The sequence below is a fragment of the Ananas comosus genome, linkage group 8 (assembly GCF_001540865.1).
Source record: "Ananas comosus cultivar F153 linkage group 8, ASM154086v1, whole genome shotgun sequence".
NCBI lineage: Eukaryota > Viridiplantae > Streptophyta > Magnoliopsida > Poales > Bromeliaceae > Ananas > Ananas comosus.
The window spans coordinates 10084814-10155959 of NC_033628.1; the positions used below are offsets into that span (position 1 = coordinate 10084814).

At 34.8% G+C, this 71146-nt stretch overlaps 7 protein-coding genes across 11 annotated transcripts in view; 3 read left to right on the top strand and 4 right to left on the bottom strand.

Moving 5' to 3' along the window:
- The window catches only part of LOC109714299 (glutathione S-transferase U17-like), a 1766-nt gene extending 1252 nt beyond the window's left edge, over window positions 1–514 (bottom strand). The window contains exon 1 of the mRNA XM_020238870.1: window positions 135–514. Within this exon, the coding sequence (XP_020094459.1) occupies window positions 135–455 (321 nt within the window). The 5' untranslated portion in view covers window positions 456–514. The remainder of the gene's footprint in view (window positions 1–134) is intronic.
- On the top strand, window positions 5900–8705 carry LOC109714619 (glutathione S-transferase U17-like). The gene is made up of 3 exons (XM_020239316.1): window positions 5900–5993; window positions 6694–6782; window positions 8125–8705. The coding sequence occupies exons 1-3, from the start codon at window positions 5900–5902 to the stop codon at window positions 8488–8490; spliced, it is 549 nt and encodes a 182-aa protein (XP_020094905.1). The 3' UTR covers window positions 8491–8705.
- On the top strand, window positions 13080–27284 carry LOC109714287 (K(+) efflux antiporter 5). The gene is made up of 20 exons (XM_020238841.1): window positions 13080–13489; window positions 15127–15170; window positions 17443–17510; window positions 17596–17680; window positions 17781–17842; window positions 17944–18019; window positions 18178–18252; window positions 18891–18962; window positions 19067–19150; window positions 19270–19338; window positions 19435–19512; window positions 19878–19966; window positions 20218–20314; window positions 24362–24415; window positions 24664–24759; window positions 25420–25608; window positions 25718–25795; window positions 26266–26310; window positions 26469–26564; window positions 26816–27284. Exons 1-20 carry the CDS (start codon window positions 13240–13242, stop codon window positions 26855–26857), a joined length of 1749 nt encoding a protein of 582 aa, XP_020094430.1. The 5' UTR covers window positions 13080–13239; the 3' UTR covers window positions 26858–27284.
- LOC109714289 lies at window positions 27589–29248 on the bottom strand. Of its 2 annotated transcripts, none has more exons than XM_020238858.1 (2): window positions 28327–29248; window positions 27589–27975 (listed from the first exon to the last, which is right to left on the bottom strand). In XM_020238858.1, exons 1-2 carry the CDS (start codon window positions 29230–29232, stop codon window positions 27826–27828), a joined length of 1056 nt encoding a protein of 351 aa, XP_020094447.1. In that variant the 5' UTR covers window positions 29233–29248; the 3' UTR covers window positions 27589–27825. The 2 variants fall into 2 exon arrangements, with proteins under 2 accessions (XP_020094447.1, XP_020094446.1); XM_020238857.1 differs by having other exon boundaries at window positions 27589–27978.
- Window positions 29463–32743, bottom strand: LOC109714452 (probable LRR receptor-like serine/threonine-protein kinase At1g12460). The gene is made up of 2 exons (XM_020239090.1): window positions 31126–32743; window positions 29463–31025 (listed from the first exon to the last, which is right to left on the bottom strand). The coding sequence occupies exons 1-2, from the start codon at window positions 32268–32270 to the stop codon at window positions 29636–29638; spliced, it is 2535 nt and encodes an 844-aa protein (XP_020094679.1). The 5' UTR covers window positions 32271–32743; the 3' UTR covers window positions 29463–29635.
- Window positions 44123–53742, top strand: LOC109714075 (trichohyalin). 4 transcript variants are annotated; one of them, XM_020238485.1, is made up of 14 exons: window positions 44123–44651; window positions 45618–45802; window positions 45903–46006; window positions 46430–46513; window positions 47159–47262; window positions 47359–47445; window positions 47729–47880; window positions 50409–50459; window positions 50617–50818; window positions 50915–50965; window positions 51069–51167; window positions 51489–51548; window positions 51999–52123; window positions 52326–53742. In XM_020238485.1, the coding sequence occupies exons 1-14, from the start codon at window positions 44337–44339 to the stop codon at window positions 53509–53511; spliced, it is 2805 nt and encodes a 934-aa protein (XP_020094074.1). In that variant the 5' UTR covers window positions 44123–44336; the 3' UTR covers window positions 53512–53742. The 4 variants fall into 4 exon arrangements, with proteins under 4 accessions (XP_020094074.1, XP_020094075.1, XP_020094076.1 ...); XM_020238486.1 differs by having other exon boundaries at window positions 44126–44651; window positions 52002–52123; XM_020238487.1 differs by lacking the exons at window positions 44123–44651; window positions 45618–45802; window positions 45903–46006; ... (2 more) ...; window positions 47359–47445; window positions 47729–47880 and adding exons at window positions 48122–48326; window positions 48426–48529; window positions 48953–49036; window positions 49687–49790; window positions 49887–49973 and having other exon boundaries at window positions 50257–50459.
- LOC109713581 (transcription factor RF2a-like) lies at window positions 55426–59440 on the bottom strand. Its single transcript, XM_020237703.1, has 4 exons — window positions 58232–59440; window positions 58012–58144; window positions 57787–57871; window positions 55426–55858 (listed from the first exon to the last, which is right to left on the bottom strand). The coding sequence occupies exons 1-4, from the start codon at window positions 59263–59265 to the stop codon at window positions 55632–55634; spliced, it is 1479 nt and encodes a 492-aa protein (XP_020093292.1). The 5' UTR covers window positions 59266–59440; the 3' UTR covers window positions 55426–55631.

Below are 71146 nucleotides of genomic sequence, written 5' to 3' on the forward strand. Positions count from 1 at the left end.
GTTCTAGAATTTACAACATTACTTAAAAGGAACTTTTATGGAAACAAACAGTCTCTTATTAAACTCTAGTGTTAGCATACCTATTTCTTAAAAAAAATAATAATACTCTTATTTTTGTAATTAATTATGTGTACCTTATCATCAATGTAACTGGCCCAAAAGCAGGCAATCGCCCGCTCGTAGGGATCAGAGGGGAGAATAGCAGGTCCACCAGCACCCCAAACTTCGTCGATGTATTGGAGGATGATCGCGGACTCCCAAATGGGCTGTTCCTTGTGGATCAAAACTGGCACCTTCTTGTTCACTGGGTTGGATCTGAGGAGGAGCTCACTCTTATTTTCCCAAAGTTGTTGCTCCGAATACTCGTAGCTCACCCCCTTGAGTTCTAGAGCAATTTGTACTCTAAGTACGTAGGGGCTCGGCCATGCTCCAAGGAGCTTCACTTCCTTTGCCATTTTTCTACAAAATGATTCCAAAAAGTTAGGGAAAAGATGGTTTTCTTAGAAGTGCTAAATTTGGATGTGGCTTTGATCGATGTGTACAAGAGCGTAAGGGGTATTTATAATGCGGAAAGAGGGAATATGCGAGAATTTTCTATTAAAAAGTTATAGCTTGGTGAGGTTGTCATGAATATCATATCTATAGGTGATTGTACGTGGTCAAAGTTTAATAAAGCATTCTAGGTTGGAGGAATTCTACGCTATCACACTTGCATCACGTCATCAATAACAAACTGATCATATTTCTTCTTTTCAAACAAAAATATAATAAAATTATTTTTTATAATCATGATGGGATATATATCTCTAAAAAAAAATTTTGATTGGTTTGTTACGCCAGGTCAACAATATATCCGTTGCATTCTAAAATTTTTCTCTGGGTTGAGACTGGTGACTTAAAAAGATCAGTATTCTGCTCTGTGATGAGAGGTAAGGTTGAATCTAGTTATATTTGAAATAGCACGAGATCAAATTGGGACGAATCAAAGTAGTGTGAGGCAAATTGGCCCGAATCATAATCGAAATTTCATGGGTTCTGTGTTTGTACGTTTTAAATTAATTGATTGCACATTTCTAAAGGCTCGAATTTTTAAGATTGATAGTTAACGTTAACGATCCAATAGAGACTACAAGTTTTAGCCTAATTATTCTAAAGAAAAATTATAACAAGCTTTCGAAGAAATCGGCTAGTTAATTAGCTGCTAGTATGATTTCGTAATAATAGATCGAAAGTTCAAATTTTACGAATTTGGGTCTACAACATACCTGATTGACTTATCTATGTACTTATTGAGCAAACCCAAAACAGTATTAAGGGTGCATTTGGTTCGCGCTATCTTTTAAAGATTCCTAATAATCTAATGTGAATAAAAAAATATGACGGTATTTGGCTAAACGCACTAAGTAATCTAGTTGGTAATATTAGATTCACTTGGGAATAAGATTCACCCCAAAATACTAATCTCATTCCCTTGAAAGGGAAGGTGGGTATCCTCATATTAATGGATTGGGGTAATCATAATACGTCTAATCTCTTTCTTTCTTCCTACCCGCCGGCTAATTGATATTATTTTTCTTTACACTCTAACCTTATATCTCTCTCTAAACTTATTTTTCTATCTAAAATTCAACTTTTTTTCTCTCTCTAAACTAAGCTTCTCTCTCTCTCTCATTCTAAAATTTCAACTCTCTCACTCCCTCTAATTTCAACTATATTTTTCTTTCTATTTTTTTAATTATGCTCTCTCTCTCTAACTTATACTCTCTCTCCCTTTTTTCTAAAAAGATGTTGAAACTTTTGGTACCATTATCTAAAATTAATTAATTAAATAAATAAATTAATTGTATATTTTTTATAATATTAAATAACATGGCTAATTAATATTACCGTGCGAACCAAACACAGAAATTTCACATTCTTAGTAATAGAATGAATAGGAATAAGATTCTCGGATATCTTTTATTCCTAATAATCTTTCATAATGCGAACCAAACGCACCCTAAAGGTAAAGTGATAGATAGAAAAGCCATTTACCTCATATGAGTCTCATTTTAATCATAATAACTAATTAACTAAAACTAAAACTATATTATACCTTTTTGTGAATCTTTTTTTCCTTTGTGCAAATTAATATGATTTTTTTTATTTATTATTTGTACTGGTTGCAATTAATTAATTTTAATTTGGTATACATTTTGTAATGTTTTCAAACAAAATAATGTTTAAGTCAATTAAAAATGTATATATAATAGATAATAGGCAAAATGAAAATTTTATTTAATTTTTTAATAAATTATTAGTAATTTGGGCACTTATGATAGTTTCTCTAAATTAGACTGATATTTTGAATATTGACAATTTTAATTGAGTATCTATGTAATTCAAGGTCAGAAAAAGAATATGTACATATGAAATTAACTCTACAAATTAATAAATCAAAGTTATTTTCTTGGGTTTTAAGAAACAAAATCCAAAGAATCTTGAACAGCAAAATTTGATCTTGCACAACAAGCTAAGAATCTCTCGCTAAAAAATTGCTTACCTCTCATCAACCTCAAAATTTTGTGCTTCAATGATTAAAAAACTTAAACAGCGTGACTTTCAAAGCTCATTACACGTAAATTAAATGCATGAGTTAATGTTGGATAAACAATTTGCTTCATTTCGTCATTGCATGTGTATGCAAATTTGAACGTAGTCAATGGGGACTAATTTTTTATTCTCAAATTTTTTTCTTGGACAAGAAGAAGAGTGACAGAATTGAGAGAAAGAGCATATTCGCAACTGTTACCGACCGTCTCTAGTGCAAGTAAAAAAAGACTTGGTGGTTGATATTCGAGATCCTAAGTTCGAATACTAATTTATTCGTATTTCCAGCTAAGTTTACTTTTAAAGAAAATAAACAAAACGAGTGGCATGCTATTTTTCTCTCTAAAAAATATATATATATATATATTTGCAACTGTTGCATGTGTTACGCTTTTAACGTCACCGCCACTGTCGTTGCCCTATTTTAGAGCCAAATTTACTCTTTAGGCCGGAAAAAATACATTTGGTTGAATAGGAGAAAATAAGTCCGGCTATTATATATTTATAAGTATGATCGTTTTCGAACTCATAAGTCATTTTCGATTATAAAGATTTTGAATCGATGATTCACACTGTTAAATATAATTTAGAACTTTTAAAATTTTTAAAAATTAAATTTCACAATTTTACATCATTTACCGTAAGATCAAAAAATTTTAAAATTGACAATTTTTAACGGCCAATATGAAAAATTTGCTAATTTAACAGTATAAAAGAATCCAAATTGAATAAATTTTTGGATAAATTGCATTGTTACCCCCTGAACTTTTGACGAAATTTTACATTACCCTTCGAACTTTTAAAATGGACATCTAATACCCTAAACTCTAATATTTCATTCATGTTACCCCTTCCGTCAGTTTCCGTCAAGCTCCGTTAACTGAAAACTGACGGAATGGATAAAACGAATAAAATATTAGAGTTTAGGATGTTAGATGTCTATTTTAAGAGTTTTGGGGTTAAATAAAATTTGAAATTTAAAATTTAGAATTTAAAATTCAAATTTTAAATTTTAATATTCAAAATTTTAAATTAAATTTTTAAAATGACATATTGAAAGGATTTCGAAAGTTAGAGAGGTAAAATTATCATTTTACATAATATGTAGTATTTTCGGTTTTTAGTAACGCAAGATACACAACTCCCCTCTCGTTAATATTTTCGGTGTAGTCCTACTCGATTTGTAATGCTACATTAACCACTAAATTACATAGCGGATGAACCAAACACAGTAATCCTGACAGGATTGCCTGTAATTAATCCTGACAAGATAACTCGAACCAAACGGGCCCTAAGTAACATATTATAATAAAATAATTATAGTCAAGAGTCCTACGGGGTAAATTGCATTGCTACCTCCTGAACTTTTGGCGAGTTTCACTTAATCCCCCAAACTCCTAAAATAGACATCTAACACCCTAAACTCTAATATTTCATTCGTTTTACCCCTTCCGTCAGTTTCCGGTTAACGGAGCTTGACGGAAAACTGACGGAAGGGGTAACATGAACGAAATATTAGAGTTTAAAGTGTTAGATGTCCATTTTAGGAGTTCGAGAGGTAAAGTGAAACTTCGCCAAAAGTTCAGGGGGTAACAATGCAATTTACCCATAAATTTTTTATAGAAAATTATATTCACTAATTAAATAAAGATCAATAATTTTGATCTTAAATTGAAAAATTCGATCATTTATTTTTAGGAGATCATTCAATTTTGACCGTTCATTTTATGTCCGTTTGATGAACTTTAATATAATTTCAAAAAATTATGAAATTTATATTTAGAAGTTTCAAATGCTCTATAGATCATATTTAACGGTGTGAATTATCAATTTAGAAGTTTCATCATAAAAAACAACATATGAGTGCAAAAAGTTCTATACTCATAAGAATATAGTTGTCCTACTCGTAGAAAAATATATTTGAAATGGAAAAATAGATTTTATAGAAATACAACTGTTCATAATTGTTAACTAAGGCTTAGTTTGGTATTGAGGGATAAAATGGAGTTAGGAAAAAAAGTACATAGGAATATACTTCTACATTCTCCAGTGGGACCGCAGAAAATATATCATAACTAGCTCATCACAATTTGCGGAACGTAATATTATGTACGGAAACAAATAAGATATTTTTTCATCGTAATTACTACATTCTCACCGCACGTAATACAATCTCCCCGCAATTCCAAACGAAGCCTAACAAAATATAACTTTAGAGGTATATTTGAAAGATATTGGAGCATTAAAAATATATTTTTTATATTAGTTTTCAAAAAATAATAAATAAGAAAGTCTGAAATTTTTCAGAGATGGACAAGTAGTAGTCCCTAAAAAAAAAAAAAAAAAAAAAAAAAAAAAAAAGCAACTATCCATCTACTTTTTGAATTTTCAAATAGGCTCTAAATTTTTCCCTGAGGTTTATTTGGTTCAACGTAAATCCACGGAACGTCTATTTGGTTCAACATAGATCCACGAAAAATAACTTTTTGTGAAAAAAAAAATTTTGATAGAAAAAAAATTTTACATTGCGTTATGTAATATTTGGTTTATAGAAAAAAATAGTTCCCATCAATATTTATTTGGTTGAAAAAAAAAATTATATTTATTTGGTTTGGTGAAAAAATTGAATAAAAAAATTTTACGTAACATGAAGAAAAAAAGCGCAAAAAAGAAAACATCAATTTTTGTAAAATCCATAAAAATATTTTTCTGAAAAAAGGTATTTTTATAAAAAATATTTTTAGGTTGGATCAAACAAGTATTTTCCAACACGGTGGAAAATTGCGCATGCTTGGAATTTATATCTATATCTATACATCTATACATATACATTATTTTTCCTAATTTTTTGCCACGTGGCGAATTCTCCTTCACTCTTTCCTCTTCTCTCTTTCCACTCCTATTTTCACCCAATGTTTCATCTTCCTAAACCCCCACTCAATTAATGTGTTTACATAATACCATCTCTATCTAATGCTTCATCTTCCTAACCCCCCTATTTCTTAATTAATATGTTTACATGGTTTCATCTCCATTTCTTCATATTTTTTTTTCATATTATTTTTTTTTCTCCCCCCTATCGCTCAATTAATATGTTTACATGGTTTAATCTCCATTTCTTCATATCTTTTTTTCCTTTTTTTCTTGACGCACAAAAAGGGCTCATGTTTTGTAACTTTTTAAAATTTTTTGTTGTGAGTGAATTGAAATTAGGGTTTCGAGAATCGCGACAGAGCGCTGCAGAAGAAAACGGTGATGGATTTGAAGTCAGTGAGAGAGAAGAAGCAGTGGATGTGGATACGGGATTGATATGGCCGTGACAAAAGAGGAGCTGGACACTAGCGGCGAAGGCGATGTAAAGATCGGAATTTGCCTCTCCGATGTCGATAGTGCAATGAAGATGTGTATGGGGTAAAAAAAAATTTATTGCTTACTACCCTCCTAATGGCCGGGTAATTGCCGGGTTTGAGGTAGCTATACGAGCTGCTAGTAGTACCTGAGCGTTTACCCGGCCCGGAACACCTACTCTTGCCCCTAGTAGAATATCTGTCCTAACCTTAACTCCTCGTCGAGTGAGAAAAAAAGGGAGTGAAGGAGACACCTAAGTATGTGGTGGGGGAAAGCGAAGTCACGTTAAAGGTGGGACAAACGCTTCCCCGAATTGGCACTTGGGTCATTGAATCAGAGGTAACACTAAGAGGGTTCACAAAAATAACATCCAAAAAAAAAAAAAAAAAAAAAAAAAAAAAAAAAAAAACATAACACAACCGAAACCCGAAATCTTAACATTACGTGCCTATGGCATATATTCCTCTCTACCCACTCACCACCCACACAAACAACTAAAGAACTTCCTTTCCTGTATCTTACCAGTTTATCCGCGCAGAGCACACTATATTATAATTTGATCACTTCAATGGGCGCGTAATGCCGTCTTACTATGATATCTTATATTTTATATTTATTTTATTTTTAAAATTTAAAAAACTAAACTATACCCTGAAGTTATTTGTGTTTATATTTTATATTTTATCTATATCCATATCTATATTGTTTTAAATATTAAAGCTATTTATTTAGTGTGTATTATTATTATTTTNGGAGTTTGGGCCGTTAATGGGCCGGTTATCCTCCCATCGGATCCGTATGATCGAGCCCAAGCTCGCTTTTGGGCCAAATATGTGGACGACAAGGTTTGTGGACTAGAATCAGGCCTTATTTGGTATTATTATTGTTATTATTGAATTTTCATAAATAAAAATTTGGGTAAACTTCAAATACCCCCGTTGTTTCACACTACCTCACTTTAGTACCTGTGGTTTAAAGTGTATCAAGTTAGCCCCTGTGGTTTCGCACTTCCTCACTTTAGTACCCTATGGTTTAAAGTGTATTAAGTTAGTACTACGTGGTTTCGCACTTTCTTACTTTAGTACCTTGTGGTTTAAAGTGCATCAATTTAGTACTCTGTGGTTTTATTTTTTCTTTTCGTCGGTTCCTCTATTAATATTTCGTTAAATTATATACAAAAAACTTCATATACCTTCTCTAGATTTATCGAATATTTACTTTAGTATCCTTTAGTTTTAACTTTATCGCTGAAATTTTTTTTCCTCCGTTAATATTTCGTTAAATTAGATACAAAAAATTTCAAATATCCTATCTAGGTTTATCGAATATTCACTTTAGTACCCTTTAGTTTTAACTTTGTTACTGATTTAAAGAAAAAAAATTAGTAAAATGGATAATAAAAAGAGAAAAATGAAAGCACATGATACTCACTTGATATAGTTTAAACCACAGGGTATTAAAGTAAGAAAGTACGAAACCACAGGGATTAATTTGATACATTTTAAACTATAGAATACTCAAATGAAAAAATATAAAACAACAGGAGAAGTATTTGAAGTTTACCAAAATTTTATGCGGTGGGATGTGCCGGCAGGAAGGTTGCAGTGCAACTCTGTCATACTCCTAAAGGATTACTCTTATACTTTATTTTGACCAATAGGCCAAATCGGTTGCCCAAAATTTAATAGACTTTATTTAGAAGCTTGTGCATTAATTACTACATGTGAGTTTAGCTGTACATGAAAAACTCATGGCATATATTAGTAACTTATATACTTCATCGTCCACAAGCTATTTGTTTAGGTAATAATAAGAGTGGTGTCATTCACTAAACACACATATCTGCACACGGCACGAGCCAAGTCGCATGCAATTTTGGCTATCTAGTTTTTTTTTCCTACATTTAAATCTTCTTCTTTTTTTCAGATCTCATCTGAATTTTTTATGTCTATAGTATTTTGTCATTGATTCTTGCATGTGATTTTCAAAATAGTTATTTAAATGTCTTCAAATCAAAATATTTAAAAAGATTTATATCTACTAAAAAAAAGTAGAGAGATTTCCAAAAGAGGTCTATATGAATCATAAGCACTTCATAATGCCTGTTTTTTTTTTATGCTAATAAGAAAGTCTCTAGGCAGATTTAACTTTTATTTATGTAAACTAATTATGATTTTCTTGTCCCAGATCCCTACTCCACTACGCGTCGTTATCGGATTACTTCCGGGGAATAAGGAAGATGCAATACAAGAAATGAAAACCACACTGCAGCAGTTGGAAAGTGCTTTTACGAAATGCAGCAAAGGAAAAGCCTTCTTTGGCGGAGATACGATAGGATATTTGGACATGGCCTTAGGATGCTTCTTGAGCTGGTTCAAAGCAGTAGAGATGATGAACACTGGTGTAAACATCCTCGACGAGGCGAAGACGCCTCTCTTGGCCGAATGGGCGAACCGCTTCTACTCCGATGATGCGGTAAAGGAGGTGATGCCCGAACCCGACGTGCTTGTCGAGCATGTCAAAAAGAATGTTGTTCAAGCCAAGGAGAATTAATGCTGGTACTTCTTATTGAAGCAATATATATATGATGTTGCAGCAAAGATTATATAATAATGGTTGGTGATTGCCATAGGAATTTAGATAAGGAATAAATTTGGGGAATAAGTAAAATGGATAGGGAAATGCTTGGCTTTTGTAACATGATGAATTAAGCTACTTGGATTAGAATTTATACTTAGTAGTTTGTGTATTAATTGTTCCCTTACTCTGTGTGTGCTTTGCTAAAACAGGTTCACAAATGGTAATAGAACATTAAGGCCTTCCTTGAAAGAACAATGATACCAACAGCTACAAATAGAAGTCCTAAACTAGACAAATATAGAAAATAAAATAAGTCATGCAAGAACCCCTAACATTTACTTCTAAATATTAAATACATTTTTTTAATTTATTCGAATAATTTGTGCATTTGATTGATACGGAGTGTGATTCAATGTTTATAATGAAATATTTTATTCAAATTTCAAATTATTTTTTAAAAATATTATCTTATAGGTAAAATATATTATTCTATTAAATTATGAATAATAAAATTTTTGTAAAAATCAAATTTCGTATTTACAATTATATTGAAAAATTTTCATACAGAATAAGTTATTTTTAGATAATTTTTTCTGACATCCAAATAGAATCTTCATTGAGTATTTTTTAAATAAATTTAAAGCCGCAAGATATTGATCCAATGCCAAATGCGTCCATGCATGCGTCACAAATCCCTTCACATCCATGAACATCAATAAATTTGTATTATATACACAAGTCACATAAACAAAAAACTAAGTAAATAAATAAATAAATAAAACCCATTAATTCTATTCCTCAAGCAGGGAATTGATTTTAGTCCTTGACCAACCTGAAAACACAATTGAAGGCAACATTCAAACCTCCTAATTATTCCGGGAGGTACCTATTATTTAGTTACAATGTCACCTTCATTAATAATAATAATAATAATAATAATAATAATAAGCATTAAAGGGGCAAAATGTAATAATCTTTAATGATTTAAAATCAGGTCCAACTGGTTGATTCAACCGGTCGATCGTGACTCAATCTACAAAGCAGCATGATTTAATCCTTTGAACTGAGCAAGTCTAAATATCATTTTGAATGGCTCGAACCTACAGTAACCATTGTATAAGTGAACCATTCCGATTTTAATCAAACCGTCCGAATTTTTTTAGTCGAGTAAGTCAAAAAATCTCTTTGAACTGTTCGAACCTGCAGTTCACCCATCGTACAAGTGGGCTAATTCGATTTTAATCAAACTGTCTGTTATCTTTTTAAAAATCAAATTGTCTGGATCGTGTCTCAGTCTACAAAGCGGCTCGATTCAATCCTTTGATCTGAATTAGTCCAAAAAATGCTTTGAACTGTTCGAACCTGCGGCTCAACCATCGTATAAGTGAACCAATCTGATTTTAATCAAACTGTCCAAATTTTCTTTTAATTAAATAATACTAAAATCCAAGTGTTTAAAGTCACTTAAGCAGATTTTACTATTAACACAAATTAGTCTTATAAAAAGTGAAATTTAAAAATTTATATCTACTTAATTTGGTCAAGGAATTAATACTTTCTCATTACGGTGGTTGACCCATTGGTTGAATTGTTGATTCTTGACCTAGTAATATTTTCGGATTGCTATTCAACTCGGTTTTTTTGATATTTTTCGATATTAGTGGTCTGATCCAATATTATTATATCAAATCCAAGTGCAAATATTCTTCCTTTTTAAAAAAAAATAAAAAATCATATAGTTTGTCCCATTTTAAGTGGACAAATATGTTACAAGAAGGTCAAATCCTAACAAATAACTTAGGCAGAAATGCTTGCAGCTCCCAATAATTATCGGACCTGTTTGGTCTAATTTTTGAAAAAATGATTATTGTAAAAGTGATTTTGATTTGGAGAATTGATTTTGGTGAAAAGCCGTAGAGCGTTTGGCTGAGTTTAGGTAAAAGTGATTTTTCATAAGCGGTTTTCTAAAGCTGTTTGGCAAAAAAATTTTGATGCATGTATATATTAATATTTTTACTAAATTTTATTTTAAAATAATTTAAATTTTGAATTTAAATTTAAAATTTAAATTTGGATTAAAAGTATAATTTTTAAATTTCAAATTTGTACAAAAAATAAATTTGAAATTTCAAAAATTTTAATTTAAAATTTGAATTTTTTAATCTAAATTTAAAATTTCAATTTTCCAATCTGAATTTAAATTTTGAATTTTAAATTTAAAATCTAATTTTAAATTTTAAATTTTAAATTTTAAATTTTAAATTTTAAATTTTAAATTTTAAAAGTTGAGATTTAAAAATTCAAATATGAATTTAAAATTTCAAATTTTAAATTTAATGTTAAATTTATACTTTGAATCTAAAATGAAAAAAAATTTGAAGTTTGAGTCCAAAATCAGAATCAGTTTGGAAGAAGCAGTTTTTTCACTTCTGATTCTGGAATCTTCAAAATCAGTTTTTGATTCTGAAAGTAGAATTAGATTTTTCATCTATCATTCTCAAACACTCTACTGAGCTTAGAAGTCTTTTGGGCTTAGAATCACTGACCGAAAGGCCAACAACCCATAGTCACTTGCTTTTATTTAATACTAATATAGGAACCCCCGATGCTGCGGATAAAAATTATAATAAATTATAATTAAATATACAAATAAAAATATAAAAATATAAAAAAATAATCAATTTTGATTGGTTAATAATATAAAATATATTGAAATTTTTTATAATGAAAATATAATTCAATGGAGAACAAAGAAAGAAAACAAAAAAAAAACTATAAAAGATAAAAATTATTGCATAGATAGGAATTAAAAAAAAAACATAATTTAATGCAAGAATAAAAGGGAAGGAAAAAATAAAAACCAAAGGTGATTAACGTTGGGGTTGGTTTATTACTGTGATAAATTATAAGGGCTCTGGTTTCTTCTTTTCTACATAAAAATTAAATTTAAAAAAAATAATTAGCAATTAAAATAAAATAAAATTAGAGAGAAAAAATATTTTTTGAGAAAGGAAAAAAATATTTTTAATTCATAAAAATATAAAATATCACTTGAAGCGAATTTGATTGTAGCACTTAAATTTATTATCACCTACTTTTCGTAATATAAATCAAATTAAAATTAAAAATTAGTATTTAAAAATTATTATTAATAATAATTTGAATTTTCAAAGAATGGGGAGAAAAGAGAACGGATGTGGATGGGGGGGGGGGGGGGGGGGGGAATGGGAGTTTTCTTGAAGGAGCGAGTTCAAGATGAAGGAACATACGGTGGATAAAAGGAGATGAAGGAAAATACGGTGAGATAGGAAGAGATCAGAGATATATGCGGAGGAAAGAAGAGAGAAAGATCCACTTATAAAAAAAAAAAAAAAATTAGAAGTGCCAAAAAAAAAAAAAGACATTTGCCACATCAGCTATTGATATTGAAAAATTATATAGAGATATAGATATATAAATAGGTTTTAATATTTTGTGTTAACAGTAACACCATCATATTCTTTTTTAACACCATCCTATTCATATTAGAACAAGAAAATAAGTTTTTTCATAAGAGGTTATTCTATATATGGGAATAACATCATAAATAAAAATATACAAAAATAAAATTTTTTGTTAAATATTATTTTAATATAAATTACTAAATTTCTCTAATTTAATATATACTATTAAATTAATTTAAAATATAAATATAGAATTTTAAATAATTATATTTATTCAACCTATGCATTTTTCACTTTAGTACCCTATGGTTTAAAGTGTATCATTTAGTATCCTATGATTTCGCACTTTCGCACTTAAGTACTCTGTGGTTTAAAATGCATCAATTTAGTACATTGTGGTTTCATTTTTTTTCTTTTTGTCGGCTTTTTTGTTAATATTTCGTTAAATTATATAAAAAAAACTTCAGATATCCTACCTAAATTTATTAAATGTTTACTTTAGTACCCTTTAATTTAAACTTCGTCACTGATTTTTTTTTCCTCCGTTAATATTTTATTAAATTATATACAAAAACTTCAAATACCTACCTAGATTTATCGAATATTCATTTTAGTACCCTTTAATTTTAACCTTGTCACTGATTTAATGAAAAAAATTAGTGAAATAAATAATAAAAAAAAAATAAAACCACATAGTCCTAACTTGATATATTTTAAACTACAGAATACTAAAGTAAGAAAGTGTGAAACCATAAAGACTAACTTGATACACTTTAAATTAAAGAATATTAAAATAAAAAAGTACGAAACAACGTGTGAGGTATTTAAAAGTTTATCCTATAATTTATACAAAAAATAAATAAAATATATTCAATCGTAAGTCGTAACGCCTCGCAATTCGCAACACCAAAATAAAGGAGGTCGGTGGACCCCACCGCGACCTCGCCCGCTTATTATAGATCGCACGCGTCCGAATCGGACCGGAGAAACGCAGTTCGCCCGAACCCAACGGTTTACCTACGATGGCGACGCAGGCGTTGGCGGCCTCCACAACCCGCAATGCGCCACCTCCCCCCCCGCCCCCGCCCCTCCCCTCTCTTCAAGAGGAGACCCTCTCGTGATTTTCCATTTCCATTTCGACTTCAACTTCCCCTCCTCTCTCTCTCTCTCTCTCTCTCTCTCTCTCTCTCGCATGCCTCACTCTTACCCCATTCACCTCTCTCTCCTCTCCTCCTCCTCTTCCTCCGATCTCCTTTCGTAGCTTCGGCCCTTCGATCCGATGGCCATGGCGATCGATTCGCCCCGCGGAGCGCTTGGTCTCGTCCTCGTCGGCGTCGTCCTCCTCCTCGCGTTGATGTCGCCGCGCGCGAGGCTCGGAGCCGTGGCGAGGCCGGATAAGGAGACGAGGGAGAAGTTCTACGGCGATCTCGTCACGGGATCCACCCGCAATAGCACAGGGGAGGGGAGCATCGCAGAGATGTTCGATCGAGTCCTCGAGAAGGAGTTCTCCGAGAACGATTCGCCCGAAGGTAAAGGAGTTAGCTCTTTATCGCATCTGTTTGATCAAGATCCTTGCTCCTGTGTTATTGCGGATGTAGTGTGTGTTTTGTTGGCTCGTAGAATGCCAAGAAACTCTTATTCCAAGAATTTGGTATTCGATGTTGCGGCATTTCATTTGTAAAATGAATATTAGGTTTCAAGAGCAATTGCAACTAGATTCCCTGGTGCTAATGTGCCCCTTTTATTGTTTTAGTTTTACTCTATTGTGAAGTTGTCTCCTCTTTCTGTAGTTTTCACTAGGGCTTTGACTGATCGCAAGAAGATGTAGTCTTGAGAGTGCTTAGTGGTGAAGAGTGAATCCAAGAAGTTTTCTGTTGATATCTCGAGAGGTGGTGCGACACATTAATGCAGGTTTCTTGGATGGGAAATTCTTGACTAGTTTAAGGTTTAATGTGCATTCTCTTCTGGACTGACAAAACAAGATGAGAGTGATCACTCTGATTTTTTCTTTTTCTTTTTTTTGGGGGGGCGAATGTGTTGCATTTCATTTACAGCAAAACTGAACAACTTATTTTTGACATACTATATCCGATGTAATAGATCTCCCAGGCTGGGACTCAAACAACATATCTGAAGCATTGAACACATATTTTGTCGCCTGAATTGTTGCATCTCGTTGTAGAACTTGTCTTGCTGATTAAGATAAGCTGGGAGATAGAGAGAACCTTGGTTTGGAGTAAGTAAAGCAAGAAAGGAAAGTGTATGCACAAAGCTTTACATGATGTTATATTATTCTTACTATGGATGCTTATATTATCAAGTTTTATTTCATCGTATGATTTGCTTGGTTTCTGCACTTTGTGGATGCTGTGGTGTAGATTACCTAATACGTTGATTAATATAGCTCGCAGAATGAGAACGGGATTGTAAAACGCCACTTGCTCTAAAACATGAAATGATGGTGGTAGTCTTCATTGGCATGTTTTATAGTTATAGTAAATATTTATGTGAAATACAAAATGTAAATAAATAAAATAGTATATATATATATATATATATATATAATATGTGTATTGCTCTCGATATGATTCCAGTATAGAGTTAAAATGTTAGGATGGGATCACTGTTTTGCCGTTCCAATTCGTTAACGATCCCAAAATTGGATCTCACATTCCTATTGAAAATTTGAATGAAATTTTACGAATTAGGTACCCATGGTTGTGGCAGCTCAAAGGTCTGTTTATTTTTTAATAGCAATCAATGGGCCTTTACAAGCACATATGTTTCTAGATTTTTCATAAATTGACAATAAAATATTTGTTATTGTCCATTGGAGTACATGAGAGTTACATGAGAGAATATCGTTTATACATGCGTTCAATTTTGGCGTCCAAGAGAGATCTTGGAAAAATAAGGTGCTTAGTACTCTCAGTTTTACTTGCATTTTAGATATTCATGCCCATAATATGCTATTCTTACATATCCATGGTTATCTTCTTCTTCGTGTTATTTAGCATATTACAAGTGCTAATTAGTCCTGATGCCAGTATGCATTTTTCACTTCATTTCTCATACCTAATATATTTTCTTTGTAATAAACTTACCACTTATTGTGATGCTTCTAAAGACTTGTGTGATTCTGCTGAGATAACATTTCCTTTGCCAGGTCCTGAAAAAAGTAGCTTCAACAACAGCGTAGCAGATCATCAAGTAGGTGTGACTTTCCTCTTACGTTCTCATTTGAATGTCGATGCTTTTTGAACTTTGGAGGAGTATCTATTTTTTTTATTGCTCCTCCTTTCCACACTTCATTTTGGGTGGAGGTAAAGTAGAAAAATACTAAGCTGGCAGAAACTGTCAATCAATAAATGAGTGATTTGAAAAGCTCTTTTCAACTAGTTATTTATATTAGTAGATCCCACCATTCTATAATACTGTATTGCCGTAGGCACTAGATGTATGAATAGTTGAGCCACCAAATTTTGAGATGCTTGGAGGTTTCGAAGTCAATAAGAGAAAAGTAAATTAAACATTTAGCCAGTACCTTAATGAACTTAATACAGAAGATCAAGGAGTCTGTCTAAGCATGCCTCAGCGATTCCGCTAAGTTCTAATTTTCTGAATTAATCCCAGAGGTACTTATAATTCCGAATACTATGTGACTTCAATTCATACATAGCATTTGTTTCTTTTGTCAAGAGCTTTACTAATTGATATATACCCGCATTACTTTAAATTCAATTTCTTGATCTCTTTAATTTTCCCATATATATGCACAGCATGAGTATGTGGAATTATTGTTTACTTTTCTTGCCACTAAGAGGGCATCATATATTGCTGAAGTACCAAGCTGTTGGAAGATGTCGCGCCTTCTCGTCTTTGTTACTAAGATGTTATTTTAAGGACAGTTTTCTGATATATATAGATTGCTGGCTTTAGCGGGAGCTCTTTCGTGACTTAAAGACTCACAAAGTATTGGTTGATTCTCTATCAGGATAATGGTGAAAAAGGGCTTATACTTCATCATATTATTGTATGTTATTCTTTTTATCAAGGATTGTCATGCCAGCGCCACTGCTTGTGTTGCTGTGCTAGCGGCACTGCACGGCGGCACGGAGCATGCCAACAACGACACGCCCTTTTGCTCTCACCACTAGCACATTGGCACACATTGGCATGGATTTTTTAATCAAATGTTCATAAAAGTACTTAACCTTTTAGTATGTTTTAATATCTCTAATTATGGCTTGAGGATTATATCGTACAATTTTGTGAAAATAGAGCCATAAAAATCTTAATAACTAATAAAAAATTAATTTTCATATATTATGTACATGTGTGATAATAAAACTAAATCATAATTCAGTAAAAAAAATGTAGAGAATGACTCTACCATAAGGAAAATCATTACATCTAAAATGATAAAAAAAATTAAGAGAGGTCTTTTTTTGTTCTTTTATCACTAAAAGATAATTTCATATGCAATTGAACTCACTAATTGCAATAAATGTTAGCAAATTGACAAGATTTACATATGGAAAAACTTTTGTAAAACTTTTCATCTAAAAAAAAAAAAACTCAAAAAGACCTTTAGGAACTCAAAAAAATTATTTTGTCGACACTGTATCGACACACCCCGATGCCACATATCGGCATGGCGTCGATGCAGTATGGCATGGTCGTGATGCCCCTCCTCCCACGGGGTCACCTATTCTAAAACTACTCTAGCCTTTGCACGCTTAATCCTTTTAGCCTCTTAATTCTAGCCACCGTACAAAATGTTATAACTGGGTTAGAAGGTTTAGCCCTATTATATCTTATATATAGGACTATTCCAAATCTTAGGGGTGTCACATTCCTTCCTCTTTTATGCCATGATGTTCTTGTTAGGCTCAAGTACACTTACAAGCACCAGACGATGTGAATTTTGTTTTGCTAGCCTTAGCCGACCTTGTGGGGAGCCGCGCTCCACCCACAATGATTGTTAGTTGAGAGCCACACTCTGTCTGCTATATGACTTTAGCTTAGTCGAGACTCATCTCACATTTTTGGCTAGTGATTGACTTTGATACCAACTGTTATGCCCTGCTTCCCAGGGGGGTCACCGATCCTAAAACTACTCTAGCCTTAACGCACTTAATTTTCTTAACCTCTTAGCCCTAACCACCACCTAAAATGCTATAGTCAAGTTAAGAGGTTTAGCCCTTTTATATCTTATATGTAGGACTATTCCAAATCCTAGGGGTGTCACAGTGGTGTGTAGCGGTATGGACAATCTTTGCTTTTTATTAAAAGTTTTAATGGCTAATTATTGTTATGATGACAACCGTGTACTCTTTAGTTGCTATTATGCCAATACCATATATATTTATTCTAATATCAGATGCATCGAATCAATTTTCTTGGCTTTATTAGTTAGACTATTTTGAAGTCTCTTTATGTCAAGTAAAGTTTACTCCGTAGACTTACTTTAACTGTACAGGCTGTTTTAGAGACTGTAGCTATTATTACGCATGACAAGTCAAAGAAAAATGGTTCGGAGGAGAAAAGGTATTAAAATATTTTCAAGGTGGCATTAATTAGCAGCAGTTTAACTATGAGTTTGTATTGACTTCTATATTGCCGTTTATTATAGCGCCAGCAAATCTTTCCAAATTGGTGATGTCTTTTCATTGGAAAATGAGGGCTCTGATGATACGACAACCTTGATAGATAGAAAGGTACAAACAACATGTTTTATTGATGTGCAGAAATTTTGGTGTTTCTTGTCTTGTAATTATTGATTGACCCTTCTAAACCACTTGCTTGTAATCTGCACAGGACAATGTCTTTGTGATGTCAAATCGTAAAACTAAGTACCCAATGCTTCAAGTGGATTTAAGGTTTATTTTTGAAGTTAGATTTAGAAATATCTTGTATATAATCTGTTGTTAATTGGTGAATACTTGTGAGCAGCTTATTTGATGACAATGATTGCTTGCAGGTTGATTTCTGATCTGGTGGTTGTAATTGTTTCAGCTACTATTGGTGGTATCACCTTTTCCTGTTTGGGCCAGCCGGTGAGTAGTTACAATATGCTCTTTCCTGTTAAAGCAGTCATTCTACAGTTAAAAATGCGGTTGCACCTCTTCACTTATGCTAAAAGGTGCTCCACAGTGACATTTGTTCTTCTGCTTTTGCTCATGGATATTATTTTTTGTGCTGCTTATATTTACAGGTCATTGTTGGTTATCTTCTTGCGGGGTCTCTCGTTGGACCTGGAGGGTTGAACTTCATCAATGAAATGGTGCAGGTAATTTGATAGCATCCAAATATTCAGAATTTGGTCATTTCTAATATTTTACCTCTTCTGCTGGTTTAGCTGCATATTCCTCGACTTCTGATAAATTCATATTTGACTGGTTTGCACAGAATCTGCTGTAGTTAATCAGTACTACTAAATGGTTCATCCTCTAGTTTTAAAGTTACTAATGCACCAACTCCTAGATAATTCATCCTTTCGTGGTGGAATCTGATTTGTTATAGATGGGAAAAGTAGTCAACCCTTTTTAACCATGTCACCATGTGACATGGAAATGGATATTAAATGTGAGTGTCCTATTCAAACCAGATGTTAAATGGATAGGAATAAAAAGGTCTGTCATTTGCAAGTGGCACTAGGTGCATGCTACACTGCATTCATATGCTAGCTTCTAAGTGTATTCAAGGTGTACTCTTAAGTACTGCAAGTTTGTGATATACCTCGGATATGCAGAAAATGTTATGCTTTATGAAATTTCTAAATTGATGTTCTTTTAGGGTAGTCTTAGTGATGGTATGTTTCTTATCTCAAGTGTTTCTGTATGATTGATGTTCTTTTAGGCTAGTCTTAGCAATGGTATATTTCTTATCTCAAGTGTTTTCTGTATGATATGTTTCCTTCACATTCAGGTAGAGACTGTTGCACAGTTCGGCGTGGTCTTTCTTCTTTTTGCTTTGGGCCTCGAATTTTCATTGACAAAGGTATCTATCTGTATGAGACTAAAATGTATACTCTATCCTTGCATGATTCAATTCTGTGCTGACACTCTTTAATCTCATACAACCACTTGTCTAAACAATGCCAGTTAAAAGTTGTTGGACCTGTTGCTGTTTTTGGAGGTCTACTTCAGATTCTTATTTTCATGTCCTTGTGTGGTCTAACTGCGATGGTACGTTAATGCTTATTTTATCTTTACTGAGATCTGTTTTGTCATGTGTCCCCGATCTTTTTTTTGAATGGAATGTATGAGCTTTTCTGTCTTAAGTTTGAGGTTTTGATTTCACACAGTTATGCGGCGCAAAACCTTCTGAAGGTGTATTTGTCGGCTCTTTCCTATCAATGTCATCTACTGCAGTGGTGATGATTTCAAGTCTAATAAATAGATTCAAGCTTTTTTACGTTTTCTTCTCTTTATTCTAGACTAATTATTTTGCGTTTCATTTCCATTACCAGGTCTCTAAATTTTTAGTGGAAAAGAGTAGTACAAATGCTCTTCATGGTCAAGTTACAATCGGTACTCTTATTCTGCAGGTTTGGTTTATGAATTGTTCTACTTTTGAATCATTATAAGATAGGTCATATGTTACCATTTCCTAGACTTCTTTTCTCCCTGGCTAGACCATTATACCATGTTAAACCACTATTTTTTTTTAATTATATATCCAAGGACCACCATACTATGTGGCTGTGATGCACTGTTTTGTTCAACTATACTGCCATTGTTCAATAATCCAATCGATAAGCAAAATGTCAATAATGTGGCTTCTAAAAAATGTAGATTCAGTATAGATGTCACTTGATTCATGCAGGTTGATTACAGCATACCATCACGTAGATGAGTAAGGTATGTTTTCTAAGCTGGAAATATTGATTTCTTCTTCGCTTTTTCTCTACAGGATTGTGCTGTGGGTCTACTCTTTGCTTTGCTTCCAGTTTTGGGTGGTAGCAGTGGTGTTTTCCGAGGAATAATGTCTATGGGAAAGTTGTAAGAGGCTATAACAACTTGTAATACACAAAGTTTAACCCAAAGTTCTCCAAAAACAAAGTCTGATCTGAAAATTCATATTTAAGTTAGATTTAGACAATAATATCAGTGTTAACGTGCTTGTCGAACAAAATTGACACTTGCGAATTTGTTATTCTTTAACAATTAATAATAGTGAGTGATGTATTGGATGTTCTTTTACAATTAATAATATGGTGAGTAATGCTCATTTGAAACGTTTCCATACACAGGTTGATGGTCTTGTCCCTGTTTATAACTGCTGCAACTATACTCTCTTGGTCTTTTGTTCCTCGTTTCTTGAAGCTTATGATTCAGTTGTCATCACAAGTGAGTTATCTCCTCTGCTTGATTGCATCTTTTTGACAAGAAAATCATCAAGAATTAGAATGCTTCTTCCTTAAATCTTATTATGTTTTCTCCTAGTTATCAGTGGTTCTCACTTGTCTACTATATGCAATGAGAGTTCGGTGACTTCTGGCAAAATGAGAAGTTAAGAATAATTTTGTTTGATATGCTGAAAATTCTTACACATTGTTAATTAAGCTCAAATTCAACCTGAAAACGCTAGTATGCAGCAACCTGTACATGGCTGTCCTTTCAGTAAAAGCTTGTCTATATATTTGGGGTAAATTACATCATTAGTCCCTAAACTCTTGCACGACTTTCACTTTGGTCCTTAAACGTCCAGTTGTTGCATTAGACAGTTTGAACTCGAACTTAAAAATGTTCCAGTGTCAGTCCTGCCTTCAGCTTTTGTCACCAAAGGCAGAAATCTTACATGGCATGCTAACTCACTGATCGTAAACCTGTTTATTATACACAGGTGTTTAACATATCCTTGATTGGCATACTTAATTCCTTCAAAAGTTTTATAATCTTGATAATCATGAACATTCATTATTGTTGGCAGAAAAAAGTCATTTAGGGGCTTAGAATCAGTGACTTGCATGACCCGTTAGATTTCTAATCTTCAGGCAACCGAAGCAGACGGCAGAACTGAGCTTGGAATATTTCAAAAGTTCCAGCCCTCTAATGTAATAAATCAAAGTAAAACTCGAGCAATAGTTTAGGGACGACCGGTGAAATTTACCCTATGTCTTTTTATTGTTAAATATTTTCTGTTAATGTCGATATCCGTCACATAAATCTCATTTCTTATGTCCCATAGTAAAAGCATAGTCTTTTATTGAGTTCTCACAGTATATATATATATATATATATATAGGAGTAGGGCTGCTGTGCTCTCAGGAGCACGGAGGTCTCCGTGCTCCTGAGCCGTTTTCGATGATGGAATTTTCGAATTGATGATCGGCTCCATTAGACTTGATCTAGGGTATTTAAAGTTTCTAGAAAATAATTTTTGCGATTTTTTGATATCATTTACCTAGTGATCGAAAGGATTCAAAATCAATAATTTTTAATGGTTGATATCTGCCGTTTTTAAGTTTAACGGTGTAGAAGTATTCAAATCAGATGAAATTTTGATACAAAATTCTTTATACTATCTATAACAAGATCAATATTTCCGATCGAAAATTTTAGTGCTATATCACCACTTTTTATAGGATTTTTATTTTCAGCCGTTAAAAATTATTGATTTTGAATCCTTTCGATTGCTAGGTAAATGATATCAAAAAATCGCAAAAATTATTTTCTAGAAACTTCAAATACGCTAGATCAAGTTTAACGGAGCCGATCGTCGATCCGGAAATTCCATCATCGAAAACGGCTCCTGAGAGTACAGCAGCCCTACTCTATATATAGAGCTAGGTTGATATACTATCGGTAGCACGAAGGCCTTCATGCTACCAAGTTGTTATCAATGATGCGGCTTCCAAATCGACGATCGGCTCCATTAGACTTGATCTACACTATTGAAAGTATTTGGAAACTAAATTTCATAATTTTTCGACATCATGTTCCTATCAAACGAGTAGTCTAAAAATGAACGGCTGAAAATAAAAATCTCATAAAAAATGATGATAAAAGACTTGAATTTAAGATCAGAGGTACTGATCTTACTCTAAATAGTGAAAAGAATTTTCTATAAAAATTTCATCAAATTTGGATTGTTTTACACCGTTAAATTCACAAACGCATCATATCTACCATTAAAATTGTCAATTTTGAGATATTTTGATCGCTAGCCAAATGATGTCGAAATATTATAAAATTTAGTTTCCAAATACTTTTAATAGTGTAGATCAAGTCTAATGGAGCCGATTGTCGATTTGGAAGCCGCATCATTGAAAACAACTTGGTAGCACGGAAGCCTCCGTACTACCGATAGTATACCAGCCTAGCTCTTTCTATATATCTATACTATATATAAAAGCGTATAAGAATTCCAACAATGACATACGGAATCCAAAAAGGAATAAAATAATTTTTTACTACGAATGGTAATAATTAATCTATATTTATATCTATATCTATACTATGTATAAAAGCGTATAAGAATTCTGACAATGATAGACGGAATACAAAAAGGAATAAAATAATATTCCCTACGAATGGTTATAATTAATTTGTTAAAAATATCTCAAATAAAAATTAACGGTTATGATCAATCTATTAAATATAAAATAATATTCCCTACGAATGGTTATAATTAATTTGTTAAAAAATATGTCAAATAAAAACGAACGGTTATGATCAATCTATTAAATTTCTACTACATATAAAAGTCTATCTATATCTATACTATATATAAAAGCGTATAGGAATTCCGACAATGACAGACGGAATCCAAAAAAGAATAAAATAATATTCCCTACGAATGGTTATGATTAATTTGTTAAAAATATTTCAAATCAATAAAAAATCAATCTATTAAATCTCTACTATATAAAAATCTATTCTCTACAAATGCTTATGATCAATTTGTTTAAAAAAAAATCTCAAATAAGAACAGTTATGATCAATTTATTAAAAAATAGCATTCCTATCCATCTATAAATTCAATCCCACGAACGATTATAATCAATTTGTTAAAAAATACCTCAAATAAAAACAAACTGTTATGATCAATTTGTAAAAAAAAAGCATTCCTATTTATCTATTTTACATTAAAATTTGAGTTTAAATTATGAATTAAATTTAATTTTTGATATCAAATTTAAATTAACAATTAATTTTTTTATTACAGTGGATCAATCTTAAATTTTAAAATTTGAAAATAAATATAAATTAAATTTTGATGCTTTTAGTTTAAAACACATATTTAAATTTAATTCATCAAAAATCAAAAAATATATAAAAATGTTCGATGTATATAAAAAAAAGAACACATAGGATATTGTAAATATTTTCTAATAAAATATAATATATTAATTTATAAATATAGGTTTTTATTATAAAATTTTTTATTATAAATGTACACATTTATATTAGTTTGAATATATTATATAATAATAATTGTTACGTGCTTTGCACATACATTCAACTAGTGTATATATATATATATATATATATATATATATAGAGTTGAGCTAGAATACTCTCAAAAGCACCAAGGGGGTGGTGCTTTTGAGTTTTTAACCATTGGATGGAGAGATGTAGGGTTGAGATGATGGTGGTAGGTGGAATAGTGTTTTGATCCAAGGGGTATTAGTAATTAAGGAGTAGATCCAAGGGCTAGAAACTTAGAAGCACAAGGAATTGGTGCTTCTAAATTATTCCTAGGCTTTCATTCTATATATATATATATATATATATATATATATATATATACTCATTTGTTATTTACTAGAGTAAAAGCAAAAGCTTTTATTGAGTTCTCCTCACAATCTATCAGCACATGTATCACATGTGTAGTGTCCTAGACTCTGGTTTTTCTCATAATCAACTGTACAATGAAATGCTTGAAAACTAAATAATATGGCGTGTGGAATTTGCTTCATGGTTGGCTGGCCTAAAGTGCTTTATAGTGTCAACTGTTGAATGCATAGCATCGTAGCTACTACAATTGAGAATGGTCACATGATGAAAAAGAGAGATCAATGAAGCATCTAATAAAGTGGCGGATAACTCACACAGGTTATTATCTCTATGGATCACCTAGAATGGCTATATTGAACCTTGATAATCTGCCAATGACAATGGAATAACCATATCACGGTGCATGTCACATAGAAGTTCAAATTTGATCAAGATCCATACTTGGGTATTTTTTATAGTTTCCTTTTGAAAAATTACTCTGCTACCAGACATAAAAGTTCTTTCTTTAGATCTTGTACCGATTCAAGCTCTTCCACTTACAGTATTTTATTGGTAAATGTATGTAATGACGAGTTCCAGTTATTGCCCTTTCAGTCCTCTCTTTTATCATAGATTTCTATACATTTTCACTTGACCCATTTGCTGAATTTGCAGACGAATGAACTATACCAGTTGGCATCCGTGGCTTTTTGTTTATTACTGGCATGGGTGAGTGCATGCTAAGTTATTTCCTTCCTTTTTTTTCTTTAAGAAAAACAATTTACAGTCAATTTTTGTACACTTGAACATTAAGTTTATGGTTTCTGTTTATCATTACACAAGAACTTCACCAGAGTGTAAAGCTGCAATTTGAAGTCACCTTTTCTTTTAGCTACCGTTGATTATGTGTTGCTGTCCCACAAACCACGACTTAACAGTTTTGCTGATCTTTTACTTTCCTTTTTTATGTATGTCAGTGCAGTGATAAGCTAGGATTGAGTCTTGAGCTTGGTTCATTTGTTGCTGGTGTTATGATATCCACCACGGACTTTGCTCAGCATACCCTGGAGCAGGTTAGACTAATTTGTGTGTATATCGAAATAAACATTATACGAATAGCATAGGAACTTCTGTGATCAGCTCTATTACCTTTTATATTATATTAAACACATTATTTTTAATTATGGGCAACATAGAATGGTTGTATTTTTTTAATTAATTAAATATAAATTTGGTGCTGATCTTAGACATGTTAAGACGTTTGAAGTCTACATGTACTTTATGGGTCACTTATCAATGTTTTTTGTTATTCTTCTATCAGGATACATGTTTTAGGTATGAAGTTTTGGCCTCATTTGGTATTTTTGCCATTTTTATTTTTTTTCAACACTAATTCTATACAATTTGGTTTGTTGGAGGAAATACTTCTTATTTGCTGTTATAATTGGTTAGCTTACAATGCATCTGCCAAAATGATAGATGACAACTTGTTTAAAAAAATATTGGAAGCAAAAAAAGTTTTTTTTTCGAGTTTTTGTTTTATGTTGCCAAATAAACACTTTGGATGAAAGGATTGCTTGCAATCTATAGTCCGCTCATGCACCTTTTGATATACAAGTTTGGATTTAAAAAAAAAAAAGCAAACACGATACCAAACAAGGCCTTTTTTTTCGTTCTCTTTTGTTTTTTTTACTTTATCAATTCTAACACTATTTTGTTTTTCCCCTCTTAAGGTGGAAGCAATACGCAATTTATTTGCTGCACTTTTCCTTGCTAGTATCGGCATGCTCATACACGTTCAGTTCCTGTGGAACCATGTTGATATATTACTTGCAGCTGTTATTCTGGTCATTATAATCAAGACAATTGTTGTAACGATAGTAGTAAAAGCATTTCGGTACAGCATCAGAACAGCTTTTGTGGTAAGCATCACAAACAACATTTATTTTCATTGTGCCGCCAAGAGCTTTATTCTAATAATCGGAATATTTTACTCTGCTGTTTAATGCTTTTTCTACTTTTGGCATATAGGTGGGTCTATCATTGGCTCAAATTGGGGAGTTTGCGTTCGTTTTATTGAGCCGTGCTTCACATCTTAAGCTTGTTGAGGTGAATATTCTCATCCCATGCTGGATCTACTTTAATGCTCTATATATATTTAGTTAGAAGTTGGCTCATGACTTTGAGGGATTGCTTAGACTAAGGAAGATGTTAGAAGGCTAGGGTTCCGGTTGTGCAAACAAGGCTTGTAACTTGTTTGCCTTTTCACAGTGTTGATATGGGTATTTTCATATGCAAATATTGATTCTTGACTTTTGGTTGTTTTCTATATTTTCTACAAGGCAAGAGAAAATTTACCAAAGTTACTCTCTTCTATCATCTAAAAACAATTCGTCAGTTGCAAGTTGTACAATGAGTTTTTCCCCCCATGATCTCCTTGATTCAATTTGCTGCCCACTGTTTCGCATGTTATCTATTCTGTTCACCTTTTAGATCCTTTAGTCAAGTATATCCCACCTATTATACCATGGGAATAACTTTAGTTGGGACTAAAGGCTTAAGTCATGTTGTTTTTGCAGGGAAAAATGTACCTCTTGCTTTTGGGAACAACTGCTCTTAGCTTGGTAAACTTCTTCTGATTTAATTGCTTCGTAATCTAGCTATTTTTGTCTTATTTATATGCCTCATATATATATATATATATATATATATATAGAGAGAGAGAGAGAGAGAGAGAGAGAGAGAGAGAGAGAGAGTATCTAATTGCCTTTTCTCTCTACAGGTAACAACACCTCTCATTTTCAAACTAATACCTGCAGTAATGCATCTTGGTATTCTTATGCATTGGTTTCCTTCCGAGAGCAGCATGCAGAATGAGGTGTGTTCATTCACTTTTTTTTTATTACATTCAATCAGATCTCTCAAGTAATTCCGGCCCAAGCATCTGTTAATAGTAATAACTTGCCATAAGAACATCGGGATGTTATTTTTTTGATGATTGTCCTCTTTAGTTTAATGAAAAACTGGGAATTTGCTTAGACTAGTAATGTGAGCGAGCTTGTGTACCAGTGCTGCTGAATTGTAAGGCGATTCTGAGCTTAATACTCTTTGGCTGTTAACTGCTTGCAGGATAGAGCAACCATGCTTGATGTCTACAACAGGTCACTTTGACATCGCCCACTTATTACCTAATATAAAAAAAATTTGCAGTTCACCACAGTTCTCCCAACTGTTCATGCTGCAGAACATTTCACAACAGATTTTACAGTTCTTCACTGCCTACAAACTCAAAGTGACGAATAAAGAAGATCTCTGCCGTCTCTCACTCGTGAGCAGTTGTTTTGTAAACTGAAACTAGTTACATTTCTATGACATGTAAATATGACCGATATTGGATTTCAGAAAATTCTTTAACACGACAAAATTTGTAGCCAGGACGTTGTTTTTGATCTTGAATAGTTATTTTTGATCTTGAATAGTTAGAAGGGAAGCTTATTCTAGAGGAAAACCTTCTACCATTGTATAATGTTCAAAAAGGAAGTCACATGTAAGACTCGGGAAAATTGATGAAGCAACCATTTCTTTCAGCTCTTTTGCATATGTTGACAGTCACCATTAAGTTTCTGTTTAAGATGCTGTTAAGATGTAGAGTCCGGAGGGATGTTAAGATGTAGAGTCCGGAGGGGACTCAAATCACCTTTCTTTCATCGTCTTTAAATGGGGCTTCTGTTAAATTGAAGTCAAGATAAGCATGTCTATTCTAATGTGATGTGCTTTTCACTTTATTATGTGTGATTTATATATAGTGAAATCAGAGTAAGGAAGCGGTTGTACTACGATTCTCATTTGTATGAAGGGGAAAGATTGCTCCAAGTTAAGGTATTGTATAAGATGATTAATTAATGTGGCTAAGATTAATTTCAACTCCTGGATGCATAGTAGAGTGCCTGAATGGCTTTCACTATGCTTTGTAAACAAGCAGATTACAAGAGCTGCCAATGTATTACATAGCCTATTGAAAAGTATGTTGCTCATTTTTTGTTTTCTGAGTATTGCTATATTGGTACAATATAACATGGGGGTAATAGTGCTCAATCTGCAATCCTTTACCAAGGAGCCATCATTTTGCTTACAGACTATCAAACAGAAAAGCAACTTGTAGTATGACTGTCATCCTTTTTCGTACTCATCTGCTCGCATGAGTCTCCGATAAATTTGGAGTTTATGTTACCATTGGTCCTGTGGCGGCTGAAGGGGAAGCATGTGACAAGACCCTCTCTTATGAATTCCTGCTAGTATAGTAAATGAGCATAATCTCAATGCAACAGCAATATATGACAGGAAGTATCTCATCTTTGCAGAAATGATTATAGCCGTAATGGAGGCACAGGATCTTGAGTTGCTACAGGACTTATAATTTTGGTATGAATTACTGATTGGATCGTTGAAGTCTCTTGATTCTCCTAATAGAACAAGTTATCATTTTGTTCATCATGGTTATAGCTTAGTGTATGCAGAGCTATGAGTATTTTGAGTTGAAAACTTGTGGACTTAAAGTATTCATCCATTCGATCGCTCATTTACAATCAGATTTCTGTGTTGTTCAGTGAGAATTAAAGAAAGTAGGTTCAGATATGTACCGCAGAGAGGCTTTTCTTCTTGACAACAAGTGGCTTCCTTTTGTAGCTCAGTTTGCGGCTAAGCATTATGAGTTCTCCAAGAGTCAGGGTCCTCCTCGCCAAAGGCCTCGGATTGTCATCACAAGTGTTCTTACAGAAATCAGCAGCAGCTCCATCTTGCCTGCGAACCTTGTTAAGAAAACCTTCTTCTGGAAGGGAAACAGGGAAAACGAAATCCAGAACCAAAGCATCTGTGCCGCCATTCTGTGCTGCTGAGCTGGTCGAGCTGCTGCTGTAGGCATCAGTCTCCGACATGGAGTGCCAGTTCTCGTGCCAGCTCGAGCCACCTTGGCACAGACTTTCCTGAAAAGTGAAACCACTAGCAGCAACAATTGAAAGTGAATTGTTAAGGACAGGATCAGCTCTGGGTGCTTGGTTATTATTGACTTCAAAAGCAAAACCCTCAAGATCAAACCCTGGAGAATAATCCCTGTCCTCGGCATTAAAAGCACCGAACTCCGGATCAAACCTTTCTTCATCCACAAAAGGGTTCAGAGAGTGAGTGGATGGAGAGAGATCACCGAAAATTGCCGGGAAATTCTGAGGCAACTGGGCGAGCGGTTTCCCAGGTTCTTCCTCCCATTGGAAGGGTACACTCACAACAAGTTTCGCTGGAGATGGAAATGAGATCAAGGAGGTAGGATTGGAAATCCACTCCCTTTTGGGTGTGCCAGGTTTCAGCTCCCACAGAAATGGAACTGAAATCTGCTGCTTCACCCTTTGCCTTGGATTAAATTCCAGAAGTTCTGTCTCTTCAGCCATCTCCAATGTAGGTTGGCTTAAGATAGGTTTGTAGTTCACACCATAGAATGTGGTATTTGTAGGAGAGCCGCTGAGGTTTAGATAAAGCTGCTCCTTGGTCAACATTGCTATGGTTGAACTATTCCCCTTTGGGAGAAACAAAAAGCTTCAAAAAGCTTCCTTTACCCACTCCTCTTATGGACTCTTTGATACATAATTAGTTCCTTAAACAATAGAAATGTTTTATAAATAGATTTGGGGACTCTTTGATACATAATTAGTTCCTTAAACAATAGAAATGTTTTATAAATAGATTTGGCTACCATCACTTGCTAAAAAAAACAAAAAGAAGGAAATGCTGCTACCAACAAAATAACATTTTATTGCAAAACAAATTTGAGGTTCCATGTAACAAATGCAACAACAATGGTGACAAAGTAAAGAATGAAAAGAAAGAATGTGATGTAATTAATCATTGTGCCACCAAAAGCAATCATCCTTGCGCGACGAATATTTACCGCGAGAGGCATCACGAATTGTTCCTAACCGACTCCAAAAACTGCACCACCTCCGCCATGCTCGGCCGCCTCGTCGGGGCCTCGGAAGTGCATATCAACCCTATTTTCAGCACCTGAATCAATTCGCTCTCTACAAAATCACTCAAATTCCCGTCAAAGCAATCGGACGGGGTACCGTCCTCTAACACCTCCCTCACATAGTCGCGCAGCACCACCACCTTCGCCGCCCCCGGGCTATCCACCGGCTTCCGCCCCGTCACAATCTCCAGCAAAACTACCCCGAAGCTGTACACGTCACACTTATCACTATACCGCAAGCTCTGAGAGGCTAACTCGGGTGCTACGTACCCAACTGCTGTATGAAACTTTGTCAGTTGAAGGCTACCGAGAATCGGTAACAGCTTGCCCAACCCATAATCCGATAACTTAGCTTCGTACTTTTCATCTAACAATATGTTAGTAGACTTAATGTTAAGATGCAGGATTTGGGGTTTGCAATCATGGTGGAGATATGCGAGGGCTCGAGCCGTTCCAAGAGCTATTCTAAACCGTCGCGACCAGAGGAGCTCGCTTCTGCCTCTGCCGCTACTGCTGCTAGGATAGGGGAAGTGATTCCCATGCAGATGATCATAGAGATTCCCATTAGGGATGAATTCGGAGAGAATCAACTGCATTGTGGATGACCAGTAGTAGCCCTGGAAAGCAACCAGATTTGGGTGGCTAAGACTGCCGAGCTGGCCCATCTCCTGCTCGAACTCATCCTGGTTCCGGATCCTCCCTAGGGTTTCGAGCCTCTTCACGGCGATCGTTACCCCGCCCTCGAAGCTGGCCTTGTACACCGTGCCTATCGATCCGCCGCCTATAATGCAGTCCTTATCGAGAAGCGCCTTTGTGCCCGTTTCCCAGTCTTCGTACTTCGAAGGTAGGCTCTTGCTGAAGAGGACCAACTTCCCGATGATCACATTCGATCCAGTAGAGAGAGGCGGCGTGCTCTCGGACACCAAGACCTCCTCTTGCCGCCCTCTCCTTCGATACGCCCCGATGTTCATGATTGTGACGATACAAACCCCGACGAAAATAATGGCCGCGGCAACAATGACGACTATGGCGGAAACACTCAGTGATCTTGCTCTCCGTGGGCCGCCGCAGATGTTGTTCAGCGGAGGGCCGCATAGCTTCGGATTGTGCATGAATGCTGAGAAGCCGAATCTTTGAAGGTAAGAAGGGATAGTGCCGGAGAGATCGTTGTAGGAGAGATTGAAGTAGGTTAGTTTTGTCAGGTTTTCTAGGCGCGGGATGGCGCCCGTGAGTGAATTCTCCGACAGATCGAGGAATTCGATGTTGGTGAGGTTGTCGAGGGCGCCGGGGATTCCTCCCTGCAAGCGGTTCCCGGACAGATCCCTGCATCGGCAGAAACACTAAAACATTTCATTCGATTCGCGAAAGCAAACGATATTCGGGAGAAGGGTCTACGGACCGAGAGGCTGCGATTTCTACTTACAGCTGGAGAAGAAAGAGGCATTGGCCCAGGGAAGCCGGGATCTCGTCGGAGAGTTGAAGGTTTTCGAGATCGAGCACGCAGAGCAGCTCGATCCCGCCGAGCTCCGGCGGGATGGGGCCGCTTATGGCGGCATTGTTCCCCAGCCTGAGAACTGAGAGCAATTTTAGTGTCCCAAACTCGGCTGGGATGGTTCCGGAGAGATTGTTAGATCCCAAATCCAAGTACTCCAGTGCCTGGCAATTGACAACGCTTGTGGGGATTCCGCCACTGAGAGCATTACCGGAGACGTCGAAATAGCCCAACCTCCTCCCGCAGGATGCGATCTTCGGAATCTCTCCGACGAAGCCGTTCGCAGATGCATTGAAGTAGGTGATGTTCACGAGGCCGAGGATGCCGAAGGGGATCGATCCGGAGAACGAATTGCTCCCGATATCGAACAGGCTCAAGCTCCGACACTGAGATATCTTATCGGCGACGGTGCCGGAGAGGGAATTGCTGCGGAGGGAGACGTAGTTGTTGAAGGAGAAGTCGAATCCGACGAGCTTGGAGCAGTTGCCGATGGATCCGGGGACGGGGCCGGAGAGGGCGTTGTGGGAGAGGGAGACGTAGCGGGTCTTGATGCAGCTGCGGAAGAGCTCGTCGGGGATCTCGCCGGAGAAGGCGTTGTAGGAGAGGTCGAGGAGGCGGAGCCCCGGGAAGGAGCCGAGGAAGGAGGGGACAGCGCCGGAGAGGGCGTTGCGGCTGAGGTTGAGCTTGTGGAGGGTGGGGGCGAGCGCGGCGAACTGCGGCGGGATCTCGCCGGAGAAGCGGTTGCCGAAGAGGGAGAGGATCTGGAGCGAGGGGAGCCGGGAGAGCGACGCGGCTAGGGTTCCGGCGAGGTCGGCCCCGTGGACGAGCACCTTCACGACGGCCCCGGAGGGGTCGCAGCTCACCCCGGCGAAGTCCCGGCACGGGTCCCCCCCGGCGCTCCACGTCGCGAGCGCCCCGCGCGGGTCGGAGCTCACGTTCCCCTTGAACTCCAGCAGTATCTCCTTCTCCGCCGCCGTCGCCGCCGCGGCCACCTCCGCCGCGAGCACGACGGCGACGACGGCGACGACGACGACGACGACGAAGTGGAAGAGACGGTCACGGCGCCGGAGCCTCATTCCCGCCGTCCGTTACCGCCACCGTTAGCGACGGCGTGGGGTGCGGTCACCGCCCGGGTAAGCATCTCCCACCAGTGTTAGTAGAGCGATCCTACGCTTTCTAGTACTAGGCGCAGTAGCAATAAATAAAAAGTATAGCAGTAGGTGAGAGGTATAGTTAAGTGGTATTAAATGGGAAGTGGAGGAGGGGACTCCTCCGGTGAGGTTAATAAATAGTGGGGAAGCACGTGTGTGTGTTCTTTTTCATGCGTTAGAGAGAGTTAGAAATTGGATTGGTGGATGGAGGAGGAGGTGACTGTACTCGCCGTTGTTGTTGGGGGTGGATTCAATGGTCTCGCCTACCACACCACCACCACCATTACACCATTACCATCATCAAAAAGATGGTGATGATTGAGCTGCAAAAGAGTTTAGCATTTGTACTGCTACCAATAGTAGTAACCTTTCCTGCGAGAGTGGAAGTTAATGCGAGGCCACAAAAGAGAGTTATGTGGGTGACAGGGTGAAGTTATGAGATTGGCTTTTTTTTTTTTTTTTTTCTTTTTTTAAGAGAAAACTTCCAAATATTATTCCTGCAATTTCATTTTTTTTAAATTTTAGTACTATATGTTTTAAAGTCTATTAATTTAGTATTCTACAATTTTATTTTTCTCTTTTTATTATCTACTCCACTAAATTTTTTTCGTTAAATCAGCTATAAAGTTAAAACTAAAATATACTAAAGTGAATATTCAATAAATATAGATGAAATATCAGAAATTTTTTATATATAATTTAATAAAATGTTAACGAAAGAACTGACAAAAAAAAAAAAAAAATCACGGAGTACTAAATTAATACATTTTAAATCACAGAATATTAAAATGAAAAAATCCGAAACCATTGGGTGGTATTTGAAATCTACCCTTATTCCTACCTTTTGTTCATGGGAAGTAGTAGAAGACTTTTTGAGGTTTGGTAAGATTGTTGGTGATGTGCTGATGGAACGGATTAGATAGAAAGTTAAGTGAAACAACCTGAAAAACACTAGGAACATGAATTGTGCTGCTTTTCAAATATTTCTTTTTAGAATAATTGTATAGGATTCCATGTAAAGGTAAAGTAATAAACATATACTTATGAAACTTGAGTTATCAGATTTATTTTTTAAAAAAAATTTTCGTCTATTAATGTATTCTTTTGTTGATAAAATTTAGATAGTTATGAGTTAAAAAAACTAACTACAATTAGCTCACGGCCAAAATAACCTTTTTATCCCTAATATGTATAATTTGTATTATAATATTAAGTTCCGTCATTTTTCTCATTTTGCTCACACTCTGTAGCCATGGTGAAGACAAGACTTACAGCGGTCGCTATGTCGAAGGTGAGACTCCCTCTGTCGCAGAAAAAAATGAAGTACACCGCACGTGCCGTGGCGAAGGCGAGAAAAGAGAGAGAGAGAAAGAAGATAATTTTTTATAGAGACAAATTTGTAAGGACAAAATAATCAATTTATGTACCCACCGTTAAATACTAACGGTGAATCAAACGGTAGGGATATATATGAATGAATCAAAATTTTAGGAAGAATATATTTACAAACCAAAGAATTTTTGAAGGAATCAATCAAATAACTTAAGTTTCATAGAGAAATATATATTTGTTATTCCATATCTTTGCATAAACCCGTATGAAATTAACCTTTTTTTTATAAGAATATAGAAAACTTCTCTGAATTATTGGAATTTGGCTATCCAACTTTTTAGAATTTTGATTTTATTATTTAACTTTTTTAATTTGTTTGATTAGAGTTGGTCAATGATATTTTGATTTTAAAATTTAATTGCGTCGTTTATCTTTATAGATTTAATTAGTATATTTTATATAATTCTCGCAATTACAAGTCATTAAAGTAAGTAATTAAATTAAATTTTAAAGTCAAAGTGTCATTGCCTAACTCAAAATAAATAAAATAAAAAATTGGATAATAAAATTAAAATTTTGAAAGATTGGATAGCCAAATTCAAAATTCATACATACTTAACTTATCTTTTTTTAAGAAAAAAACTTTCTGTAAATCTAAAATTCGAGTGTAATTATTACATTCTATCCACCCAAGAGTTGAAATAATCCTTCTAAATTTTAAGTTAAAAAATTTAAAATTGTGATAAAATTAGTGTGATAAAATTGATTCTGAGATGGATAAGATATAAAATTTATACATATTTTCTGGTACGCTGGTAGCATTGTTTTATTTTTAATGAGTACTCATTCATAAACACCAAAAAATATTTTTAAATAAATATTGATAATGGATCAATTTAGAATATGTAATAGTTGGTTACACAAAAACTAAAATGCACATTGTATGATATATGTGGCTCTATTCATCAAAAAGATGGATCTCTATGATTGAGCAAGTGGTGCAGATGGACCTAGCTTCTTGACAGACTATCAGAGCTGTGCAGAAGTTTTTTTTACACGCTAAAATTGTCCAAATTTACACCCCAATAATAATAGATTAGTCATGTAGTTTAGTCTTTTAAGATTAATATTTTATCATTGTTATATTAAAAATTAAAAGATAAACTTCTGATACCTTTCTCGTAATTTATCTTTTTTACTCTTCAATATTATGTGGTTTTAAACGTATCACTTAAGTACCATATTTTTTTTAAAAAAAATTTCGTTAACACGGCACTATCTCCTCCACTAAAACCGTTATGAGTTTGCGCACGTGCATTGGAGATATCCCACAAAAATTGATAAAAAAGACATAAAAAATCGATAAAAAAAGGTATGAGGCCCCTTAAAGCTTAATTCTAATTATTTTTTGAGAATTCCTGACTAAGAAGCAACGGTGTGCAGCACATGACAGTTTTAACGGAGAAGATAATAAAACTACTAATAAAATTAAGTAATATAGTTAAAACTATAAGGTACTAAAATAAAAAAATAATAAACTACGGAGGGTATCTAAATTTTTTCCAAAATTAAATCAACAACTAATTACAACAGATATAAAACCTCTAAGTTGATCTTGTTCAAATGCATGAACATCTTATTCAGTAATATTCATCAATTTGATTAAAAGTATATAGTATTTAATAAATAACAAGCGTAATCAAATGTTTAGAATGATATCATATTTCTGCCTCCAAATTATTTTTTAGAATAGGATAAAGCATCTTGTAAGTAAAACATAGATAAAATATAGGAAAAATTTAAAAAAACCCCCCGTGGTTTCGTAGTTTCTCATTTTGCCCCCTTGTGGTTTAAAATGTATCAATTAGCCCCCCTATGGTTTCTTTTTTCTCTTTTTCTTATCATTTTTATTATCTTTTTTTTCTTAAATCAGTGATAAAGTTAAAATTAAAGGGTACTAAAGTGCATATTTGATAAATCTAGATGTGTATCTAAAGTTTTTTGTAGATAATTTAATGAAACATTAACAAAAAAGCTATCAAAAAGATAAAAACGAAACCACAAGAAGGCAAATTGATACATTTTAAATCACAAGAGGGTAAAGTGAGAAACTACGAAACCACAGGGGGGTTTTTTGAAGTTTTTCCTAAAATATATAGAACTTACGTGAACTATGGGTTATTTTACTTTAGCTATCCAAACTTTCAAAATTTTAATTTTACTATAAAATTTTTCAATCTGTTTGATTTACGTCAGTGGATGACATTTCAAAATTTAAATGTGTCATTTATCTTTACAATTTTAGTTAGTATATTTCATGCATTTTTCATAACTATAAATTTGTTAAACTAATTAATTAACTTTTAAAGTTTGAAGTGAGAGTGTCGTTAATTAACTCGTATGAAATAAATTGAATGACTGGATACTTAAATCAAAATTTCAAAAGGTTTATTAGTGATCAAATTAAAATAATCTATAGTTCAGATAAATTTTATATATTTTTATCTAAATATATATTGTATTACTAAATTATAGGTGCCAAAATATTTTAAAAAATAAAATATAAACTTCTAACTTTGAATTACATAAAAAAAAAAAGTATGTATGTATGTATTAAATAAAGGGAAAACTTCAAAAACCTCCCATGTGGTTTCGTAGTTTCTCACTTTGCCCCCCTGTGGTTTAAAGTGTATCAATTTGCCCCAATGTGGTTTCGTTTTTATCTTTTCGATAGTTTTTTCGTTAATATTTTATTAAATTATATATAAAAAACTTCATATACTCATCTAGATTTATCAAATATTCACTTTAATACCCTTTAATTTTAACTTTATCATTAATTTAAAAAACAAAAATAATGAAATTGATAAAAAAAAAAGAGAAAAAAAAATCACAAGGAGATAAATTGATACATTTTAAACCACAGGAGGGCAAAGTCAAAAACTACGAAACTATTGGGAGGATTTTTGAAGCTTTCCGTTAAATAAATTAATATTAGATATTTTATTTTGAAATCTACGCATGGCGTAAGAGGACGTGTTGCGTAGTATTATAGTGCGTTGAAATAAAATCTAGTAAAATCTACAATAGAAGAAAGTAAAATAAAAGCAGCGAGTGGTGGGTTGCAAAGTTGGACAGAAAAGCACTATTCTTCGGTACGGCAGATCCAGCCGGCAGCGCGGAGAATCTCGGACCCGCCTCCGCCGGCCGAATCTCAAACTGCTGGCTATTTCGCGGTGTCTGCTGTCCGCTCCAAAGAGCAAGAGGAGGCTCCTCAAGTTTTGTTTTAGTGCATGCAGGCATTAATAAAGGAAGTCTGACCACACCACTCTCTGCTTACGTTTTCTCCGGGGAAGAACAGGAAACAGCTGACTGGCCCCTTTTTATAATTATTATTATTATTATTATTATTTCTACCTTCTTTTTAATGTTTTGTTTGAGCTAAAAAATTCCAAAGATACTAATCAATATTTTAAAAATTGAATCGAATAACAACACAAAAATATTACTCGTTTAAGGATTACTGGTTCAACTGGAGGGTTGACTGCTTATTGAGGCCAGTGACGTTAGCATATCATAATAAATATCTAAATTATTATTTTTAATTTAATTATAAAAAATATTGGCAAATTACTATTCTAGTATCGTATTTAATTATAAACTACTAATTAGTTATCAGACTAAATTAAGTAGATATAAGTTTTTCAGGTTTTACTTTATGTAAGACTAATATATGCTAATAGAAAAATAAAATTAGCAAAGTTAATTATAAACAGTTGAATTTTAATATGACTTGATCAAAAAAAATCTGACTAATTTTATACTGAATATATTTCTATGGTGATAGTCGTCACCATAATTATATAATATTAAAAAAATATTAATATTTTTAAATTATTTAAATATTTTAAATTACTAAAGTGGATGTTTTTGGAAAGGCAATTCTACATGGACCTTAGTGTGGGGTGATTGAAAGGATAGTTCTTGACCTTGTCAATGATGGAAGGAACATTAGTTGGATGAGAAGATTGTGATCTTTTTAGGCATCACAGAAGAGCCCCAAATGGTGGTTAACTAATCAATTATCAAACAAGCTGGATACCAAGTCTCTGAACATTGAAGACAAAAAACATTTTTATTTTGGGTTGAGTATCTAACTACTATGATTATATTTTGCCATGAATCTTTCAAAAATTGTCATATTGTAGTTAAACTTCTCTATATGTTATTGATCATATCTAATGCAGTTGGATAAGTGTTGAATGGCCAGTAACGATGTCCTAAGATCAAAATTTTCATACTTTTTAATTTCAATTGATTTAGTGAAAACTTCCATTAAAATGTCTATTAATTATGTATACATAAAAGGATTACCCTGCAGCTCTAACTCTTTTTTTTTTGTTAACAAAAAAAGGGACTCCAAAAATTAGCTAGTTATTTCATCAATTAGACACGTTTTGACTGCCGGTCAAATATTGATTAACTATCAATAGAAAAAATTTGACTCGCTGATAAAAATCCAGTTTTTATCCATTTAGAAAGACAGAGGTCTTCGTTCTATCAAATTATTTTTGATGATAGGAATTGCGAATTGAGGATGAGCACCGTCAAAATTAATCTAGATTTGAAGTATTATAAAATTAAATTTTATAATTTTAAAAAAGTATTATGAAATTAAAGTATATAATTTTTATTTTTTTTATTTTTTAGTTATTGATTAAAATGCCATAAAAATCGATAATTTTTTAAGGTCTATATAAATCGTTTGTTCGTTTAATGATGAAGAAAAATATAAATCACTTAAAATTTTGACATAAAATTTTTTCTTATTTTTAGATATTGTTTGAAAACTCGGATCTTTAATTTAGAAAGTCTAACCTTCAATTTCACAAGATTATTCATTTCGACTGATTATTTTTTATTTCTTTGATAGACTTAGCAAAACCCGGTTTCATATTAAATTTTAATGGTGCTGATTATTAATTTAAAGTAGCGATTATGAAAATCACCTGATAAGGGAAAGATCTTTGTCTTCTTTAAGAGGATAATATTAGAACTCTTTTAATAATATTAACTCATCAGCTATATTTTGAGATATAAAGGTATGATAGCGTTACTCATAAAAAAATAAAAAGAATAAATTGCAAGTTTGCTACAACTTTAAGATTTGTTGCAATCAAGTTTTATAATCTAATTTAGTTGACTAAACATTGATGTTTCATTAGCAATCGGTGATGTTCCAAAAATTAAAAAGTCACATTATGTTTACACCAACAGCGTGTCAATATTCAATCAACTAAATTAGATTGTGTAACTTTATTGCAACAATTTTATACGTAAAATTCAAAAATTATAACAAATTAAAGTTTAAATAATAAAAAATCACTCGCCTTATAATTTGAGAACCATGCATAGAATTTACTCGAAAAATAATAATAATAATAATAATAATTGTTATTTGGAATTGGTTGGACCTTTATTTACATGTGCATTAACCATGACACATACCATCACTCCCCTCTTGATTTTTTTTACTATAATAAAAAATTGTGGTTGATAAAGTGGATACTTTAACAGCGCAGAAGCCATAACAAACCCAGAGGTTGAAAAGGAAAAAATGCCTACCTTTTTTAGGACATATGATTAACGAGGACCAATTTATTATTACTTCGTGGTTCCGGTTCAATGAGTGGTCCCATTACACTTTGGCACTGGTCCCATCAAATACCAAATTACATAGTCTAAGTTATAAAAAAAAAAAATCTTACACTTTAGCATTACAAATCATTATATTAATTATTTCTTCATACTTATTATTATTTTAAATAATTTCAACTATTTAGAATGATTGCTGAATACCACTATAAAATTTTATATAAACACATTTGCAGATGAAGTCACCTATAAGAAATATAGTAGGATAATAAAGTCTCGATTCTGATAGTTTTTCATAAAAGAATAAACCTTTTATCTAAACTTTTTCTCAATTTTTTGAGTTATAATTTTAATGGATGTTGAAGTACCAATTCATTGTACTGAAGTTCTACAATCAATTAATTTTTTAAAATTTCTAAATCTATTTGAGATGGTGACAAGGAATTGATGTAATTTTCTATACAGAGGATAATTAAGATAGAATAAAGTGCAAAGAAACTTCTTATAATTTTGCCTAAATTAAAGATATAATTTTCTAAATATTTCTGAGGCCTCGTAATTTCATCAAAGTTTAAAATATCACTAATGCTCTCGTAAAAATCATAAATATTCTCAAATATCTATTAGCGAAAAAAAAAAAAAGTTGTCCAACGTTGATGAATTATATTTAAATTTTTTTTATCTCTCAACAAACAAAAAAATTTCAAGGAGTAAGCTTAAAAATACCCCTGAATTGAATATTTTCATCAACAGTTAAAAAAGGAAATTAAAAAACATAAGAGTTAGTGCTTTTTGGCACGAGGAGATCCCATTCTTCTATGTCTTCGTTCTCACGGCATATGTGTAGGACCATAGTGTGCACAAAAGTGAGGGGAAGAGGGGTTTACTCTCATAATTCCATACTTTGCTTTATAGACAAACAATTTTGCTTTTATTTATAGTTTTTTACATAAAATTTCTGGTTTTGCAATTGCATTACCCATTTGAGGTAAGGTACCTAAATGTAACTATTGTTGGCTTAAATAGGACAATATCCTATCCTGTGGCAAAAGACCATATTCGGCTGAGTCATATTTGAAATAGCGTGAGACTGGATGAGCCGAGTCATGTTCGAAGTTGCGTGAGGCTGATTGGGCCAAGTCACAATCGAGATTTATGGGCGTTGTATCTGTACGTGTAGTATCCTTTCTTTATATATATATATATGTATATATTAGTACCTAGACTAAGTGTGCATGGCTATGGATGCCACGTGCACTCCCCCATGCATGCTTATCTGGTTGAGGGTGGCTTTAATTAAGTTAGTTTTTGCTTTCTCTCTTTAGTGTGAAGTAGAGAACCACACGAGGTGGAGCTTGGGGGAGTAGCCGTGGGGCTCGGATTCAACGTCGACATCGCGCCGCGGAGCCGTTCGAGGATACGGTTGCAGTCGTAGCATCGCGAGGAGTCCGGGCGAGGGCGTGGTTTCGCCGTTCTCGACGTCGCCCCGCGTTGGATTTAGCATACGAGGTGGGTTTATCATCGGAATCCTACTCCTATAATATTGTTCATCGACATGTATCGTTAATATTACAAGTTGTTATTGTTTGTTTAGCTCAAATTCATAAGTAGGTATGTTTTAGACATATAAACTGAATTGGGAGCATGTTATTAGTTGTTATTAATCATACATGTGGGACTTGGATAAAACATAGGAGAAAATCGGCGTTCGGAATCTGGCATATGTTGAATTACTTGATTTAGCCTTAGGGGCCGTTGTATTTTTATACAGTTATTGTATTCGGGTTGTGAGTACCCCAGGTAGTTTAGAAGACATTTACGCTCGTGCTGAGATGCCGAGCTTATTTTTCAGCAGAGTTTAGGCTGTTTCGGGTCGTTGGGTGCCGTTCGGGTTAGCGGTGGACCCAGATTCTTGTTTTGGTCACAGATTGTGCCGAGGGCACGTGGGTTTGGTTTGTAGACCTGTTTTGACCATGTTTACTTGATTTTGGCTAGTTGGAGCCTGATTGAGCTCGACAGAGATACGCTGCATACTCGGTTGGGTAGCGCCCACGAGTGCCACTCCGGAGTCAGGCTTTGTGCTTTCGCGTTTGTGTCGCTCATGCCAGTTGGACCTGCTCTCCACGGACCAGTTAGTGTGGATAGAGCTTGACAGTCACAACGGGGCAGGGACGGGTGTATTCACAGTCCCGGGGACGGGTATGCTTACAGTCCCGATTAGATTGGGTCAGGTTGGACATTTCCTACAGTTGGTTAGTGTAGAGCATGATAGTGTAGTATTTGATAGCGGTAGACTTTATTCCTGCATTTCACTACTATTCTTGCTCCCTTCTGTAGACTTAGTGGGTAGACCGATGTTGTTTTGGGCGGTACCCACTGAGGACTACTTGTTTTTACAGTAGTTCTCACGCCCAGTTGTTACCTATGTTTTTGCAGAGCCACAGGTTCCGGCTGCTGCACCGTCCGCGGATCAGGATCGAGGCAAGGGCGTTGCGAGTTAGAGCCCTATCCGACGTGCTGAGCTAGAGATGCTCCTACTGCAGGTAGATGTTTTGTTTCGAGTTTATGTACATAGTGGACTTAACTCGCCAGTGCGAGTAGCTTTGTATTTTGGATCTGGACTATGTATATGAAACTCAGTTTGTTTAGCTTCTGTTCTCTCCAGCAGCTCTCTACTACTGTTCGTGGTAGTGTTTGATTTTCTGGTACAGCTATCGCTTCGTATACAGGGAAAATTCCTTTGTATACGGCGGATTTGTCGGCGCGCCCGGGGAAAGTGTAATCCGGGGCGTGACAGTACGCTTTGGTGAATTGATTATATATTTCTAACAGCTCGAGCTTTTGGGATTAATAGTTAACGCCAACGATCCGACAAGTGGTATTAGAGTCAGAGGTCACTGGTTCGATTCCCGCATGCTGCAAATATGTTCAGGTGTTGGAGGGGAGATTGTTAGCTTAAATGAGTAAATGAGTCAACATCATGCCCTGTGGCGGGAGACCATGTTGGGCCGAGTCATATTCGAAATGGCGTGGGGCTGGGTGGGCCGAGTCATGTTCAACGGCGCTGTATCTATACGCTAAAGTTTTAGACTTTAACATGACACAGGGCGGGAGACCATGTTGGGCGGAGTCATATTCGAAATGGCGTGAAGTTGGGTGGGCCGAGTCATGTTCCACGGCGCTGTACCTGTATGCTAAAGTTTTAGACTTTAACATGACACAGGGCGGGAGACCATATTGGGCCGAGTCATATTCGAAATGGCGTGAGGCTGGATGGGCCGAGTCACATTCGACGATGCTGTATCTGTACGCTAAAGTTTTAGACTTTAACATGACGGTGCTGTATCTGTACGCTAAAATTTTAGACTTTAATTTTACCCTAATATGGAGTTTCACGTAACACAGTTATATGTAAAATTCATGATATGTAGAAAACTAACACGGTACCTGCACTAGAAGTAACATATAAATATTTTAATTAAGTTCTCCTTTTAATTACACTTGTAACTTTCGAATTCTAGGCGAACTGCGATTGGTTAGGCCAGTTACTCAAAAGTTTGGTGGTGTATATGATACATAAAACAATGGTATTAGTACTTATTTGAAATTTCCTGATAATTTCACTGCAGAGAGATTAATCCAAGTACCTAACACCAGGCTCGTTATTTAAAGCTAGGCTCGGTTTTTTTGTACATGAATATGCATCCATCATGAAATCAACACTTGATTTTTTTTCCGTATACCACCATCACGTTCACAGTTGACTCACATGACTTTGCTTTGAAGTAAGCAATGCTTGTCTTAATAAAGGACATTAATGTTCACTCACCACAGTTCATAGGATCCAGTTTAAGGTTAACTTCATAGAAAAATACTTTGTTATATAAATTCTATAATTTTATAGGAGTTTTACTGAGCTATTAACAGTAGTAAATGGCAGGATTTACTACATATTTGCTTTTGACAACTCTATATATCGTTGAAATATAATCTAAATTTTATATTTTTTCAATGTTCTTTTTTTGTGCATCTAATGCATATAAAAATGGAGGCCTCAAAATATATATATATATATATATATATATATATATGTCCTTCAAAAATTGACGATATGAATTTTGTATTCAATATCTAGTTTAAAATTTTAATTTTAAATAGTTTAAAAAATGTTCTAATAAAAATTTAATTGATTTTGACTATTTTGTATCTTTAAATGAGCAAAAGCATAGTATTGGCCTTGAAAATTATGAATTGCATGACTTTTTTATCGTTCGATTAATAATGTCAGAAAAGTATGGAATTTGGAATCTAGATAGTTTAAATGGTTTACATCATTTTCAACAGTACTGATCGTGAATTTGAAAGTTCTATCATTAAAAATAATTCAATAATAAATCGAACAGTTTATTACTAATAGTAGCACAAGAAAACTCCCTCAATTGTTGGATTTCAATCTTGAAATGATAAATCATGCTTATCTTCTTTTGATTTTTACTTCTCAATCAATTAAATACTATAAGCTTCTTGCAAAAATTTTAAGAGAAATGTCGAATAAAATATTCTTTCTCCAAACTGGGCTTAAGTGGCACAGACACCTTCTTTAGTTCTCATAATAAGCCAACATTGCAATCTAATTTATCATATCTCCTAACCTCATAAATTTTACCTATCCATTTATTTTCATATAACACATAATTCAACGCAAATTATTAAAAAAAAAAAACGAAATGAGCCCACGGACCAAAGTGTTTTGGGCCTTTTTTACATAAAATGTGGGCCTATGGCGAACGGTAACGCAGCAAATGATCTTGCCCGTTGGATCTCCAACCAACGGTCTCGATGGAACGAACCTCTTCGAGGCCCCGGGCGACGCTCGCACGCATCACGAAGCCACGACCGGAGATGCTCTACCCCTATCACCCCTAACCTCGTCTTCGTCCTCCTCCCTCCCGTCGCCGCTCTTCGTCCATTAACGCCCCGGCCCGAGCGCTCGAAGGTCCTCCAATGGCGGACGCCGCAATCGACGCGGCGAGGGAGGTGGCTCCGCCGCCGCCGCCGAAGGCCTCGGAGCGCGAGATCCGACCCTCCGCCGCCGCCGCCCCCTCTGCCTCCTCCGCCTCCTCCTCCGCTTCCGCCTCCTCCAATCCCGACATGGAGGCGCCGCCGCCGAAGCCCCGCCGCTCCATGGCGTCGTCGGACCCCAAGAGCGAGATCCAAGCCGTCGCGCGGAAGCTCGCCGACCAGCCCGTAGAGAATCCCGACAGCGCCGTGTGGGCCGTGCTCACCGCCATCTCAAAGAGCGCTCGCAAACGTCCCCAGGTAACACCTCTTCCCCGTTCTCAGAAACCCTAACCCTGATTAAAACCCTAACCCTAACCCTGACTAAAGGCGGTTTGTTTGTAGGTATTTTAGCATTATCCGCTTTTCTAGGTCGAATGAAGTAGAGTAGTGAACGAGCAGAAACCTTTTTTCTTTTTTTCTTTTTCCCCTTCTTCTTTTTTACTTTTTCCTTTTCATCTGTTTTTTTTTCTCCTGACATTTAGTTATGTATCCTTGGGAATCAAAGAAGAAACTTTGCTCATTGTTGCTTGTAGATATATGAAATTGGGTTTGTTATCTATTATCCTGTTCTAATAATGCTTAGGTATAGCGTTTACTAGAGACAGAATCTTATTATGGTAGTTCGATGATCGGAATACTCTCCTACTTGGATCTTCAATGCCCTGTTTCTTGATTACAGATGTTTCCTTTACTGTGGGGATTACTTTGATTAGGGATAAGATTTTCTCAAATTGGTATTATTTCTAATCGTTTGCATGTAATAATTTTGTTTATTCGGATGTTGAAGTAAAAGTTAAAGATAGCTTAGGAAGTTGATTAAATTTTGGTATAATCTCACTCTGGGCGCCTTGATCTTCGGGTAAACTTAGATTGAGCCTGTGTAAATCAGTATCGCAAATCGAGAAGCATTTATTTTAATCTAATGAAGAAAAGTTTAAAACCCTGAAAGGGTTTTCAAGTTAGATGCAGTTTCAGAGTTTAGACCTTTCTCAAACTAGTAATGGATGGAGCCAAATCTAGCACAATTTAGCTTGGTTGCTCGGTTATCGTAAGTAAGACTGCTTGCAAGTCCTACAGTCTCTCCATCACAGATTAAGGAGCGATTAAATAGATTAAACCGCTAATAACCAGAATAAATAAGTTTTATTATTTTTGTTCTCTTAGGTAGAGAATTTTTGTAGTATTCTTTAGGTCAGTCTGGCTAACTGCAATATTTTCTACAAGGGAATGAATATACTTTTGAGGGCGTCTGAGCACTGTTTGGGCCGAACAGTGGAGGACAAAAACTTCCGGATACCTATAATGCCCGTCAGTGGAAATCATTGTAGGATCTTTAAGGATCCAGCAGCAGTTCAAAATGGCGAGCTAAATACCACCTCACAGCTGCCAGTTTTCCTGAAGGACACAAGGTTGCCTTCTTCCCGAACATGGGAAACTTATTATTCTCACCTAATATTTGGTTATTGTTTATGTATATGTAGAAGTTTCTGATGGTTTCTAGCTTTGCAGCACTAACGGGACGTATCTCAACTGGACAAAGCTCAGAAAAGATTCTCCTCAAGCTAGGCTTCATCACGGAGACATTATATCTTTTGTTGCTGCTCCTCATTGTGGTAAAATGTGCTTTCTTCTTGGTGTTTATACACTATTCATTTCTTTTGTTATTTTTTTGGAACAGATTTGGTGAAGATGTGCAGATTGTGATAATAGTTTAATTACTGAGATTTATACTAAGCACTTTAAGTTGCACTACTCTATGGAATGAAGAGGGCTCCGTTGTGGGCTTGCTTCATGGAATTGATTTTTTATTATTATTATTGTTTCTTCATAAGGATGCATTTTCCTAATTTAATCGCATTATGTGATTATGATTATTGGTAAGCTTTGTTTATATTATTTTGTATACTCTGTAACTCCCATTGTCTTCTTTAATCTGGGAGGCCAGTAGTTGCTATGCTCCGTCTTGCTCTTGTTGCATATTGATGATCCTATCCTTTTCTTTTCACTTAATTTCTCTGTCTTATGTGACTCTTCAGATAGTTCCTATGCATTTGTGTATCGTGAAGTTCGTGGAGTCACTTTTCCACAGAATGGAAATACAGTATTAAAAAGAAAGGCAGGTAAAAATGAGTGTTCTAGTTTTTTTAAATTTTAGCAAAATTATTCTGTTCCTCAGCTGGATATTGCATTAGAATTTTGTCACTTTCATACCTTTTTTACTTAAACCACACAGAAGTAGGAAATAATTGTATATACTAGTTCGAAATAATAGTAAATAGTAAATAGTAGTTTATTTTGTTTATTTAGAGCTCCTTTATTTGAAAATTTTTCTGTCATTTAATGAAGAATTTGCCATAAGGATTTTCAATATTACTATGATTGTTGCTTTATGATATTTTTGTGGTGCTTTTAGATATAAATGCTGGATTAGAATGTCTGAGGATTGCCTTTTTGCTTCAAATAGGTTTCTTTCAGTATTGGGCCTGACATGCTGCTACGTTAACAAATAGTGGTTTTGATTTTTAGTAAGGATTATGATATGTAGGTAAGTACATAGACTCTGTGATTCTAAGTGATAATGGTATGTCTTGACTATAGATTTGCCCATAAGTTGCAAACATCTGTTCATCTTTCTGTTATCTAACTTCCACAGTGTTATACGGTTTATATTTGAATTATCGTTGGCTTTTTTCCCGCTCAAAGGATTTAGTCAGTTTCCTTATTTTAGTTCTGACATATCCTGTTTATACCATGTAATCCTGAAGAGGAGAATGCTGCTGAAAGCAAGAGATTTAAAGGTATTGGAATTGGTTCTCCTGATGGTCCTGTTTCCCTAGATGATGTCCGAAGCCTTCAGAGATCTAACACGGTATATTTATCCTTATAACTATAAATAAAAGCTTTGCTGAAATGATTATTTGCTAAGGTTCTTGTTATGTTTTTAATTAGCTTTAAATTTATTCAGGAGCTTAGGCAGCAATTGGAATCACATGTTTTGACAATGGAGATACTGCGGAGTGAAAACCGTGCATCAGCAGCTCGGCATGAAAATGTATGCATTTAATCCTATCCCTTTGTTTTTGTGCAATGCTTTTGCTTATTATTATGCTTTTGCTTGTAATTTAAGTTGCACCTTTGCAATTTTGTCGATGAAGTAGTGCTATAGAAAACAGGTTGCCATCTACATTTAAATCTCTCTCTCCCCCCCTCTCTCTCTCTCTCTAGGGGTGCCCTGCGCTTGTGTACCTGTCTGTCTCTTTTGTGTCTTCTTTGTCCAAATAAATTTTCATCAGAACTGTTATTAATTGTTTGCTTCATGAAAATTCAACATCCAGGAACTGAAAGAGCTGAAGGATGTTGTTGCCAATTCTTATCTCGATCAACTCAAAGAGCTGCAACATGAGTTGGATGAGAATAAGAAGGAATTAAATTCACGTAACACGTCAAATTTGGAACTACGGAACTCCATAAAAGATCTTAATGAAAGGCTTAGTGCATTAAAGCAATCACGTGTTGAACTAGTAATGGATGGAGCCAAATCTAGCACAATTTAGCTTGGTTGCTCGGTTATCGTAAGTAAGACTGCTTGCAAGTCCTACAGTCTCTCCATCACAGATTAAGGAGCGATTAAATAGATTAAACCGCTAATAACCAGAATAAATAAGTTTTATTATTTTTGTTCTCTTAGGTAGAGAATTTTTGTAGTATTCTTTAGGTCAGTCTGGCTAACTGCAATATTTTCTACAAGGGAATGAATATACTTTTGAGGGCGTCTGAGCACTGTTTGGGCCGAACAGTGGAGGACAAAAACTTCCGGATAGCTATAATGCCCGTCAGTGGAAATCATTGTAGGATCTTTAAGGATCCAGCAGCAGTTCAAAATGGCGAGCTAAATACCACCTCACAGCTGCCAGTTTTCCTGAAGGACACAAGGTTGCCTTCTTCCCGAACATGGGAACTTATTATTCTCACCTAATATTTGGTTATTGTTTATGTATATGTAGAAGTTTCTGATGGTTTCTAGCTTTGCAGCACTAACGGGACGTATCTCAACTGGACAAAGCTCAGAAAAGATTCTCCTCAAGCTAGGCTTCATCACGGAGACATTATATCTTTTGTTGCTGCTCCTCATTGTGGTAAAATGTGCATTCTTCTTGGTGTTTATACACTATTCATTTCTTTTGTTATTTTTTTGGAACAGATTTGGTGAAGATGTGCAGATTGTGATAATAGTTTAATTACTGAGATTTATACTAAGCACTTTAAGTTGCACTACTCTATGGAATGAAGAGGGCTCCGTTGTGGGCTTGCTTCATGGAATTGATTTTTTATTATTATTATTGTTTCTTCATAAGGATGCATTTTCCTAATTTAATCGCATTATGTGATTATGATTATTGGTAAGCTTTGTTTATATTATTTTGTGTACTCTGTAACTCCCATTGTCTTCTTTAATCTGGGAGGCCAGTAGTTGCTATGCTCCGTCTTGCTCTTGTTGCATATCGATGATCCTATCCTTTTCTTTTCACTTAATTTCTCTGTCTTATGTGACTCTTCAGATAGTTCCTATGCATTCGTGTATCGTGAAGTTCGTGGAGTCACTTTTCCACAGAATGGAAATACAGTATTAAAAAGAAAGGCAGGTAAAAATGAGTGTTCTAGTTTTTTTAAATTTTAGCAAAATTATTCTGTTCCTCAGCTGGATATTGCATTAGAATTTTGTCACTTTCATACCTTTTTTACTTAAACCACACGGAAGTAGGAAATAATTGTATATACTAGTTCGAAATAATAGTAAATAGTAAATAGTAGTTTATTTTGTTTATTTAGAGCTCCTTTATTTGAGAATTTTTCTGTCATTTAATGAAGAATTTGCCATAAGGATTTTCAATATTACTATGATTGTTGCTTTATGATATTTTTGTGGTGCTTTTATTTTAGATATAAATGCTGGATTAGAATGTCTGAGGATTGCCTTTTTGCTTCAAATTGGTTTCTTTCAGTATTGGGCCTGACATGCTGCTACGTTAACAAATAGTGGTTTTGATTTTTAGTAAGGATTATGATATGTAGGTAAGTACATAGACTCTGTGATTCTAAGTGATAATGGTATGTCTTGACTATAGATTTGCCCATAAGTTGCAAACATCTGTTCATCTTTCTGTTATCTAACTTCCACAGTGTTATACGGTTTATATTTGAATTATCGTTGGCTTTTTTCCCGCTCAAAGGATTTAGTCAGTTTCCTTATTTTAGTTCTGACATATCCTGTTTATACCATGTAATCCTGAAGAGGAGAATGTTGCTGAAAGCAAGAGATTTAAAGGTATTGGAATTGGTTCTCCTGATGGTCCTGTTTCCCTAGATGATGTCCGAAGCCTTCAGAGATCTAACACGGTATATTTATCCTTATAACTATAAATAAAAGCTTTGCTGAAATGATTATTTGCTAAGGTTCTTGTTATGTTTTTAATTAGCTTTAAATTTATTCAGGAGCTTAGGCAGCAATTGGAATCACATGTTTTGACAATGGAGATACTGCGGAGTGAAAACCGTGCATCAGCAGCTCGGCATGAAAATGTATGCATTTAATCCTATCCCTTTGTTTTTGTGCAATGCTTTTGCTTATTATTATGCTTTTGCTTGTAATTTAAGTTGCACCTTTGCAATTATGTCGATGAAGTAGTGCTATAGAAAACAGGTTGCCATCTACATTTAAATCTCTCTCTCCCCCCCTCTCTCTCTCTCTCTAGGGGTGCCCTGCGCTTGTGTACCTGTCTGTCTCTTTTGTGTCTTCTTTGTCCAAATAAATTTTCATCAGAACTGTTATTAATTGTTTGCTTCATGAAAATTCAACATCCAGGAACTGAAAGAGCTGAAGGATGTTGTTGCCAATTCTTATCTCGATCAACTCAAAGAGCTGCAACATGAGTTGGATGAGAATAAGAAGGAATTAAATTCACGTAACACGTCAAATTTGGAACTACGGAACTCCATAAAAGATCTTAATGAAAGGCTTAGTGCCTTAAAGCAATCACGTGTTGATGCTGATGAGATAATTCAGAGGTAACCGTACTAAAGCATCATCTATTTTTCTTTCCCAAACATATTTGCCACAACTGGAAAATCCTAGTACAAAAAGAAATCTATAGCATTTCAAGTATTTTGCGCAATAATTTATCTTGTTCGAACTCATTGTATAAGGCCAAAATTAATTTTCTAGTCAGAAAGCTACTATATCCGAACTCGAGGTACAGTTAAAGGAAGAAAGAAATATGAGAAGAGAGGAGAGGGAAGACGCAGAAAAAGATCTGAAATTAGCCTTACAGAAAGTCCAAGCTGAGGCTCAAGAGGAAATCAAGCGACAAAGTGATGTTTATCTGCGACAACAGAGAGAACAACAAGAAGTCATCAATAAATTGCAGGTTATCTTTTCATGGCCAGTTTTTGGTCAAGGCATTACTTCCTATACTTTAACATTATGTTTCAAATATTACATGATCTTTTCCCTCTAATTTCAGGAGTCAGAGAAAGATGTCCGTTCCCTTGTGGGAGCATTGAGATCCAAGCTGGTAAATGCTTCTTGCACATCATAACCTAGTTTCATGGAATCCTGTTTCATGGACTTTGTAATTTAGTGTTCTTTTGATTTAAAATGTTTGTTTTGTGAAATAGGAAGACACTAGGGAGAGCCTTGTCGCATCTGAGAAGAAAGTCAGGCAATTAGAAGTCCAACTTCATGATGAGCAACTTGCCTCTGCAAACAGCAGAAAAGTATGTTGTATTGCATATTTTTCTTTGTATATATTTATAAGGTTTTTAGACTAATTAATACATGGAACAAAAGAAACAGCTTGAGAATTCATTCAAGTGAAAAGTGAGACCAGGAATAGGTTTTGGAAGAAGAAAGAAAGAGGGAGACACTGTAATAAAATATAGTAGGGGAACACAAATATACCATTGTATCAGCCATGCTTTAACTAGGTCTTTTCATCATGTTAAACCACTTGGTTGGCGAAAAGATATTTATCTCCTTATTTCATATGCTCTAAATTGATACGTCATATTTGGTTATTGATTCTTTTTCCTGGACAGAGATCAGAAACACTGGAGTCTGAATTGAAAAGCCTGAAGGATGAACTCGAAAGTGAGAAGGTAGGGAAGTCCTGTTATTTTCATTTCATTCAAGTGCCATGATCATGCATGTTTACAAACATGTTAAGTTGTACCTAGTTTGTGGGAGCATTTTGCTTCAGGACTAGAAAATTCAGCTTGATGATAAATTTCCACTTGGAATGCTTCATATGTTCTGCAATATTTCCGAGAAAATAATTTCACATGCTTAGACAGGAAATGGTGTTGGAAACTGCAAACTTAAAAGGAACTAATGCACCTTGAGTGTTGGCAATTTCCAGCCTTTTTCATGTTTCATATAAGTATTCAGCTTCACATGCACTATTCTTGCAAGAATATAATACTGTTAATTTTATTGATATTTTGGGCTTGTAGTGTCCAGGCTTGTGCATATTGTGTGCATTAAAGCAAACATTTAAGTCTGGCTTTTTCTCTTTTATATTCATCTGAGATTTTGTATGCTCTTGTTAGCAGGTAGCCAGGGAAGAAGCATGGGCAAAGGTCTCTGCCCTTGAGCTTGAAATAGCTGCTGCAATTCGTGATCTCTCAACTGAGAAACAGAGGTTCCAAGGAGCCAGAGAAAGAATTATTTTGCGGTAAGGAAGCTTGGTTCACTTTGTAGCAAAGCTTCTGAATGGCCCCTAGCATTTGATCAGATATGGTAATACATCTGAGTAGTCGGTTGAGATTAAACAGTTGACTAAATAAAATAAAACAGTTGACTAAATAACACTCTGTATTACTTCACTAATTGTTGAATTTATCCTCACCTCATTTAAATTTTAAAATCACATGCAGAGAGACCCAATTACGTGCTTTCTATTCAACAACAGAGGAAATTTCTGCTTTGTTTGCAAAGCAGCAGGAACAGCTGAAGGCCATGCAGAAAACCTTGGAGGATGAAGAGAATGATGAGAATGCATCCTTTGGTATAGATATGAATGCACCATTGTCAGGAAACATGAGACTTGCCCATGCCTTTCAAAAAGAAACTGCTTCCCTCAACAGTAAAAGAGAAGCGCTTGCAGCTTCCCCAAACAAGGAGCAGGCCAGCCGCAGTAGCACCAGTCATGACGATGATAACGTCAGCAACACAGAGAAGCATGACTGCCTTGGAAGCCAAGAGGGCAACACTCAAGACCTAGAATGCACGAGTTCTGAGAGATTTTTCAAGGGGTTCGGTTCAGATATCGAAGCAGTTCCTGCTGGGGAGCCGACTGACACTGAGCGAGTACTTGGGACGGAAAGCCAAGTTGGCGAAGGTGGCTTTTGTGAGAAGATACGTGTCTTGCAAAAATGCAACAATACCGAAGGAGAGACTATGCAGCTTGATGATGAAACCCAGTTTCAAGATAAAGAAGAAACCCAGCTCCAAGAAAAGGCTGAAACCCAGCTCCAAGAAAATGCCGAAATTGCTGGGAAGCTCGAAGATCCAACCAATGGTAGTATTGGTGGTTCTCAGTCAAGAATTGAAGACACGCAGAATAACACAATAAGAACTGCCGATCTCTTGGCTTCGGAAGTACCAGGTAGCTGGGCAATGAGCACTGCTCCATCTGTTAACGGGGAAAATGAATCTCCGAGGAACACAGGAGAAAATGATAATGGCGATGGTGAGAATACTGCTGCTGCCGCTACTCTATTGCTGTGCTCTGAAGTTCAAGCAGCAGGGAGTCAGAGTCATAGTATCAACGGAGCCACCAAACTAACGAAGGACCAAGAAGCTTTGAATGCCATGATAGCTATAGTTGCTCCCGACTTTGGGCAGCAGTTAGAAAGTGAGGGAGGGAAGAGCAATTCCATGTCTGATGCCGAGACAGAGGAAGGCGACAATGACGGTGATGCCACCGACGACGACAGCAATGCTAAGAAGGGCAGTGATGTCAATGATGATGATGATTATGGCGATAATGCAGGAGATGATAATGATGGCGATGGCGCAGGAGATGGTGATGAGGCCATGATAGAAGATTCTGTTGGATGAGTAAATAAATGTTCTTCAACTGATAATGGTGTATTGGTTTCCGCCAAGTTCTGCTGTAGATATTGTTAGTTTGCTTTCTTTGTTGTCCTCCTTTTTTAACCTTCTTTTTATGCGTTTAGTCTAATTTGGATGTGAAAGGGTTGTATTTAATTTTTGCTATCATCCAATGCTTCAAATTTTCAATTGCTTGCTCTGGCAATCAAAAGAAAGGGGGAGGGTGCTTTCTTTTTATCTTTTCGGAATAATCATAAAAAGTTTATGCTTGGGATTAATGTCGTAATGACAATCTAAAGAACCTTTATGTGGGCTCTCAATCAATCTTGCTAAATTGTGTAGGAGCGAAGCAAGTTAGTGCCTGCTTGTTGGATAGCCTTTGTAAGCATAACCATCTTTGGTACTTTCATCAGGTTTATATCAGCACATAGTGGAGAGCAGACATAAGAATTTGTGAACTTTAGGGACTGGAAATCAATTCATGAATCAAGAAACATATGCTCAATGTGAATTAATCGAGTTACGACATTGTGAACATCAAATCAAAAGCTTCTGAGCATAAAAATCAGGCATTAGACCTTTAGGTAGTCATAGCTATAGTACAAAACAAAAGGCAAAAAAAAATAGAAGAATAGCAGAATCAAGATCCATTGGCAAGGAAAGGACATAACCATCTAATATAAACATTTTAATGCGTACAATGAAATGTAAGTGCAACAAAATAACCATCTAATACATTAAAGAACAGCAAAATCTTATAACCAGAAATATTACCAATCCCATCATTAGCTTAGGAAGAAGATACACCATACTAATCCAAGTAAAGTAAAATTACGAAAAGATAAATTTTCGAGGCAACTAAAGCTGCTAGCAGACTACAGAAATAGCCCCAGTAGCTCCATATTCCTCATCTAGCATCACGGCACTCATCGGCGGTTCCACTCCATATCACTATCGTTTTACCTGCATAATCATTCACCCTGCTATTTCCCACACATTCTTTAACACTAGATGTATTAGCATCTTAAAGAGATCTTGTGAATAACTTGAGGAGGAATATCTTGTCGAGTTCGAGATGGCACGCATTGGGGCCCATAGAAAGTACAGTGAAAATAAGAAATTAGTCCTTGCATGGATGTCTTCCCGTAGTAAGGATTAACGTGAAGAGTCGCACGCATACTTACAGCAAAGCCCTGCTCAGTAGCATGGACGGCCTCTCCTGCTCGATTGCGTGTGCCTGACACAGACATGCAAGGCTTATAGCCGTGTTCATATTACATAATTTTTAGCCAAAAAGAAAAATGATAATACTAGTCGCTGAATCTTAACCATCTGTAGACTAGGATATATATCTTACGCTTATAGTTTTTAAGTGTACGGATAGCATTGCTCAGAATAATTATTCTTTTTTTAAAAAATTTTAAGCTTAGGATTGTTTCTATATAATTCATTACCGATGTAGCACACGAGTAGATGCACCATGCAATTTGAAAAAGTCACACTATCGGCAATCTTGTTCCATCACTGCGTGGAGATCGCCGATAAAGAAGTCGGAGATTTGATTTCCTACAGATGCTTTTAAAAATAGGATTGAGTTAGCCCCCGAGTTTTTACACACTTAAAATAAGTGACTACTGTAGGGTTCCTGGAGTGGAGCTTGCCAGCTTATTCAAAAAGAACAGAGACAATCTTATTAAGTCATTTAATCACAAAATACAATTACCTTTTTCGGTGATAGAGTGATTGCTGTAATTTCACAATCTTGATACAAAATATTTTAGCTGGCTCACAGAATATTTAGGTGGTTGGGGTAAAAAAAAGAAAAAGAAAAAAGGAACCCTTACAAAAGAAGGTTCAAAGTGTAAATCACTACTCAGCAAAATAAAAGTACTAACAAAATGAAAGAAAACACAATTATTAATAGTATTTCTATTCAATCTTTGTTTATGGTAACATAAACAAAAAACATTTCTGAAACTAAAAGAATATAGCTTACACTCCTTAATAAATTTCACACGCCAAAAAATAGATTATTTTTTTAAAAGAATATATATATATATATGATCGATTTACTGATTGAATTAAACAAGTGAACAATCTTTCCTATGGATATTCCTCCTTGTATATTATTCTTCTAATTCGTCATTCGTGGCTGAGCCATTCTGTTGCGGCTGCTGTAATTGGTAGAATAAATTAGGCTCTTGCTGCTGCTGCTGCTGCAGAAGTTGAAACATCTGATTCTGAGAGTGAGCTCGCATTTGCTGAGTTAGGCTGTTTGACGAGCGAGAGTCACCAATCTCTGCGCAGGCAATCTTCAGGCGCTGAACTTCGGCAGTCAGCGCCTCATTCAGAGCTGCGAAAAGAGCACAAGATCAATAACAGAAAAGAAATGTAGCAAAATGTGCGACAAACGAGAAATTAGAAAGTCGGAGATGGTTCTTTCTACGCCTTCAAATTGCCAATAATTTCGCATTCATGGTAGAGTCAGATATACGAGAGGTAAGCATAGTTCACTCACTACACGTGGAATTTATAGGGAAGGACTAGAATTCCACATTACTAATTAAGCATGGTAAGACAGTTTATTATTGGCTGTATATTTCTATCATGGAAGACATCTTCATATGTTTCAATTTCTATAGTAATTTTGCAAACGCGGGAGAATTAAAGCTTAACAGCTTTCTCCCAACAACAACACAATGTTATGAAGTAATTGAACATGGGCACGACCATAGGATATCCTGAGTCTTCCATGGTAATAGTGGGAAAAGAATATAAGGCCATGGATTTTATCGTATTGAAGAAATGTTGGTTTTGATCATCTACTTGAATAATTGATCGTATATCTAGACAAATGCTTACTTTTCTGTTATTTTCAAACTTCTCTTTCATAACAGGACTAAATATCACCATAAGAGGCTACGTGATATAACCAAAAGCTACACAGAACTAAAGAAAAGAATGGATAAGGTCTTTAAGTGGTATGAGAGGTTAAACGTACGACCTCTGTAGTCATGCTATCATGAGGTAGTCTAATCTACAACAATCATAGATCTAAATCTTACCCTTTCATCAGAAACGCTAACCAGATGATTCCTTTCACGGATATGATAAAACTCAAGAATAAAGGGACAAACTTTTCAAATGCCAATTAGACGAAATTCAATCCTTCTAGGTCAAGAGGATACTATCTAGGGAAACGACCATTGAACAAGGCAGAGTTAGTGCAAACTGCAAAGAAAAGTACATACAACAACCTAAAAAAGCAGCGCAATTTTATTTGGTCCTAAACGTCGAAATGATAACTCTCTATCACATTAGGGCTTGCACAAACTTATAGGATGTTTTCTATGCAAGGTGACCATAGCAACATGGAATTTGTGATACACTAATACTTCGGTACACCGCAGAAATTTGCTGCCTAGATCACTAAACTTTACAGGTCTCATTTGTTTCTTATTTCTTTGTTTTCTCCACAAGGCTTACGTTAGTGCAATGGAGTGCCAAACACCACTGCACTCCATCGCACTAAAGTAAGCCTTGTGAAGAACACAGAGACAATTGCTTAAATATAACGTCAACATCGACATGTTGATAATAAATGACTCGGTTGTGAATAACAAATGACTCGGCCCATTAATAAAAGCCAATAATGTGACAGAACATGACGTCTAACGGAAAATTCTGAGGGTATCACCAACTGAGAAGGAAAGAAAATGCCCAAACAATATAAAATAGCACTTCACAATGAATGCTCTCTTAAGCACTTTGACTGATATCGCGGTGATCATTGACTGCTGATTATTGACTTCCCTAAAATGTTCTTGATCCATCTTCAAGCCAAACACTAAGCAATATAGAAACCATGTTTACCAAAGATCAAGGCACACAGAAAACTAACTCCATGTCTACCGAAGACCACTGTAATAGCACAGCTAATAACAGACCAGATCAGGAAATAAAATAAAATATTAAATTAAATTTAATGTGTCATCAGGTCATATACCTGAACTCAACCAATAATCTTGTTCGATAAATAATTAAATATGCTACTTAGTCATTGTGAAAATTTGAGCATTAATAAATATTCCGAAGTATAAGTCATGAGACATGCTAACAACTAAAGCACCAACTTATCAATAAGCAACATAAAAAACAAGGCAAAATAAACTACCAAACTGATATAACCACAAAACATGGCACATTATTAATTGATCTATTCAAACGAAGAATGCAATAGAGCTTTTACCTAAAGCATAAATGGATTTTAAAGCAACTTACCATCTCTTAATTGTGCCTGTTGCTCCATGGCATGAAGCCGCAGCTTCAGCTCATTGTTCTGGCTTGCAAGTCCAGCTGAGTCTCTCTGTAAACAAGGTCTCAATTATTTAACCACAAGGAATACAACACAAACCTAAAAAGCTACATTATTATGCTTCAGCTTCTCACAAAAGCCATTGAAATAAGGATCATAACACGAAGGGCAAAAAAAGGTTAGTGAACCACCTGTAACAAAGTAAGCTGCGCCGACAATGTGGTAGCTTCTCTCTGCAAGATCTGCACCTTCTGCTCCAATTCGGCAATATACCTCATCTTCCGCTCCTTGGAACGTGCGGCCGATTGCCGATTAGCTAAAATCCTGTTGATAAAAACCCATCAAATTGCTGTTAACTCTCATTTCAATACATCCTCACAGCTTAAACACTTGGGAGTAATGGATTACTACCTCTTGACGCGCTTTGGATCGGCCAAAGCCATCTCCGCGAGCTTGTCGTTCGCCATGATCTTCTTCATCTCCGCGGGCGTGAACTCCCCATTTCCGAACTCCAAGCTGAACTTATTCAAAGCCCCATTCGCCAAATTGATCTGCGCACCCTGCTGCCCCAGGGATTCCTCACCGAAATTCAACTTCCCCATCAAGCTATCCATAGAAAGGCTCCTGCGATGGCGGGCGCCGGCGATCACAGGATCCCCGACGGCGTTCCTCTTCGCCCCTTCCCTCCTCTCCGGCTCCATCGCGGGGCTCCGACTCGGCCACAGCCGCATGCCGCTCCCGCCGTCGTTCGCGCTGCTCTCGGCCTCGTTCTCGCTGCTATCGGCTCCGTTGGTCTTGATGCTGCTCCCCCTGCTGTCCAAATCGTCGTGCTTCTCCTCCGAAGAGTTCAGCGCGTCCAAGCCGTCCAAATTCAGGTAGGCATTGAAGAGGTCGTCGCCGAGTTCGCCCCCCTCGTGCTTCCGCTCCTCGGCGCCATTGGAGTCGAAACCCCAATTCGCCTCCACCTTGACGTGCGAGGGGGGGGCGAGGGGGATCGAGGGTTGGAAATGGGCGAAGGGGACGTCGCTGCGGGAGCGGCGGTGGGCCTTGCGAGGGGGGAGCCCCGGGGAGGGTTTGGGGAGGAGGGGGTGCGCGGATGGGGCTGCGGCGAGGTCGTCCATGGCGGCGTCGGGGGAGGAGTCGGAGAAGGTGGCGGAGGAGGAGGAGTGGGGTGGGGGCGGCGCCATGGCGGGGAGGGAGTCGAGGGAGAAGAAGCCCGGCTGGGAGGCGGACCGGGCGTGAACCGGACCCGGCCCGAATCCGTGGGGCGACGCGGACCGGGCCGGGAACGGCGGGGTCGGGGGGAACCCGGCCCGCTTGTTGGCGCCGGCGCCGGCGCCGGGCTCTGGGCCGGAGAAGTGACCGTACGGCCCGTTAGAAGGAATGGAGAGCGAGAGGCTCCCGTGCGACGGTTGCATAATGGCGTTATTATGCGACTCGCTCATTTTTGCGGTTAAGTAAGGAGGAAGAAGAAGAAGAAGAAGAAGAAGAAGAAGAAGAAGAGGAGGAGCAACGGTAATGGAGAGGGACGGTGCAGACGTGCAGTATAATTTGGTAGTGCAGTGAGAGCGACGCGTTTTCGTGCGTGTGTATTCTCCTTCTGGGAACAAAATACTACTTACTACTACTACTAATTACTTGCCGCAGCGGCTGGAAAGGCTCAAATCACATGACTAATAGTACCCCCACACACCCTTTCGCCACCGTGTGGGCCCCGCCAAATTGAAGGGTTTAAAATTTTAAATTATAAAAAAAATATACATATTTTAACATTAAAAAAAAAAAAAAGAATATACATCTTACACCTCTGATTTTAAATTTGATAAAAATTTTATCTAAAATCCTAAATACCATAAGTATTTTTCAAAATATGAAGACACTCTCAACTATAGAAAATTTTGATGTTACACTCCTTAACTTTCGAATTTTTTTAGAAAGCATCTTAAATTTATTAATAATTGTAATTATTTTTTAGTAAATAAAATTAAATTAAGTGTATATTTTATAATGGCGTATAGTTAGGAGGATCTCTATATATTTTTAAATAATAGAAAAAAATATGTATACAAATGAAAGTGGTGAGAAAATAAAGAGACGAAATAATTTGGGGCGCGGATTATTAGCGAAGTGTAAGTGGGATTGTGGCGATCACATTCTGAGACGTGCATTGGAGTACTCCGGAAGGGAAAGAGCCGAAGAGGAAGGGAGGGTGCATGTTTTTCTTTTATTTTTTATTTTTCATGCGTGTTTTTTCTTGGAATATTATAGTGTTAAAATAAGGCTATATTTGAATGTATAGTAGAAAATCTTCACAAAATTTATAAATAGTAGTTTTTATCTAGATGAAATAAAAAATTCTTTAACTTTAAAAAATTTCACGAATTTAATTTTTAAACTGTTTGGCAGCGCATTGTGTAATTTCACGTGATTTCTCTAAAGACGTATTATTAAGGAATTCTAATTCGTCGTTATGTATTATTTTTAACTCTATTCAAAATTTATATTTTTCAAAAATTTAAATAAACAAATATTTTATAAATTATTTAATATAAGATAAAATCAATATATAATGGGGAATCGAAGGCTCATGAGTAGGGATGTTAGCGGGTCAGATTCGGGACGAATTTTTAAAATGCCGAATCCAAACCCGACTATCAAATCCGAAACCCGAATTCGAATCCGAACACGACGGATTTTAAAATTCCATATATAAATCCGAGCCCAAGAACGAACACGAAAATTCGAACTCGAAGCAATTATTTTCTTTTACAATATTTCAAAATATATTACATTAAATATAAATTTTTAAAATACAACTTTAAATATAATATCAAATATTTATATATATAATGTAAAATAATTTTGGGCTTGGATCGGGTTTGAATCGTGTCGGGTACAATCAAAATTCATATCCGAATCCAAATCTGTCAGATTTTTGGCTTTGATAGCCATACTCGAAACTATATTCATTTGATATCAGATAAATTTATATCATTCGAGTTCAAATTCAAATAGAATTTTGAATATCCATATTCATCAACATCTCTAGTAATAAGACGTCACTGGTTGGAATGCTCCTACTTAGGAATGTCAACCAGTCGAATTTGAGGCGGATTTTCAAAATTTTGAATCTGAACCCGACTCCAAATCTAAAATCCGAACCCGAACCCAAATCCGACGAATCTTAAAAATCCATATCCAAACCCAAATCCGACCAAAAATCGAAAATCCGAACCCAAAAATCCAAACCCGAAATAATTATTTCTATTTTCAACATTTTAAAATATATTACATTAAATCTAAATTTTTAAAATGCATATTCAAATACAACGTCAAATTTTATATACATATTATATATAATGTAAAATAAATTCGGGTTCAAATTCAGAATAGGTACCGTCAAAATCTATATCCGAATTTATATTCGTTAGATTTTTGTCTTTAATATTTATATTTTAAACTATATCAGTTTAGCATCGAATAAAGTTATTCCGTTCATATTCGAATTCTGATAAAATTTCGGATATCCGTACAGATCAAAATCCTTACACCCACTTGCTAAAGTTTTATCCTACGGGCAAGAATTTAAATACGGTGGCACGGGATCATGCCGAAAACTTACCGACATGATTTCTTATGTGCTGACACATAATAACATGAAACATTTATTTTTTTTAGCAACAAAATATTCTAACTATTTATTATGTCTTTTTATCATATTTTTTAAATTTTATTAAAAAATTATTTATTAATATAAAAAATAAAAATTTTAAAATATGTCATCGATATGAAATTTGTATACACTAAGATGGATTCATGGATACGACCATGGCCCACTTAAAACCTTGCCTAAGGGGAGGGCATTTGGAAACACAGCTTTGGGGGGGGTGCGGTGAGTCAATGGCGTGGATGTCGGGGCAATTGGTGAGGACGTGGCAGGCGGTGGATAAGCCGTCCTCGTGAAAGTTGAGAGATCACGTGGCGCGGTGGGACGGGACCGGACGAATCTGATCCTCCACCGAAACCAACACAGCATCTTCCGAATCCGGACACACACTCTCTCTCTCTCTCTCTTTCTGCCTTCAATAAATTATTTTTCAAATATCTTCTACAAATTATTAAAAGGAAGTGCTAACTGCTGCCTGACATCCCATGATATCCCAAATGTTAGGGGCAAAAATTATACGAACATAGCGTCCAAATTAGCATTTTTGAGAATGCTCTAGATAGACGCCACGTAGCGCTCGTAGACATCCATCCCACTATCCTTTTTTCTTTCTCTATTTCTTTCTCTCTAAAAAAAATCACATTTTTATTTTTAAAGAAAAAAAAAGGACGTTGAGATGGGCACCTACGAGCCACGTGGCGCTCATCCGGAGAATCCCCAAAAATATTAATTTGGACGTCGTGTCCATACAATTTTTGCCCAAATATATGTTCTAATGTTATTATTACATTCTAAATATAAATTACTAAATTTTAACTATTATTATATCTTAAACCTTAATAATATGTATATATCTATGGTGAAAGCGTTTGGGGGTAAACTCCAATCCGATTATAAATATGAATGCCAAAACTTAGCATATTAGCATTTCTATTCACATTTGAATATATAATATATTAGGATTATTATATTTTTATGAGTATAAATTTTTTTATATTTGTAAGTTTTCGGTCATCGGATGAAGAGATGTACAGTTAAAATAATAGTAATTTCTAGTCAAAATGATAGTGGTTCCCTAGCTGTGAAAGTATTTTTAAAATTTTTTCATATTTTTGGAGGGTAAAGTTTACGAAATTAGAGCAATTTGGGATAGCAAGGAAAAAATTTAACCCGTATAGGGCATTGAAGAAATTTACCCTACACAGCTTTTTCCATACATAAATAAATACACATCATGTTAACATGCTTCAATCGCCAATAAAATTTTTATTCCGTGCAAATCCAATCACGGAATTTTAGTTTCATCCAATTTGACTCGTTGTCCCACCCATTAACTTAGACCACGTTATTGCGGTGCCGGACCCATACAATTTTCACAAGGACGCATATATAGCAATTTTTTCCTTTTTCGCGTCACGAGTTTAACATTTTCGCCTTCAAATTTTACGTGCGGTGCTCAAATGTCTCACACTCAAGCCAATCTTTCTGAGTTCTGAGTACAAACACGCTTTGGAATTTAACAACGGAATACCAACTTAAATTTTTTGACCAAACATGTGTCTTCGCGAGCCTTACTATTCGGCGCAATACCTTACACAGTGTCCTTCATCAGACTCCCCGAGTTTCCGACGAACAATCCCATCATTGAGATTGGCTGCCAAGCTGAGTACATGCCGTCTCACTAGATAAACTATTCTTGAAAGTGCTATATAGCCAATGCTTTGCTGCCTTCAATGTTCAGTGTTAGCCACAAGGAAATCACAAGTTCTTCACAACTTAGTCTCATTCGAGTACAGCCGAACATCGTAATTAGCTAAGGAATTAATAGTTGGTACATTAGTTTTCAATTTGAAGTCTAGCTGCTTTACATTCTAGTTAAACTCATTTCTAAAAAATAAGCAGAACGGATAGCCAACCTTTCAAAATTTTAATTTTGCTACTAAATTCTTCTATTTGTTTGATTTGATTTAATCAACGATCCTTTAATTTTAAAATCTGAATATATCACTGAACTTTGCACATTTCATACAATTCGCAATTATAAATTTATTAAAATAAATTATTAGCTTAAAATTTGAAGTTAAAATATTATTGACTGATTTAAATCAAATAGAAATAAATTTAAGAGCCCAATTGGTTCGGGATTTAAAATATTCCAACAATCCTTCAAATCGTTACCATTCAATTTAAGTTGAGTAGCCGTAAAAGATGTAAGTGAAGTAGTAAAGTCATTATAGATTTATAGATGGCAAGAATATTCGATTATCACAAATTTAAAGGTATTTTATTTTCACGCTTGATGAAAATTATTGGTAGTTCACTAATAAAAATATATTAATTATTAACAATCTTCTTACTTAAGCGGATTAATAAGTTAGTGATAAACGTGCCATTTCAAATAAAAAAGTATATAATATTCTCAAAATATTATAAACCTAAAGCAGAGCGGCACGAATTAAAATTTTACAAAATTAAATAGCCCATTTCAAATGGTCGATAGTTTTAATAATAAGAAATGCTTTGGTTCCCTACATTTGGATTCGCCACAATGTTATTGATGTGTTGACGTATTTGGAAGTGAAAATGATTGAATTCGATCAGAATTTTGACAAAATCATATTCGCATCCATAATTTTTTGGATGCAAATTCAAATGCGGATATAGGTTGGATAATCAAATTTTATTACCATATCCGTAGAAAAACAAATTCGGATTCAAACATGAGTTGGATTTGTAGAATATTTTATTTAATCTTGAATAAAATTAAATATTTTTTAGTTCAAACTTCGTGCACCTACATTTTATTCCGTATAATTTAATATTTAATAAATATAAATGAAATTTAATATAAAACTCATAATAAAGTAAATGAATGAATCTTTTTATCTCCTAAGAGTGAAAGCGGTGGAATACGATATATATATATATATATATATATATATATATATATATAGTCCGGCTACTATGCTATCGGTAGCACGGAGCGCTCCGTGCTACCAAGTTGTTTTTGATGATGCGGCTCCCAAATCGACGATCGGCTTCGTTAGACTTGATCTACACTATTGAAAATATTTGGAAACTAAATTTCAGATTTTTTTGACATCATTTGACCAGTGATCAAAAAATCTCAAAATCGACAATTTTAATGGCTGATGTGGTGTGTTTTTGAGTTTAACGGTGTAAAACAATCAAAATACGATGAAAATTTTATAGAAAATTCTTTTCACTATTTATATAAGATCAGTATATCTGATCTTGAATTTAAATCTTTTATCATCATTTTTTATGAGATTTTTATTTTCAGCCGTTCAATTTTAGACTACTTGTTTGATAGGTAAATGATATCGAAAAATTATGAAATTTAGTTTCTAAATACTTTCAATAGTGTAGATCAAGTCTAACGGAGCTGATCGTCGATTTAGAAACCGCATCATCGAAAACAACTTGGTAGCACGGAGCGCTCCATGCTACCAATAATATAGTAGCCTAGTTCTATATATATATAGAGAGAGAGAGAGAGAGAGAGAGAGTTGAGCTGGAATACTATCGGTAGCAAACGGGCTCCGTTGTCACCCATTCATTTTCGATGATGGAGCTTCCATATCGACGATCGGTACTGTTGAACATGATTTATACCACTTGAAGTACCTAGAAATCAAATTTCATGCTTTTCCGATATTGTTTTCTTGTCCATCAAGTGGGCGTAAAAATAAACAGTTGAAAATGAATATTCTCTAAAAAGTGATGATACGAATTTTGTAATTAAGATCGAGAGTATAGATCTTGTTCTAAATAGTTTAAAGAATTTTTTAACCAAAATTCAATTGATTTGGATAGCTTTACGCGGTTAAACGAGAAAACACCTCATATCTACCATTAAAATTACAAATTTTGAAACCCTTTGATCAATAGGTCAACGATATCGAAAAGATTTGAAATTTGGTTTCTAGATACTTCAAGTGGTATAGATCACATTCAACGGTGCCGATCAACGATTTGAAGGCTCCATCATGAAAAACAAATGGGTGGCAACGGAACCTGTTTGCTACCTATAGTATTCCAGCTCAACTCTATATATATATATAGTTCGGCTGGGATACTATTGATAACACCGAGCGTTTGGTGCTATCAAGTTTTCCGCCGTTAGATTTAACCCTTTGACTATTTTCACCCATTGGATTATACTATTAAGCTAATAACTCACTCAACTCTAGAGGGCCCACATCATCCTAGCCATATATTTCTTCTTCTAAGAGCTGAAAACCTAATAGCGTCAATAGCTTGGTGCTATTGATAGTATTCCAGCTTATATATATATATATATAGAGAGAGAGAGAGAGAGAGAGAGAGTAGAGCAGAGCTACTATATTATTGGAAGTATAGAGGATTTGATGCTTCCGATTTTTTGCCCTTAGATCAACCTCTTTAATTATTTCTAACATTTGAATTAATACTATTACCTTGTGAGGACCACTCAACCCTAGTGGTACTACTCAACCCTAGAGGGGCCGCAATCATCCCAACCGTACAATTTCTTGATCAAAGGGTCAAAAAATCGAAAACACCAAATCTTTTATGCTTTCAATAATATTGTTACTCTACCCTATATATATATAAAAAAAAAGAGAGTTGGGTTAGAATACTATTAATAGTATTTGTCCTTTTTTGCTATTAAGTTTTTAGTCTTTAATAAATCAATTTCTTTGATCATTTGTAACCATTGGATTAAATATTATAATCCAGTGGAAACCACTCAATTCTAGAGGAACCACTTAACCATAAGGTACTAATATCATTCTAACTATATAATTTTTTATCCAAGTGTTAAAAACTTGATAGCAAAAGGAGCAAAATATTATCAATAGTATTCCAGCCCAACTCTCTCTCTCTCTCTCTCTCTCTCTCTCTCTCTCTCTCTCTATATATATATATATATATAAAGAGAGAGAATATATATATATATAGAGAGAGAGAGAGAGAGAGAGAGAGAGAGTTAGACTGTTATACTATCGGTAGCACGGAGCCCTTCGTGCTACCAAGTTGTTTTCAATGATGTGGTTTCCAAATCGATGATCGGCTCCATTAGTCTTGATCTACAGTTTCAAAAGTATTTGGAAACTAAATTTAAAATTTAAAAATATAAATTTAAAATTTAAAAGTTAACAATTCAAAATTTTAAATTATATTTTTTAAAATGACATATTGAAAGAGTTTCGAGAGTTAGAGGGTAAAATTGTCATTTTATATAATATATAGTATTACCGGTTTTCAGTAATACAACATACACGACCCCTCNTAAAATTTAAAAGTTAACAATTCAAAATTTTAAATTATATTTTTTAAAATGACATATTGAAAGAGTTTCGAGAGTTAGAGAAGTAAAATTGTCATTTTACATAATATGCAGTATTACTGGCTTTCAGTAATTCAAGATACACGTCCCCCCTCTCATTAATATTTTTGGTGTAATTCTGTACCATTTTTAATACTACATTACCGACCCGATTACATACCGGATGAACCAAACACGGTAATCCTGACAGGATTGCTCGTAATCCTGTCAGAATAACCTGAACCAAATGCACTCTTATGAGTATAAAGCCCATGAGTTGTTTTCAATGATGGAGCTTCTGAATCAATGATTCACTCCGTTAAATATAATCTAGAGTATTTGAAAGTTCTAAAAAATAAATTTTGTAATTTTTTGAAATTATAATAAAGTCTATCAAGCAGGTAAAAAATGAACAATTAAAATCGAACGGCGTTCTAAAAATAGATGATCAGATCCTTCAATTTCATATTAGAGTTATTAATCTTTATCTAGATAGTGATTAATCAAAAATTCAATCGATTTCGATTCTTTTACACTGTTAAACTAGCAAGTATCTCATATTGGCTTTTAAAATTATTAATTTTGAGATTTTTTAATCGTAAGGTAAATAATGTTAAAAAAATATAAAATTTGATTTCTACAAGTTTTAAATACTCTAGAAAATATTTAACGGCATGGATTATCGTTTCGAAAATTTTATTATTGAAAACAAGAATGTGATAGTAAGACTAAAAATATCGGGTGCCAAAAAACAAAAAATCACAGCCGTCCGCTACGGCTCACTCTCATCAGAGAATCAAAACCGTTCATAACCCTCGCCTCACCAGGAAAAAAGAAACCCTAATTCCACTCCGCCTCCACGCTCTCCCCCTTATATAAACCCTAAACTCCACGTCGATTCACAGGCCCTCAGTTCCCTTATTAATGCTTCGCACAGGGTAATGTAACTCTTTCTAGGGTTTTTCTTTTCCTTCTTTGTATTATTATTATTTTTTTATTTTTATATATATCTCTCGTTCGGGGTTCTAAATGATGTGGATTTATCAAAAGGGAACATCCCAAAAACCAAAAAAATAAAAAATTGGGGTGTGATGATATTCCCCTTTAATTGAATAGGAAGATCTGATAGATCCCCTTATTATCCCATCTTCTTGTTTTCAGGTTTGTAGCTTTTGTTGTTGGTTTTTTTTAAAAAAAATATATATATTTGGGTTTTTTTTTTTTTGAATTTATAGCAGCAGTGTGAATGATGAGAACATGTAAAATATACAGTTATCCCTGTCTGATAAATTCACATGAATGGGTGCTGAGAAAAATACTCAATCTGACACTTCTCTGCTGTTTAATTTTTTTATATAAACTAATTTGTTTATGCTCTGTTGATTATGGTGATTCTTCAAATATAATTAAAATTTTATATTAGTTTTTTTAAGTTTTTTAGAACATTTTTATGAATTTTTTTTTATAATAAATTGCCGATGATGACATTGCGAGTGGCTGAACAGCAGGTTTATTTTATCTGCTGCATCTTGTTGAAACAAAATGCAAGAACTAGGACGGTCTGAGGCATTGATCTCATTTTTTTTGTTATAATAATAATAATAATAAACATGAAGTGTTATTGGAACTTATTAAGTTCCAAAAATTGAGGTTTTAGGCTTCGTTTTAGATGGGAACTTATTACTTACATTGTAATTGCTCTGTTTTTTTATATTAATTCTGTGGTTTCATTGAACAAAACAGAGAAGCATGTTTTTATATAGGGATAATATCTTAATATTTTCTTGAACATCATAAAAACTAGGGGCAATTTCATCACTAGCCCTCTTAAACATGTAAATATCACAAATACTCCTATAAAATTAAAAATATCATATATACCTCTTCAAAGGTAGAAAAATATCACAATTACCTTTTATTCTAACTGACGGTAGAGTAAAGTTATAAAATGACTAATTTACCCCTTAAAAGTTGTTTGGGTTATTCTTTTGATAACAAATAATAGAGGAGTAATTTCATAAATACCCTTCTAATTTCTAACACTAATTATTGGTGGATAAAATAAGTGGAAACCCCTCACCTATAGGTCATTTTGAAATATACCCCCTTAACTTCAATTTTTTAACATTTAGAGAGCCCTTTAACTTTTAGTTTTTTTTTGTTTTTGCGTTTTACTTAGTTAAAAGTTTTTCAATTGAGATCACTCATACATGAATTTGATAAAATTTTTAACTTAGTTGGAAAAAAAAAATATTCAATTGCAAAAGTAAAGAATCACTACAGTTGAGAGGATGTATATATATAGAGAGAGAGAGTCAGGCTACTATACTCTTATGAGTGTGATCGCCTTCTTACTCATAAGTCGTTTTTAATAATAAAGCTTCCGAATCGACGATCCATAACGTTAAATATTATCTAGAATATTTAAAAACTTCAAAAAATCAAATTTTATAATTTTTTTATATCATTACGATCAAAAAATCTCAAAATTGACAATTTTTAATGGTCAGTATGGGATACTTGCTAGTTTAATGGTGAAAAAAAATCGGAATCAATTGAATTTTTAATAGAAAATTTTATTTACTATCTAGATAAAGATCAATATAGAGATTTTGACAGCTCATTTTATGCCCACTTGATGGACGTTATTATGATTTCAAAAAATCACAAAATTTATTTTTTAAAAATTGCAAACACTCTAGATCATATTTAACATAGTAGATCGTCGATTCGGAAGCTCCATTATCGAAAAAACTTATGAGTACATAGGGCTCTATACTTATAAAAGTATTGTAGCCCTACTTTTATATATATATATATATATATATATATATAATTTAAAGTTAAGATCATGTTGAAGTGGACTAATAGGTGAGAGGGTCTTCATACAATGTTACTTTTTTTGTTGACAATAAATGTTCAATTAGAAAACTGTTGCTTGAGCAGGTCATATGAAAAATACTCTAATATCAAGAATTTTGATATCAAAATATTTTTAATTTGACTTATGTGAGTTATTTAAATAAAATTCAAAAAAAAATGTTGAAATAATTAATGTTAAATACTACAATGGATAATTGCATTACAACTATTATATAATTTAAAAGCGAAAATCATAACAATATTTAATTATTACACTTAATAGATTGTAGATTTTTAATTGTAAAATTTTAAAGAGAATGTTGAATTATTATGTGATTGAAAGGTTAAGAATTAATCATATAATTAATCTTAAATTATTACACTTAGTTAAATTAGTAATAAGGGTAAAATTGGTATTTAAAGAATTTTAGATGACTTTTTTAACGGAATGTTAGTCTTAATGGTATTTGTGAATATTTTTGCTTTTTAGAGGGGTATTCTTGATATTTTCTAATTTAGAGGGGTATTTATGAAATTACTGTCTCCTAGAGGGGTATTGATGAAATTATCCCTAAAAACTATTGTCTGATATATTTTTGGTAGATCAAAATGCTTTTGTTGAGTTTTAAAAATTTGTTCAAATATTTTCCTAACTCTAGAGTTTACTAATGAGATTTGGATTTTAGAAGGGTATTTTGAAAATATTGTGATAAATTTAAAATTTTTGAATAGTAATGAGGGGTATATAAGCAAAATTAAATTGCTTCAAAGGTGGGGTTTTGCATTACTCATTAAACTGGACTTAACAGTTGATTTATGCCAATATCACTCCAAACACCCAGTAAGTATGAAAACACAACAACATTTTCAAACATGCATGCATGGAGCCCTTAGATATCTCTCGATACAACATAACTCAAGTGTAGTATTTGAGGTTTTTTTTTTGGCTAAATTACAGAAAATCTTTCTGTAATAACCCGCTTTTTAACTTTCCCCTCCTGACATTTAAAAACCTACACTTTATTCCCCTGTAAAATAAAAATTGTTCACAGGGGGGTTACGGTGTGTAAAATGACCATTTTGCTCCTCGCCATTGTCGTCTTCTTCCCCATCTTCCTCAGCCGCCCATTCGTTCGGCCGCGATTCTCACCTCAATCAGTCGCGATTTCTCTCCATTTCCTTCTCCACCTGCTCTCCTTCTTCTCCTGCACCCTCGCCGCCCTCGGGAGATGGCGGAAGGGTATTTTCGGCACCCTGACGGAATCCTAACGGTAGGGGGTAAAGTGCACATTTTTTATTTTACAGGGGGGCAAAGTGTAGGTTTTTAAATCTCAGGGAGGGAAAGTGAAAAAGCGCGTTATTTTAAGGGGGTTTTCTGTAATTTAGCCTTTTTTTTTGTGTAGTTTTTTTTTTTCCCTTTTTCATTTTTATGTAACTTATAGTCAGAAAGTTAAATTCACTCAAT

Bases quoted from the DNA above. Each gene is read 5' to 3' on its own strand.
- LOC109714075 (XM_020238485.1), top strand. From the start codon at position 44,337: ATGGCGGACGCCGCAATCGACGCGGCGAGGGAGGTGGCTCCGCCGCCG. The intron at 45,803-45,902 runs GTTGCCTTCTTC...CTAGCTTTGCAG, and splicing joins GTTTTCCTGAAGGACACAAG to CACTAACGGGACGTATCTCA. The intron at 51,549-51,998 runs GTAGGGAAGTCC...TGCTCTTGTTAG, and splicing joins ATGAACTCGAAAGTGAGAAG to CAGGTAGCCAGGGAAGAAGC.
- LOC109714619 (XM_020239316.1), top strand. From the start codon at position 5,900: ATGGCCGTGACAAAAGAGGAGCTGGACACTAGCGGCGAAGGCGATGTA. The intron at 6,783-8,124 runs GTTTGTGGACTA...TTCTTGTCCCAG, and splicing joins CCAAATATGTGGACGACAAG to ATCCCTACTCCACTACGCGT.
- LOC109714287 (XM_020238841.1), top strand. From the start codon at position 13,240: ATGGCCATGGCGATCGATTCGCCCCGCGGAGCGCTTGGTCTCGTCCTC. The intron at 13,490-15,126 runs GTAAAGGAGTTA...TTCCTTTGCCAG, and splicing joins CGAGAACGATTCGCCCGAAG to GTCCTGAAAAAAGTAGCTTC. The intron at 17,511-17,595 runs GTATTAAAATAT...CGTTTATTATAG, and splicing joins AATGGTTCGGAGGAGAAAAG to CGCCAGCAAATCTTTCCAAA.
- LOC109714452 (XM_020239090.1), bottom strand. From the start codon at position 32,270: ATGAGGCTCCGGCGCCGTGACCGTCTCTTCCACTTCGTCGTCGTCGTC. The intron at 31,026-31,125 runs GTAAGTAGAAAT...CTGCCGATGCAG, and splicing joins TGCCTCTTTCTTCTCCAGCT to GGATCTGTCCGGGAACCGCT.
- LOC109713581 (XM_020237703.1), bottom strand. From the start codon at position 59,265: ATGAGCGAGTCGCATAATAACGCCATTATGCAACCGTCGCACGGGAGC. The intron at 58,145-58,231 runs GTAGTAATCCAT...TTTTATCAACAG, and splicing joins GATCCAAAGCGCGTCAAGAG to GATTTTAGCTAATCGGCAAT. The intron at 57,872-58,011 runs GTGGTTCACTAA...CCTTGTTTACAG, and splicing joins CGCAGCTTACTTTGTTACAG to AGAGACTCAGCTGGACTTGC.
- LOC109714289 (XM_020238857.1), bottom strand. From the start codon at position 29,232: ATGTTGACCAAGGAGCAGCTTTATCTAAACCTCAGCGGCTCTCCTACA. The intron at 27,979-28,326 runs GTACATATCTGA...TTACTATACTAG, and splicing joins AGAAGAAAAGCCTCTCTGCG to CAGGAATTCATAAGAGAGGG.